Source organism: Scyliorhinus torazame, unplaced genomic scaffold (assembly GCF_047496885.1).
Source record: "Scyliorhinus torazame isolate Kashiwa2021f unplaced genomic scaffold, sScyTor2.1 scaffold_584, whole genome shotgun sequence".
Lineage (NCBI taxonomy): Eukaryota > Metazoa > Chordata > Chondrichthyes > Carcharhiniformes > Scyliorhinidae > Scyliorhinus > Scyliorhinus torazame.
In genome coordinates, this window is record NW_027308311.1 from 3,067 (window position 1) to 75,155 (window position 72,089).

Here is a 72,089-nt window from a genome sequence, read left to right on the forward strand (position 1 = left end):
AGTCGGAGTGAGGGTCAGTGGGGTCGGGGGGATAGTGAGGGTCAGTAAGGTCAGGGGGATAGTGAGGGTCAGTCGGAGTGGGGATAGTGAGGGTCAGTCAGGGTCGGGGGGATAGCGAGGGTCAGTGGGGTCGGGGGGATAGTGAGGGTCAGTCGGAGTGGGGATAGTGAGGGTCAGTCGGGGTGGGGATAGTGAGGGTCAGTGGGGTCGGGGGGATAGTGAGGGTCAGTGGGGTCGGGGGGATAGTGAGGGTCAGTGGGGTCGGGATAGGGATAGTGAGGGTCAGTGGGGTCGGGATAGGGATAGTGAGGGTCAGTGGGGTCGGGGGGATAGTGAGGGTCAGTGGGGTTGGGGGGATAGTGAGGGTCAGTGGGGTTGGGGGGATAGTGAGGGTCAGTGGGGTCGGGGGGATAGTGAGGGTCAGTCGGAGTGGGGGATAGTGAGGGTCAGTGGGGTCGGGGGATAGTGAGGGTCAGTCGGAGTGGGGATAGTGAGGGTCAGTGGGGTCGGGGGATAGTGAGGGTCAGTGGGGTCGGGATAGGGACAGTGAGGGTCAGTGGGGTTGGGATAGGGATAGTGAGGGTCAGTGGGGTCGGGGGGATAGTGAGGGTCAGTGGGGTCTGGGGGATAGTGAGGGTCGGTGGGGTTGGGGGGATAGTGAGGGTCAGTGGGGTCGGGGGGATAGTGAGGGTCAGTGGGGTCGGGGGGATAGTGAGGGTCAGTGGGGTCGGGGGGATAGTGAGGGTCAGTGGGGTCGGGGGGATAGTGAGGGTCAGTGGGGTCGGGGGGATAGTGAGGGTCAGTGGGGTCGGGGGGTTAGTGAGGGTCAGTGGGGTCGGGGGGATAGTGAGGGTCTGTCGGAGTGGGGATAGTGAGGGTCAGTGGGGAGTGGGGATAGTGAGGGTCAGTGGGGTCGGGGGGATAGTGAGGGTCAGTCAGAGTTGGGCTAGTGAGGGTCAGTGGGGAGTGGGGGATAGTGAGGGTCAGTGGGGAGTGGGGGATAGTGAGGGTCAGTCGGGGTGAGGGTCAGTGGGGAGTGGGGGATAGTGAGGGTCAGTGGGCCTGGGGGGTCGGGGGGATAGTGAAGGTCAGTCGGAGTGGGGATAGTGAGGGTCAGTGGGGTCGGGGGGATAGTGAGGGTCAGTGGGGTCGGGGGGATAGTGAGGGTCAGTGGGGTCGGGGGGATAGTGAGGGTCTGTGGGGTCGGGGGGGATAGTGAGGGTCAGTGGGGTCGGGGGGATAGTGAGGGTCAGTCGGAGTGGGGATAGTGAGGGTCAGTCGGAGTGGGGGATAGTGAGGGTCAGTGGGGTCGGGGGGATAGTGAAGGTCAGTCGGAGTGGGGATAGTGAGGGTCAGTGGGGTCGGGGGGATAGTGAGGGTCAGTGGGGTCGGGGGGATAGTGAGGGTCAGTGGGGCCGGGGGGATAGTGAGGGTCAGTGGGGCCGGGGGGATAGTGAGGGTCAGTGGGGTCGGGGGGATAGTGAGGGTCAGTGGGGTCGAGGGGATAGTGAGGGTCAGTGGGGTCGGGGGGATAGTGAGGGTCAGTGGGGTCGGGGGGATAGTGAGGGTCAGTGGGGTCGGGGGGGATAGTGAGGGTCAGTGGGGTCGGGGGGATAGTGAGGGTCAGTGGGGAGTGGGGGATAGTGAGGGTCAGTGGGGAGTGGGGGATAGTGAGGGTCAGTGGGGTCGGGGGGATAGTGAGGGTCAGTGGGGTCGGGGGCATAGTGAGGGTCAGTCGGGGTGAGGGTCAGTGGGGTCGGGGGATAGTGAGGGTCAGTCGGAGTGGGGGATAGTGAGTGTCAGTGGGGTCGGGGGGATAGTGAGGGTCAGTGGGGTCGGGGGGATAGTGAGGGTCAGTGAGGAGTGGGGGATAGTGAGGGTCAGTGGGGAGTGGGGGATAGTGAGGGTCAGTGGGGTCGGGGGGATAGTGAGGGTCAGTGGGGTCGGGGGGATAGTGAGGGTCAGTGGGGTCGGGGGGATAGTGAGGGTCAGTGGGGTCGGGGGGATAGTGAAGGTCAGTCGGAGTGGGGATAGTGAGGGTCAGTGGGGTCGGGGGGATAGTGAGGGTCAGTGGGGAGTGGGGGATACTGAGGGTCAGTTGGGTCGGGGGATAGTGAGGGTCAGTGGGGTCGGGGAGATAGTGAGGGTCAGTGGGGAGTGGGGGATACTGAGGGTCAGTTGGGTCGGGGGATAGTGAGGGTCAGTGGGGTCGGGGGGATAGTGAGGGTATGTCGGGGTGAGGGTCAGTGGGGTTGGGGGATAGTGAGGGTCAGTGGGGAGTCGGGGATAGTGAGGGTCAGTGGGGAGTGGGGGATAGTGAGGGTCAGTGGGGTCGGGGGGATAGTGAGGGTCAGTGGGGTCGGGGGGATAGTGAGGGTCAGTGGGGTCGGGGGATAGTGAGGGTCAGTCAGAGTGGGGGATAGTGAGGGTCAGGGGGTCGGGGGGATAGTGAGGGTCAGTGGGGAGTGGGGGATAGTGAGGGTCAGTGGGGTCGGGGGGATAGTGAGGGTCAGTCGGAGTGTGGATAGTGAGGGTCAGTGGGGTCGGGGGGATAGTGAAGGTCAGTCGGAGTGGGGATAGTGAGGGTCAGTCGGAGTGGGGGATAGTGAGGGTCAGTGGGGTCGGGGGGATAGTGAAGGTCAGTCGGAGTGGGGATAGTGAGGATCAGTGGGGTCGGGGGGATAGTGAGGGTCAGTGGGGTCGGGGGGATAGTGAGGGTCAGTGGGGCCGGGGGGATAGTGAGGGTCAGTGGGGTCGGGGGGATAGTGAGGGTCAGTGGGGTCGGGGGGATAGTGAGGGTCAGTGGGGTCGAGGGGATAGTGAGGGTCAGTGGGGTCGGGGGGATAGTGAGGGTCAGTGGGGTCGGGGGGATAGTGAGGGTCAGTGGGGTCGGGGGGGATAGTGAGGGTCAGTGGGGTCGGGGGGATAGTGAGGGCCAGTCTGAGTGGGGTTAGTGAGGGTCAGTGGGGTCGGGGGGATAGTGAGGGTCAGTGGGGTCGGGGGGGATAGTGAGGGTCAGTGAGAGTGGGGATAGTGAGGGTCAGTGGGGTCGGGGGGATAGTGAGGGTCAGTGGGGTCGGGGGGATAGTGAGGGTCAGTGGGGTCGGGGGGATAGTGAGGGTCAGTGGGGTAGGGGGGATAGTGAGGGTCAGTGGGGTCGGGGGGATAGTGAGGGTCAGTGGGGAGTGGGGGATAGTGAGGGTCAGTGGGGAGTGGGGGATAGTGAGGGTCAGTGGGGTAGGGGGCATAGTGAGGGTCAGTCGGGGTGAGGGTCAGTGGGGTCGGGGGATAGTGAGGGTCAGTCGGAGTGGGGGATAGTGAGTGTCAGTGGGGTCGGGGGGATAGTGAGGGTCAGTGGGGTCGGGGGGATAGTGAGGGTCAGTGGGGCCGGGGGGATAGTGAGGGTCAGTGGGGCCGGGGGGATAGTGAGGGTCAGTGGGGTCGGGGGGATAGTGAGGGTCAGTGGGGTCGAGAGGATAGTGAGGGTCAGTGGGGTCGGGGGGATAGTGAGGGTCAGTGGGGTCGGGGGGATAGTGAGGGTCAGTGGGGTCGGGGGGGATAGTGAGGGTCAGTGGGGTCGGGGGGATAGTGAGGGTCAGTGGGGAGTGGGGGATAGTGAGGGTCAGTGGGGAGTGGGGGATAGTGAGGGTCAGTGGGGTCGGGGGGATAGTGAGGGTCAGTGGGGTCGGGGGGGATAGTGAGGGTCAGTCAGAGTGGGGATAGTGAGGGTCAGTGGGGTCGGGGGGATAGTGAGGGTCAGTGGGGTCGGGGGGATAGTGAGGGTCAGTGGGGTCGGGGGGATAGTGAGGGTCAGTGGGGTAGGGGGGATAGTGAGGGTCAGTGGGGTCGGGGGGATAGTGAGGGTCAGTGGGGAGTGGGGGATAGTGAGGGTCAGTGGGGAGTGGGGGATAGTGAGGGTCAGTGGGGTCGGGGGCATAGTGAGGGTCAGTCGGGGTGAGGGTCAGTGGGGTCGGGGGATAGTGAGGGTCAGTCGGAGTGGGGGATAGTGAGTGTCAGTGGGGTCGGGGGGATAGTGAGGGTCAGTGGGGTCGGGGGGATAGTGAGGGTCAGTGGGGAGTGGGGGATAGTGAGGGTCAGTGGGGAGTGGGGGATAGTGAGGGTCAGTGGGGTCGGGGGGATAGTGAGGGTCAGTGGGGTCGGGGGGATAGTGAGGGTCAGTGGGGTCGGGGGGATAGTGAGGGTCAGTGGGGTCGGGGGGATAGTGAAGGTCAGTCGGAGTGGGGATAGTGAGGGTCAGTGGGGTCGGGGGGATAGTGAGGGTCAGTGGGGAGTGGGGGATACTGAGGGTCAGTTGGGTCGGGGGATAGTGAGGGTCAGTGGGGTCGGGGAGATAGTGAGGGTCAGTGGGGAGTGGGGGATACTGAGGGTCAGTTGGGTCGGGGGATAGTGAGGGTCAGTGGGGTCGGGGGGATAGTGAGGGTCAGTCGGGGTGAGGGTCAGTGGGGTTGGGGGATAGTGAGGGTCAGTGGGGAGTCGGGGATAGTGAGGGTCAGTGGGGAGTGGGGGATAGTGAGGGTCAGTGGGGTCGGGGGGATAGTGAGGGTCGGGGGGATAGTGAGGGTCAGTGGGGTCGGGGGATAGTGAGGGTCAGTCGGAGTGGGGGATAGTGAGGGTCAGGGGGTCGGGGGGATAGTGAGGGTCAGTGGGGAGTGGGGGATAGTGAGGGTCAGTGGGGTTGGGGGGATAGTGAGGGTCAGTCGGAGTGTGGATAGTGAGGGTCAGTGGGGTCGGGGGGATAGTGAAGGTCAGTCGGAGTGGGGATAGTGAGGGTCAGTCGGAGTGGGGGATAGTGAGGGTCAGTGGGGTCGGGGGGATAGTGAAGGTCGGTCGGAGTGGGGATAGTGAGGATCAGTGGGGTCGGGGGGATAGTGAGGGTCAGTGGGGTCGGGGGGATAGTGAGGGTCAGTGGGGCCGGGGGGATAGTGAGGGTCAGTGGGGTCGGGGGGATAGTGAGGGTCAGTGGGGTCGGGGGGATAGTGAGGGTCAGTGGGGTCGGGGGGATAGTGAGGGTCAGTGGGGTCGGGGGGGATAGTGAGGGTCAGTAGGGTCGGGGGGATAGTGAGGGCCAGTCTGAGTGGGGATAGTGAGGGTCAGTGGGGTCGAGGGGATAGTGAGGGTCAGTGGGGTCGGGGGGATAGTGAGGGTCAGTGGGGTCGGGGGGATAGTGAGGGTCAGTGGGGTCGGGGGGGATAGTGAGGGTCAGTAGGGTCGGGGGGATAGTGAGGGCCAGTCTGAGTGGGGATAGTGAGGGTCAGTGGGGTCGGGGGGATAGTGAGGGTCAGTGGGGTCGGGGGGGATAGTGAGGGTCAGTCAGAGTGGGGATAGTGAGGGTCAGTGGGGTCGGGGGGATAGTGAGGGTCAGTGGGGTCGGGGGGATAGTGAGGGTCAGTGGGGTCGGGTGGATAGTGAGGGTCAGTGGGGTAGGGGGGATAGTGAGGGTCAGTGGGGTCGGGGGGATAGTGAGGGTCAGTGGGGAGTGGGGGATAGTGAGGGTCAGTGGGGAGTGGGGGATAGTGAGGGTCAGTGGGGTCGGGGGCATAGTGAGGGTCAGTCGGGGTGAGGGTCAGTGGGGTCGGGGGATAGTGAGGGTCAGTCGGAGTGGGGGATAGTGAGTGTCAGTGGGGTCGGGGGGATAGTGAGGGTCAGTGGGGTCGGGGGGATAGTGAGGGTCAGTGGGGAGTGGGGGATAGTGAGGGTCAGTGGGGAGTGGTGGATAGTGAGGGTCAGTGGGGTCGGGGGGATAGTGAGGGTCAGTGGGGAGTGGGGGATAGTGAGGGTCAGTGGGGAGTGGGGGATAGTGAGGGTCAGTGGGGTCGGGGGGATAGTGAGGGTCAGTGGGGTCGGGGGGATAGTGAGGGTCAGTGGGGTCGGGGGGATAGTGAGGGTCAGTGGGGTCGGGGGGATAGTGAAGGTCAGTCGGAGTGGGGATAGTGAGGGTCAGTGGGGTCGGGGGGATAGTGAGGGTCAGTGGGGTCGGGGGGATAGTGAGGGTCAGTGGGGTCGGGGGGATAGTGAGGGTCAGTGGGGAGTGGGGGATACTGAGGGTCAGTTGGGTCGGGGGATAGTGAGGGTCAGTGGGGTCGGGGGGATAGTGAGGGTCAGTGGGGAGTGGGGGATACTGAGGGTCAGTTGGGTCGGGGGATAGTGAGGGTCAGTGGGGTCGGGGGGATAGTGAGGGTCAGTCGGGGTGAGGGTCAGTGGGGTTGGGGGACAGTGAGGGTCAGTGGGGAGTGGGGGATAGTGAGGGTCAGTGGGGAGTGGGGGATAGTGAGGGTCAGTGGGGTCGGGGGGATAGTGAGGGTCAGTGGGGTCGGGGGGATAGTGAGGGTCAGTGGGGTCGGGGGATAGTGAGGGTCAGTCGGAGTGGGGGATAGTGAGGGTCAGTGGGGTCGGGGGGATAGTGAGGGTCAGTGGGGAGTGGGGGATAGTGAGGGTCAGTGGGGAGTGGGGGATAGTGAGGGTCAGTGGGGTCGGGGGGATAGTGAGGGTCAGTGGGGTCGGGGGGATAGTGAGGGTCAGTGGGGTCGGGGGGATAGTGAGGGTCAGTGGGGTCGGGGGGATAGTGAGGGTCAGTGGGGTCGGGGGGATAGTGAGGGTCAGTGGGGTCGGGGGGATAGTGAGGGTCAGTGGGGTCGGGGGGATAGTGAGGGTCAGTGGGGTCGGGGGGATAGTGAGGGTCAGTGGGGTCGGGGGCATAGTGAGGGTCAGTCGGAGTTGGGCTAGTGAGGGTCAGTGGGGTCGGGGGGATAGTGAGGGTCAGTCGGAGTTGGGCTAGTGAGGGTCAGTGGGGTCGGGGGGATAGTGAGGGTCAGTGGGGTAGGGGGGATAGTGAGGGTCAGTCGGAGTTGGGCTAGTGAGGGTCAGTGGGGTAGGGGGGATAGTGAGGGTCAGTCGGAGTTGGGCTAGTGAGGGTCAGTGGGGTAGGGGGGATAGTGAGGGTCAGTGGGGTTGGGGGGATAGTGAGGGTCAGTCGGAGTTGGGCTAGTGAGGGTCAGTGGGGAAGGGGGGATAGTGAGGGTCAGTGGGGTTGGGGAGGCCGGAGCGAATCGCAGTGCCTGATGACTCTTTGTTGGTGACAGAAACGGACGCGGACCCCTCGCGGAAGGTGATGGGGGGCACGGTGATTCTCAGCCGAGTGGAGAAGGACGACACTGCAATCTACCAGTGCGAGGCTCAGAACAGGCACGGTACCCTCCTCGCCAACATCATCGTCCAGGTCATCGGTACGTCCACAAGGTGTCTCCCTCGGGCTCGCGCCACCCAGACACGGGGAGGGACAGCAGAGAGAGGGCAGACAACCCAGCCTGACGGAGGAGCCTCACCCCACATCCATCCCCGAGACACTGCGTCACCCCACATCCATCCCCGAGACACTGCCTCACCCCATATCCATCCCCGAGACACTGCCTCACCCCACATCCATCCCCGAGACACTGCCTCACCCCACATCCATCCCCGAGACACTGCCTCACCCCATATCCATCCCCGAGACACTGCCTCACCCCACATCCATCCCCGAGACACTGCCTCACCCCATATCCATCCCCGAGACACTGCCTCACCCCATATCCATCCCCGAGACACTGCCTCACCCCACATCCATCCCCGAGACACTGCGTCACCCCACATCCATCCCCGAGACACTGCGTCACCCCACATCCATCCCCGAGACACTGCGTCACCCCACATCCATCCCCGAGACACTGCGTCACCCCACATCCATCCCCGAGACACTGCGTCACCCCACATCCATCCCCGAGACACTGCCTCACCCCACATCCATCCCCGAGACACTGCGTCGCCCCACATCCATCCCCTAGACACTGCCTCACCCCACACCATCCCCGAGACACTGCCTCACCCCATATCCATCCCCGAGACACTGCCTCACCCCACATCCATCCCCGAGACACTGCCTCACCCCACATCCATCCCCGAGACACTGCCTCACCCCACATCCATCCCCGAGACACTGCCTCACCCCACATCCATCCCCGAGACACTGCCTCACCCCACATCCATCCCCGAGACACTGCGTCACCCCACATCCATCCCCGAGACACTGCGTCACCCCACATCCCTCCCCGAGACACTGCCTAGGCCCATATCCATCCCCGAGACACTGCCTCACCCCACATCCATCCCCGAGACACTGCCTCGCCCCACATCCATCCCCGAGACACTGCGTCATCCCACATCCATCCCCGAGGCACTGCCTCACCCCACATCCATCCCCGAGGCACTGCGTCACCCCACATCCATCCCCGAGACACTGCCTCACCCCACATCCATCCCCGAGACACTGCTTCACCCCACATCCATCCCCGAGACACTGCGTCACCCCACATCCCTCCCCGAGACACTGCCTAGGCCCATATCCATCCCCGAGACACTGCCTCACCCCACATCCATCCCCGATACACTGCCTCACCCAACATCCATCCCCGAGACACTGCCTCACCCCACATCCATCCCCCAGACATTGCGTCACCCCACATCCATCCCCGAGACACTGCGTCACCCCACATCCATCCCCGAGACACTGCGTCACCCCACATCCCTCCCCGAGACACTGCCTCACCCCATATCCATCCCCGAGACACTGCCTCACCCCACATCCATCCCCGAGACACTGCCTCACCCCACATCCATCCCCGAGACACTGCGTCACCCCACATCCATCCCCGAGACACTGCCTCGCCCCACATCCATCCCCGAGACACTGCGTCACCCCACATCCATCCCCGAGACACTGCGTCACCCCACATCCATCCCCGAGACACTGCGTCACCCCACATCCATCCCCGAGACACAGCCTCGCCCCATATCCATCCCCCAGAGACACTGCCTCACCCCACATCCATCCCCGAGACACTGCGTCACCCCACATCCATCCCCGAGACACTGCCTCGCCCCACATCCATCCCCGAGACACTGCGTCACCCCACATCCATCCCCGAGACACTGCGTCACCCCACATCCATCCCCGAGACACTGCCTCGCCCCACATCCATCCCCGAGACACTGCGTCACCCCACATCCATCCCCGAGACACTGCCTCACCCCACATCCATCCCCGAGACACTGCCTCAACCCACATCCATCCCCCAGAGACACTGCCTCACCCCACATCCATCCCCGAGACACTGCCTCACCCCATATCCATCCCCGAGACACTGCGTCACCCCACATCCATCCCCGAGACACTGCCTCACCCCATATCCATCCCCGAGACACTGCGTCACCCCATAACCATCCCCGAGACACTGCGTCACCCCACATCCATCCCCGAGACACTGCCTCACCCCACATCCATCCCCGAGACACTGCCTCACCCCACATCCATCCCCGAGACACTGGCTCACCCCACATCCATTCCCGAGACACTGCCTCACCCCACATCCATCCCCGAGACACTGCGTCACCCCACATCCATCCCCGAGACACTGCCTCACCCCACATCCATCCCCGAGACACTGCCTCACCCCACATCCATCCCCGAGACACTGTGTCACCCCACATCCATCCCCGAGACACTGCCTCACCCCATATCCATCCCCGAGACACTGCCTCACCCCACATCCATCCCCGAGACACTGCCTCACCCCATATCCATCCCCGACACACTGCCTCACCCCACATCCATCCCCGAGACACTGCCTCACCCAACATCCATCCCCGAGACACTGCGTCACCCCATATCCATCCCCGAGACACTGCGTCACCCCACATCCATCCCCGAGGCACTGTGTCACCCCATATCCATCCCCCAGAGACACTGCCTCACCCCACATCCATCCCCGAGACACTGCCTCACCCCACATCCATCCCCGAGACACTGCCTCGCCACACATCCATCCCCGAGACACTGCCTCACCCCACATCGATCCCCGAGACACTGCCTCACCCGATATCCATCCCCGAGACACTGCGTCACCCCACATCCATCCCCGAGACACTGCCTCACCCCATATCCATCCCCGAGACTCTGCGTCACCCCACATCCATCCCCGAGACACTGGCTCACCCCACATCCATCCCCGAGACACTGCCTCGCCACACATCCATCCCCGAGACACTGCGTCACCCCACATCCATCCCCCAGACACTGCCTCACCCCACATCCATCCCCGAGACACTGCCTCACCCCACATCCATCCCCGAGACACTGTGTCACCCCACATCCATCCCCGAGACACTGCCTCACCCATATCCATCCCCGAGACACTGCCTCACCCCATATCCATCCCCGAGACACTGCCTCACCCCACATCCATCCCCGAGATACTGCGTCACCCCACATCCATCCCCGAGACACTGCGTCACCCCACATCCATCCCCGAGACACTGCCTCACCCCACACCCATCTCCGAAACACTGCCTCACCCCACATCCATCCCCGAGACACTGCGTCACCCCACATCCATCCCCGAGACACTGCCACACCCCACATCCATCCCCGAGACACAGCGTCACCCCACATCCATCCCCGAGACACTGCGTCACCCCAGATCCATCCCCGAGACACTGCCTCACCCCACATAAATCCCCGAGACACTGCCTCACCCCACATCCATCCCCCAGACACTGCCTCGCCCCATATCCATCCCCGAGTCACTGCGTCACCCCACATCCATCCCCGAGACACTGCGTCACCCCACATCCATCCCCGAGACACTGCCACACCCCACATCCATCCCCGAGACACTGCGTCACCCCACATCCCTCCCCGAGACACTGCCTAGGCCCATATCCATCCCCGAGACACTGCCTCACCCCACATCCATCCCCGAGACACTGCCTCACCCCACATCCATCCCCGAGACACTGCGTCATCCCACATCCATCCCCGAGGCACTGCCTCACCCCACATCCATCCCCGAGGCACTGCGTCACCCCACATCCATCCCCGAGGCACTGCCTCACCCCACATCCATCCCCGAGACACTGCCTCACCCCACATCCATCCCCGAGACACTGCTTCACCCCACATCCATCCCCGAGACACTGTGTCACCCCACATCCCTCCCCGAGACACTGCCTAGGCCCATATCCATCCCCGAGACACTGCCTCACCCCACATCCATCCCCGAGACACTGCCTCACCCAACATCCATCCCCGAGACACTGCCTCACCCCACATCCATCCCCCAGACATTGCGTCACCCCACATCCATCCCCGAGACACTGCGTCACCCCACATCCATCCCCGAGACACTGCGTCACCCCACATCCCTCCCCGAGACACTGCCTCACCCCATATCCATCCCCGAGACACTGCCTCACCCCACATCCATCCCCGAGACACTGCCTCACCCCACATCCATCCCCGAGACACTGCGTCACCCCACATCCATCCCCGAGACACTGCCTCGCCCCACATCCATCCCCGAGACACTGCCTCACCCCACATCCATCCCCGAGACACTGCTTCGCCCCACATCCATCCCCGAGACACTGCGTCACCCCACATCCCTCCCCGAGACACTGCCTAGGCCCATATCCATCCCCGAGACACTGCCTCACCCCACATCCATCCCCGATACACTGCCTCACCCAACATCCATCCCCCAGACATTGCGTCACCCCACATCCATCCCCGAGACACTGCGTCACCCCACATCCATCCCCGAGACACTGCGTCACCCCACATCCCTCCCCGAGACACTGCCTCACCCCATATCCATCCCCGAGACACTGCCTCACCCCACATCCATCCCCGAGACACTGCCTCACCCCACATCCATCCCCGAGACACTGCGTCACCCCACATCCATCCCCGAGACACTGCCTCGCCCCACATCCATCCCCGAGACACTGCGTCACCCCACATCCATCCCCGAGACACTGCCTCGCCCCACATCCATCCCCGAGACACTGCGTCACCCCACATCCATCCCCGAGACACTGCGTCACCCCACATCCATCCCCGAGACACTGCGTCACCCCACATCCATCCCCGAGACACTGCCTCACCCCACATCCATCCCCGAGACACTGCGTCACCCCACATCCATCCCCGAGACTCTGCCTCACCCCACATCCATCCCCGAGACACTGCGTCACCCCACATCCATCCCCGAGACACTGCCTCACCCCACATCCATCCCCGAGACACTGCCTCAACCCACATCCATCCCCGAGACACTGCGTCACCCCACATCCATCCCCGAGACACTGCGTCACCCCACATCCATCCCCGAGACACTGCGTCACCCCACATCCATCCCCGAGACACTGCGTCACCCCACATCCATCCCCGAGACACTGCGTCACCCCACATCCATCCCCGAGACACTGCCTCGCCCCATATCCATCCCCCAGAGACACTGCCTCACCCCACATCCATCCCCGAGACACTGCCTCACCCCATATCCATCCCCGAGACACTGCGTCACCCCACATCCATCCCCGAGACACTGCCTCACCCCATATCCATCCCCGAGACACTGCGTCACCCCATAACCATCCCCGAGACACTGCGTCACCCCACATCCATCCCCGAGACACTGCCTCACCCCACATCCATCCCCGAGACACTGCCTCACCCCACATCCATCCCCGAGACTCTGGCTCACCCCACATCCATTCCCGAGACACTGCCTCACCCCACATCCATCCCCGAGACACTGCGTCACCCCACATCCATCCCCCAGACACTGCCTCACCCCACATCCATCCCCGAGACACTGCCTCACCCCACATCCATCCCCGAGACACTGTGTCACCCCACATCCATCCCCGAGACACTGCCTCACCCCATATCCATCCCCGAGACACTGCCTCACCCCACATCCATCCCCCAGACACTGCGTCACCCCATATCCATCCCCGATACACTGCCTCACCCCACATCCATCCCCGAGACACTGCCTCACCCCACATCCATCCCCGAGACACTGCCTCGCCCCACATCCATCCCCGAGACACTGCGTCACCCCACATCCATCCCCGAGACACTGCGTCACCCCACATCCATCCCCGAGACACTGCCTCGCCCCACATCCATCCCCGAGACACTGCGTCACCCCACATCCATCCCCGAGACACTGCGTCACCCCACATCCATCCCCGAGACACTGCCTCACCCCACACCCATCTCCGAAACACTGCCGCACCCCACATCCATCCCCGAGACACGGCGTCACCCCACATCCATCCCCGAGACACTGCCGCACCCCACATCCATCCCCGAGACACAGCGTCACCCCACATCCATCCCCGAGACACTGCGTCACCCCACATCCATCCCCGAGACACTGCCTCACCCCACATAAATCCCCGAGACACTGCCTCACCCCACATCCATCCCCCAGACACTGCCTCGCCCCATATCCATCCCCGAGTCACTGCGTCACCCCACATCCATCCCCGTGACACTGCGTCACCCCACATCCATCCCCGAGACACTGCCACACCCCACATCCATCCCCGAGACACTGCGTCACCCCACATCCATCCCCGAGACACTGCCTCGCCCCACATCCATCCCCGAGACACTGCGTCACCCCACATCCATCCCCGAGACACTGCCTCACCCCACACCCATCTCCGAAACACTGCCGCACCCCACATCCATCCCCGAGACACTGCGTCACCCCACATCCATCCCCGAGACACTGCCGCACCCCACATCCATCCCCGAGACACAGCGTCACCCCACATCCATCCCCGAGACACTGGCTCACCCCACATCCATCCCCGAGACACTGCCTCGCCACACATCCATCCCCGAGACACTGCGTCACCCCACATCCATCCCCCAGACACTGCCTCACCCCACATCCATCCCCGAGACACTGCCTCACCCCACATCCATCCCTGAGACACTGTGTCACCCCACATCCATCCCCGAGACACTGCCTCACCCCATATCCATCCCCGAGACACTGCCTCACCCCATATCCATCCCCGAGACACTGCCTCACCCCACATCCATCCCCGAGATACTGCGTCACCCCACATCCATCCCCGAGACACTGCGTCACCCCACATCCATCCCCGAGACACTGCCTCACCCCACACCCATCTCCGAAACACTGCCTCACCCCACATCCATCCCCGAGACACTGCGTCACCCCACATCCATCCCCGAGACACTGCCGCACCCCACATTCATCCCCGAGACACAGCGTCACCCCACATCCATCCCCGAGACACTGCGTCACCCCAGATCCATCCCCGAGACACTGCCTCACCCCACATAAATCCCCGAGACACTGCCTCACCCCACATCCATCCCCCAGACACTGCCTCGCCCCATATCCATCCCCGAGTCACTGCGTCACCCCACATCCATCCCCGAGACACTGCCTCGCCCCACATCCATCCCCGAGACACTGCGTCACCCCACATCCATCCCCGAGACACTGCGTCACCCCACATCCATCCCCGAGACACTGCCTCACCCCACATCCATCCCCGAGACACTGCGTCACCCCACATCCATCCCCGAGACTCTGCCTCACCCCACATCCATCCCCGAGACACTGCGTCACCCCACATCCATCCCCGAGACACTGCCTCACCCCACATCCATCCCCGAGACACTGCCTCAACCCACATCCATCCCCGAGACACTGCGTCACCCCACATCCATCCCCGAGACACTGCGTCACCCCACATCCATCCCCGAGACACTGCGTCACCCCACATCCATCCCCGAGACACTGCGTCACCCCACATCCATCCCCGAGACACTGCGTCACCCCACATCCATCCCCGAGACACTGCCTCGCCCCATATCCATCCCCCAGAGACACTGCCTCACCCCACATCCATCCCCGAGACACTGCCTCACCCCATATCCATCCCCGAGACACTGCGTCACCCCACATCCATCCCCGAGACACTGCCTCACCCCATATCCATCCCCGAGACACTGCGTCACCCCATAACCATCCCCGAGACACTGCGTCACCCCACATCCATCCCCGAGACACTGCCTCACCCCACATCCATCCCCGAGACACTGCCTCACCCCACATCCATCCCCGAGACTCTGGCTCACCCCACATCCATTCCCGAGACACTGCCTCACCCCACATCCATCCCCGAGACACTGCGTCACCCCACATCCATCCCCCAGACACTGCCTCACCCCACATCCATCCCCGAGACACTGCCTCACCCCACATCCATCCCCGAGACACTGTGTCACCCCACATCCATCCCCGAGACACTGCCTCACCCCATATCCATCCCCGAGACACTGCCTCACCCCACATCCATCCCCCAGACACTGCGTCACCCCATATCCATCCCCGATACACTGCCTCACCCCACATCCATCCCCGAGACACTGCCTCACCCCACATCCATCCCCGAGACACTGCCTCGCCCCACATCCATCCCCGAGACACTGCGTCACCCCACATCCATCCCCGAGACACTGCGTCACCCCACATCCATCCCCGAGACACTGCCTCGCCCCACATCCATCCCCGAGACACTGCGTCACCCCACATCCATCCCCGAGACACTGCGTCACCCCACATCCATCCCCGAGACACTGCCTCACCCCACACCCATCTCCGAAACACTGCCGCACCCCACATCCATCCCCGAGACACGGCGTCACCCCACATCCATCCCCGAGACACTGCCGCACCCCACATCCATCCCCGAGACACAGCGTCACCCCACATCCATCCCCGAGACACTGCGTCACCCCACATCCATCCCCGAGACACTGCCTCACCCCACATAAATCCCCGAGACACTGCCTCACCCCACATCCATCCCCCAGACACTGCCTCGCCCCATATCCATCCCCGAGTCACTGCGTCACCCCACATCCATCCCCGTGACACTGCGTCACCCCACATCCATCCCCGAGACACTGCCACACCCCACATCCATCCCCGAGACACTGCGTCACCCCACATCCATCCCCGAGACACTGCCTCACCCCACACCCATCTCCGAAACACTGCCGCACCCCACATCCATCCCCGAGACACTGCGTCACCCCACATCCATCCCCGAGACACTGCCGCACCCCACATCCATCCCCGAGACACAGCGTCACCCCACATCCATCCCCGAGACACTGGCTCACCCCACATCCATCCCCGAGACACTGCCTCGCCACACATCCATCCCCGAGACACTGCGTCACCCCACATCCATCCCCCAGACACTGCCTCACCCCACATCCATCCCCGAGACACTGCCTCACCCCACATCCATCCCTGAGACACTGTGTCACCCCACATCCATCCCCGAGACACTGCCTCACCCCATATCCATCCCCGAGACACTGCCTCACCCCATATCCATCCCCGAGACACTGCCTCACCCCACATCCATCCCCGAGATACTGCGTCACCCCACATCCATCCCCGAGACACTGCGTCACCCCACATCCATCCCCGAGACACTGCCTCACCCCACACCCATCTCCGAAACACTGCCTCACCCCACATCCATCCCCGAGACACTGCGTCACCCCACATCCATCCCCGAGACACTGCCGCACCCCACATCCATCCCCGAGACACAGCGTCACCCCACATCCATCCCCGAGACACTGCGTCACCCCAGATCCATCCCCGAGACACTGCCTCACCCCACATAAATCCCCGAGACACTGCCTCACCCCACATCCATCCCCCAGACACTGCCTCGCCCCATATCCATCCCCGAGTCACTGCGTCACCCCACATCCATCCCCGAGACACTGCGTCACCCCACATCCATCCCCGAGACACTGCCACACCCCACATCCATCCCCGAGACACTGCGTCACCCCACATCCATCCCCGAGACACTGCGTCACCCCACATCCCTCCCCGAGACACTGCCTAGGCCCATATCCATCCCCGAGACACTGCCTCACCCCACATCCATCCCCGAGACACTGCCTCACCCCACATCCATCCCCGAGACACTGCGTCATCCCACATCCATCCCCGAGGCACTGCCTCACCCCACATCCATCCCCGAGGCACTGCGTCACCCCACATCCATCCCCGAGGCACTGCCTCACCCCACATCCATCCCCGAGACACTGCCTCACCCCACATCCATCCCCGAGACACTGCTTCACCCCACATCCATCCCCGAGACACTGTGTCACCCCACATCCCTCCCCGAGACACTGCCTAGGCCCATATCCATCCCCGAGACACTGCCTCACCCCACATCCATCCCCGAGACACTGCCTCACCCAACATCCATCCCCGAGACACTGCCTCACCCCACATCCATCCCCCAGACATTGCGTCACCCCACATCCATCCCCGAGACACTGCGTCACCCCACATCCATCCCCGAGACACTGCGTCACCCCACATCCCTCCCCGAGACACTGCCTCACCCCATATCCATCCCCGAGACACTGCCTCACCCCACATCCATCCCCGAGACACTGCCTCACCCCACATCCATCCCCGAGACACTGCGTCACCCCACATCCATCCCCGAGACACTGCCTCGCCCCACATCCATCCCCGAGACACTGCCTCACCCCACATCCATCCCCGAGACACTGCTTCGCCCCACATCCATCCCCGAGACACTGCGTCACCCCACATCCCTCCCCGAGACACTGCCTAGGCCCATATCCATCCCCGAGACACTGCCTCACCCCACATCCATCCCCGATACACTGCCTCACCCAACATCCATCCCCCAGACATTGCGTCACCCCACATCCATCCCCGAGACACTGCGTCACCCCATATCCATCCCCGATACACTGCCTCACCCCACATCCATCCCCGAGACACTGCCTCACCCCACATCCATCCCCGAGACACTGCCTCGCCCCACATCCATCCCCGAGACACTGCGTCACCCCACATCCATCCCCCAGACACTGCGTCACCCCATATCCATCCCCGATACACTGCCTCACCCCACATCCATCCCCGAGACACTGCCTCACCCCACATCCATCCCCGAGACACTGCCTCGCCCCACATCCATCCCCGAGACACTGCGTCACCCCACATCCATCCCCGAGACACTGCGTCACCCCACATCCATCCCCGAGACACTGCCTCGCCCCACATCCATCCCCGAGACACTGCGTCACCCCACATCCATCCCCGAGACACTGCGTCACCCCACATCCATCCCCGAGACACTGCCTCACCCCACACCCATCTCCGAAACACTGCCGCACCCCACATCCATCCCCGAGACACTGCGTCACCCCACATCCATCCCCGAGACACTGCCGCACCCCACATCCATCCCCGAGACACAGCGTCACCCCACATCCATCCCCGAGACACTGCGTCACCCCACATCCATCCCCGAGACACTGCCTCACCCCACATAAATCCCCGAGACACTGCCTCACCCCACATCCATCCCGCAGACACTGCCTCGCCCCATATCCATCCCCGAGTCACTGCGTCACCCCACATCCATCCCCGTGACACTGCGTCACCCCACATCCATCCCCGAGACACTGCCACACCCCACATCCATCCCCGAGACACTGCGTCACCCCACATCCATCCCCGAGACACTGCCTCGCCCCACATCCATCCCCGAGACACTGCGTCACCCCACATCCATCCCCGAGACACTGCCTCACCCCACACCCATCTCCGAAACACTGCCGCACCCCACATCCATCCCCGAGACACTGCGTCACCCCACATCCATCCCCGAGACACTGCCGCACCCCACATCCATCCCCGAGACACAGCGTCACCCCACATCCATCCCCGAGACACTGCGTCACCCCACATCCATCCCCGAGACACTGCCTCACCCCACATAAATCCCCGAGACACTGCCTCACCCCACATCCATCCCCCAGACACTGCCTCGCCCCATATCCATCCCCGAGACACTGCGTCACCCCACATCCAACCCCGAGACACTGCCACACCCCACATCCATCCCCGAGACACTGCGTCACCCCACATCCATCCCCGAGACACTGCGTCACCCCACATCCCTCCCCGAGACACTGCCTAGGCCCATATCCATCCCCGAGACACTGCCTCACCCCACATCCATCCCCGAGACACTGCCTCACCCCACATCCATCCCCCAGACATTGGGTCACCTCACATCCATCCCCGAGACACTGCGTCATCCCACATCCATCCCCGAGGCACTGCCTCACCCCACATCCATCCCCCAGACATTGCGTCACCCCACATCCATCCCCGAGACACTGCGTCACACCGCATCCATCCCCGAGACACTGCGTCACCCCACATCCCTCCCCGAGACACTGCCTCACCCCACATCCATCCCCGAGACACTGCGTCACCCCACATCCATCCCCGAGACACTGCCTCACCCCACATCCATCCCCGAGACACTGCGTCACCCCACATCCATCCCCGAGACACTGCCTCACCCCACATCCATCCCCGAGACAGTGCGTCACCCCACATCCATCTCCGAGACACTGCCTCACCCCACATCCATCCCCGAGACACTGCCTCGCCCCACATCCATCCCCGAGACACTGCGTCACCCCACATCCATCCCCGAGACACTGCGTCACCCCACATCCATCCCCGAGACACTGCGTCACCCCACATCCATCCCCTAGACACTGCCTCACCCCACATCCACCCCCGAGACACTGCGTCACCCCACATCCATCCCCTAGACACTGCGTCACCCCACATCCATCCCCGAGACACTGCCTCACCCCACATCCATCCCCGAGACACTGCGTCACCCCACATCCATCCCCGAGACACTGCGTCACCCCACATCCATCCCCGAGACACTGCGTCACCCCACATCCATCCCCGAGACACTGCCTCACCCCACATCCATCCCCGAGACACTGCGTCACCCCACATCCATCCCCGAGACACTGTGTCACCCCACATCCATCCCCGAGACAGTGCGTCACCCCACATCCATCTCCGAGACACTGCCTCACCCCACATCCATCCCCGAGACACTGCCTCGCCCCACATCCATCCCCGAGACACTGCGTCACCCCACATCCATCCCCGAGACACTGCCTCACCCCACATCCATCCCCGAGACACTGCCTCACCCCACATCCATCCCCGAGACACTGCCACACCCCACATTCATCCCCGAGACACTGCGTCACCCCACATCCATCCCCGAGACACTGCGTCACCCCACATCCATCCCCCAGACACTGTGTCACCCCAGATCCATCCCCGAGACATTGCGTCACCCCACATCCATCCCCGAGACACTGCGTCACCCCACATCCATCCCCGAGACACTGTGTCACCCCACATCCATCCCCGAGACACTGTGTCACCCCACATCCATCCCCGAGACACTGCGTCACCCCACATCCATCCCCGAGACACTGCCTCACCCCATATCCATCCCCGAAACACTGCCTCACCCCACATCCATCCCCGAGACACTGCGTCACCCCACATCAATTCCCGAGACACTGCCTCACCCCACATCCATCCCCGAGACACTGCCTCACCCCATATCCATCCCCGAGACACTGCCTCACCCCACATCCATCCCCGAGACACTGCGTCACCCCACATCCATCCCCGAGACACTGCCTCACCCCACATCCATCCCCGAGGCACTGCGTCACCCCACATCCATCCCCGAGACACTGCCTCACCCCACATCCATCCCCGAGACACTGCCTCACCCCACATCCATCCCCGAGACACTGCCTCACCCCACATCCATCCCCGAGACACTGCGTCACCCCACATCCATCCCCGAGACACTGCCTCACCCCACATCCATCCCCGAGACACTGCCTCACCCCACATCCATCCCCGAGACACTGCGTCACCCCACATCCATCCCCGAGACACTGCGTCACCCCACATCCATCCCCGAGACACTGCCTCACCCCACATCCATCCCCGAGACAGTGCGTCACCCCACATCCATCTCCGAGACACTGCCTCACCCCACATCCATCCCCGAGACACTGCCTCGCCCCACATCCATCCCCGAGACACTGCGTCACCCCACATCCATCCCCGAGACACTGCGTCACCCCACATCCATCCCCGAGACACTGCCTCGCCCCACATCCATCCCCGAGACACTGCGTCACCCCACATCCATCCCCGAGACACTGCGTCGCCCCCATATCCATCCCCGAGACACTGCCTCCCCCATATCCATCCCCCAGACACTGCCTCACCCCACATCCATCCCCGAGACACTGCGTCACCCCACATCCATCCCCGAGACACTGCGTCACCCCACATCCATCCCCGAGACACTGCGTCACCCCACATCCATCCCCGAGACACTGCCTCACCCCACATCCATCCCCGAGACACTGCCTAGGCCCACATCCATTCCCGAGACACTGCGTCACCCCACATCCATCCCCGAGACACTGCCTAGGCCCACATCCATTCCCGAGACACTGCCTCACCCCACATCCATCCCCGAGACACTGCCTAGGCCCACATCCATCCCCGAGACACTGCCTCACCCCACATCCATCCCCGAGACACTGCGTCGCCCCCACATCCATCTCCGAGACAGTGCGTCACCCCACATCCATCCCCGAGACACTGCGTCACCCCACATCCATCCCCGAGACACTGCGTCACCCCACATCCCTCCCCGAGACACTGCCTCACCCCACATCCATCCCCGAGATACTGCCTCACCCCACATCCATCCCCGAGACACTGCCTCACCCCACATCCATCCCCGAGACACTGCGTCACCCCACATCCATCCCCGAGACACTGCGTCACCCCACATCCCTCCCCGAGACACTGCCTCACCCCACATCCATCCCCGAGACACTGCCTCACCCCATATCCGTCCCCGAGACACTGCCTCACCCCACATCCATTCCCGAGACACTGCGTCACCCCACATCCATCCCCGAGACACTGCCTAGGCCCATATCCGTCCCCGAGACACTGCCTCACCCCACATCCATTCCCGAGACACTGCGTCACCCCACATCCATCCCCGAGACACTGCCTCACCCCACATCCATCCCCCAGACATTGCGTCACCCCACATCCATCCCCGAGACACTGCGTCACCCCACATCCCTCCCCGGGACACTGCGTCACCCCACATCCATCCCCGAGACACTGCGTCACCCCACATCCATCCCCGAGACACTGCCTCACCCCACATCCATCCCCGAGGCACTGCCTCACCCCACATCCATCCCCGAGACACTGCGTCACCCCACATCCATCCCCGAGACACTGCGTCACCCCACATCCATCCCCGAGACACTGCCTCACCCCACATTCATCCCCGAGACACTGCGTCGCCCCACATCCATCCCCGAGACACTGCGTCACCCCACATCCATCCCCCAGAGACTGCGTCACCCCACATCCATCCCCGAGACACTGCCTCACCCCACATCCATCCCCGAGACACTGTGTCACCCCACATCCATCCCCGAGACACTGTGTCACCCCACATCCATCCCCGAGACACTGCTTCACCCCACATCCATCCCCGAGACACTGCCTCACCCCACATCCATCCCCGAGACACTGCCTCACCCCACATCCATCCCCGAGACACTGCGTCACCCCACATCCATTCCCGAGACACTACGTCACCCCACATCCATCCCCGAGACACTGCCTCACCCCACATCCATCCCCGAGGCACTGCCTCAACCCACATCCATCCCCGAGACACTGCGTCACCCCACATCCATCCCCGAGACACTGCCTCACCCCACATCCATCCCCGAGACACTGCCTCGCCCCACATCCATCCCCGAGACACTGCGTCACCCCACATCCATCCCCGAGACACTGCGTCATCCCACATCCATCCCCGAGACACTGCGTCACCCCACATCCATCCCCGAGACACTGCGTCACCCCACATCCATCCCCGAGACACTGCGTCATCCCACATCCATCCCCGAGACACTGCCGCACCCCACATCCATCCCCGAGACACAGCGTCACCCCACATCCATCCCCGAGACACTGCGTCACCCCACATCCATCCCCGAGACACTGCCTCACCCCACATAAATCCCCGAGACACTGCCTCACCCCACATCCATCCCCCAGACACTGCCTCGCCCCATATCCATCCCCGAGTCACTGCGTCACCCCACATCCATCCCCGAGACACTGCGTCACCCCACATCCATCCCCGAGACACTGCCACACCCCACATCCATCCCCGAGACACTGCGTCACCCCACATCCATCCCCGAGACACTGCGTCACCCCACATCCCTCCCCGAGACACTGCCTCACCCCACATCCATCCCCGAGACACTGCGTCACCCCACATCCATCCCCGAGACACTGCGTCACCCCACATCCATCCCCGAGACACTGCCTAGGCCCATATCCATCCCCGAGACACTGCCTCACCCCACATCCATCCCCGAGACACTGCCTCACCCCACATCCATCCCCGAGACACCGCGTCATCCCACATCCATCCCCAAGGCACTGCCTCACCCCACATCCATCCCCCAGACACTGCCTCACCCCACATCCATCCCCGAGATACTGCGTCACCCCGCATCCATCCCCGAGACACTGCGTCACCCCACATCCCTCCCCGAGACACTGCCTCACCCCACATCCATCCCCGAGACACTGCCTCACCCCACATCCATCCCCGAGACACTGCGTCACCCCACATCCATCCCCGAGACACTGCCTCACCCCACATCCATCCCCGAGACACTGCCTCACCCCACATCCATCCCCGAGACACTGTGTCACCCCACATCCATCCCCGAGACACTGCCTCACCCCAAATCCATCCCCGAGACACTGCCTCACCCCACATCCATCCCCGAGACACTACCTCACCCCACATCCATCCCCGAGACACTGCCTCACCCCACATCCATCCCCGAGACACTGCCTCACCCCACATCCATCCCCGAGACACTGCCTCACCCCACATCCATCCCCGAGACACTGCGTCACCCCACATCCATCCCCGAGACACTGCCTCACCCCACATCCATCCCCGAGACACTGCCTCACCCCATATCCATCCCCGATACACTGCCTCACCCCACATCCATCCCCGAGACACTGCCTCACCCAACATCCATCCCCGAGACACTGCGTCACCCCATATCCATCCCCGAGACACTGCGTCACCCCACATCCATCCCCGAGGCACTGTGTCACCCCATATCCATCCCCCAGAGACACTGCCTCACCCCACATCCATCCCCGAGACACTGCGTCACCCCACATCGATCCCCGAGACACTGCCTCACCCCATATCCATCCCCGAGACACTGCGTCACCCCACATCCATCCCCGAGACACTGCCTCACCCCATATCCATCCCCGAGACTCTGCGTCACCCCACATCCATCCCCGAGACACTGGCTCACCCCACATCCATCCCCGAGACACTGCCTCGCCACACATCCATCCCCGAGACACTGCGTCACCCCACATCCATCCCCCAGACACTGCCTCACCCCACATCCATCCCCGAGACACTGCCTCACCCCACATCCATCCCCGAGACACTGTGTCACCCCACATCCATCCCCGAGACACTGCCTCACCCCATATCCATCCCCGAGACACTGCCTCACCCCATATCCATCCCCGAGACACTGCCTCACCCCACATCCATCCCCGAGATACTGCGTCACCCCACATCCATCCCCGAGACACTGCGTCACCCCACATCCATCCCCGAGACACTGCCTCACCCCACACCCACCTCCGAAACACTGCCTCACCCCACATCCATCCCCGAGACACTGCGTCAACCCACATCCATCCCCGAGACACTGCCGCACCCCACATCCATCCCCGAGACACAGCGTCACCCCACATCCATCCCCGAGACACTGCGTCACCCCAGATCCATCCCCGAGACACTGCCTCACCCCACATAAATCCCCGAGACACTGCCTCACCCCACATCCATCCCCCAGACACTGCCTCGCCCCATATCCATCCCCGAGTCACTGCGTCACCCCACATCCATCCCCGAGACACTGCGTCACCCCACATCCATCCCCGAGACACTGCGTCACCCCACATCCCTCCCCGAGACACTGCCTCGGCCCATATCCATCCCCGAGACACTGCCTCACCCCACATCCATCCCCGAGACACTGCCTCACCCCACATCCATCCCCGAGACACTGCGTCATCCCACATCCATCCCCGAGGCACTGCCTCACCCCACATCCATCCCCGAGGCACTGCGTCACCCCACATCCATCCCCGAGGCACTGCCTCACCCCACATCCATCCCCGAGACACTGCCTCACCCCACATCCATCCCCGAGACACTGCTTCACCCCACATCCATCCCCGAGACACTGCGTCACCCCACATCCCTCCCCGAGACACTGCCCATGCCCATATCCATCCCCGAGACACTGCCTCACCCCACATCCATCCCCGAGACACTGCCTCACCCAACATCCATCCCCGAGACACTGCCTCACCCCACATCCATCCCCCAGACATTGCGTCACCCCACATCCATCCCCGAGACACTGCGTCACCCCACATCCATCCCCGAGACACTGCGTCACCCCACATCCCTCCCCGAGACACTGCCTCACCCCATATCCATCCCCGAGACACTGCCTCACCCCACATCCATCCCCGAGACACTGCCTCACCCCACATCCATCCCCGAGACACTGCGTCACCCCACATCCATCCCCGAGACACTGCCTCGCCCCACATCCATCCCCGAGACACTGCCTCACCCCACATCCATCCCCGAGACACTGCTTCGCCCCACATCCATCCCCGAGACACTGCGTCACCCCACATCCCTCCCCGAGACACTGCCTAGGCCCATATCCATCCCCGAGACACTGCCTCACCCCACATCCATCCCCGATACACTGCCTCACCCAACATCCATCCCCCAGACATTGCGTCACCCCACATCCATCCCCGAGACACTGCGTCACCCCACATCCATCCCCGAGACACTGCGTCACCCCACATCCCTCCCCGAGACACTGCCTCACCCCATATCCATCCCCGAGACACTGCCTCACCCCACATCCATCCCCGAGACACTGCCTCACCCCACATCCATCCCCGAGACACTGCGTCACCCCACATCCATCCCCGAGACACTGCCTCGCCCCACATCCATACCCGAGACACTGCGTCACCCCACATCCATCCCCGAGACACTGCCTCGCCCCACATCCATCCCCGAGACACTGCGTCACCCCACATCCATCCCCGAGACACTGCGTCACCCCACATCCATCCCCGAGACACTGCGTCACCCCACATCCATCCCCGAGACACTGCCTCACCCCACATCCATCCCCGAGACACTGCCTCACCCCACATCCATCCCCGAGACACTGCGTCACCCCACATCCATCCCCGAGACACTGCGTCACCCCACATCCATCCCCGAGACACTGCCTCACCCCACATCCATCCCCGAGACACTGCCTCAACCCACATCCATCCCCGAGACACTGCGTCACCCCACATCCATCCCCGAGACACTGCGTCACCCCACATCCATCCCCGAGACACTGCGTCACCCCACATCCATCCCCGAGACACTGCGTCACCCCACATCCATCCCCGAGACACTGCGTCACCCCACATCCATCCCCGAGACACTGCGTCACCCCACATCCATCCCCGAGACACTGCCTCGCCCCATATCCATCCCCCAGAGACACTGCCTCACCCCACATCCATCCCCGAGACACTGCCTCACCCCATATCCATCCCCGAGACACTGCGTCACCCCACATCCATCCCCGAGACACTGCCTCACCCCATATCCATCCCCGAGACACTGCGTCACCCCATAACCATCCCCGAGACACTGCGTCACCCCACATCCATCCCCGAGACACTGCCTCACCCCACATCCATCCCCGAGACACTGCCTCACCCCACATCCATCCCCGAGACACTGGCTCACCCCACATCCATTCCCGAGACACTGCCTCACCCCACATCCATCCCCGAGACACTGCGTCACCCCACATCCATCCCCCAGACACTGCCTCACCCCACATCCATCCCCGAGACACTGCCTCACCCCACATCCTTCCCCGAGACACTGTGTCACCCCACATCCATCCCCGAGACACTGCCTCACCCCATATCCATCCCCGAGACACTGCCTCACCCCACATCCATCCCCGAGACACTGCCTCACCCCATATCCATCCCCGATACACTGCCTCACCCCACATCCATCCCCGAGACACTGCCTCACCCCACATCCATCCCCGAGACACTGCCTCACCCCACATCCATCCCCGAGACACTGCGTCACCCCACATCCATCCCCGAGACACTGCGTCACCCCACATCCATCCCCGAGACACTGCCTCGCCCCACATCCATCCCCGAGACACTGCGTCACCCCACATCCATCCCCGAGACACTGCGTCACCCCACATCCATCCCCGAGACACTGCCTCACCCCACACCCATCTCCGAAATACTGCCGCACCCCACATCCATCCCCGAGACACTGCGTCACCCCACATCCATCCCCGAGACACTGCCGCAGCCCACATCCATCCCCGAGACACAGCGTCACCCCACATCCATCCCCGAGACACTGCGTCACCCCACATCCATCCCCGAGACACTGCCTCACCCCACATAAATCCCCGAGACACTGCCTCAGCTCACATCCATCCCCCAGACACTGCCTCGCCCCATATCCATCCCCGAGTCACTGCGTCACCCCACATCCATCCCCGAGACACTGCGTCACCCCACATCCATCCCCGAGACACTGCGTCACCCCACATCCCTCCCCGAGACACTGCCTCGGCCCATATCCATCCCCGAGACACTGCCTCACCCCACATCCATCCCCGAGACACTGCCTCACCCCACATCCATCCCCGAGACACTGCGTCATCCCACATCCATCCCCGAGGCACTGCCTCACCCCACATCCATCCCCGAGGCACTGCGTCACCCCACATCCATCCCCGAGGCACTGCCTCACCCCACATCCATCCCCGAGACACTGCCTCACCCCACATCCATCCCCGAGACACTGCTTCACCCCACATCCATCCCCGAGACACTGCGTCACCCCACATCCCTCCCCGAGACACTGCCTAGGCCCATATCCATCCCCGAGACACTGCCTCACCCCACATCCATCCCCGAGACACTGCCTCACCCAACATCCATCCCCGAGACACTGCCTCACCCCACATCCATCCCCCAGACATTGCGTCACCCCACATCCATCCCCGAGACACTGCGTCACCCCACATCCATCCCCGAGACACTGCGTCACCCCACATCCCTCCCCGAGACACTGCCTCACCCCATATCCATCCCCGAGACACTGCCTCACCCCACATCCATCCCCGAGACACTGCCTCACCCCACATCCATCCCCGAGACACTGCGTCACCCCACATCCATCCCCGAGACACTGCCTCGCCCCACATCCATCCCCGAGACACTGCCTCACCCCACATCCATCCCCGAGACACTGCTTCGCCCCACATCCATCCCCGAGACACTGCGTCACCCCACATCCCTCCCCGAGACACTGCCTAGGCCCATATCCATCCCCGAGACACTGCCTCACCCCACATCCATCCCCGATACACTGCCTCACCCAACATCCATCCCCCAGACATTGCGTCACCCCACATCCATCCCCGAGACACTGCGTCACCCCACATCCATCCCCGAGACACTGCGTCACCCCACATCCCTCCCCGAGACACTGCCTCACCCCATATCCATCCCCGAGACACTGCCTCACCCCACATCCATCCCCGAGACACTGCCTCACCCCACATCCATCCCCGAGACACTGCGTCACCCCACATCCATCCCCGAGACACTGCCTCGCCCCACATCCATACCCGAGACACTGCGTCACCCCACATCCATCCCCGAGACACTGCCTCGCCCCACATCCATCCCCGAGACACTGCGTCACCCCACATCCATCCCCGAGACACTGCGTCACCCCACATCCATCCCCGAGACACTGCGTCACCCCACATCCATCCCCGAGACACTGCCTCACCCCACATCCATCCCCGAGACACTGCCTCACCCCACATCCATCCCCGAGACACTGCGTCACCCCACATCCATCCCCGAGACACTGCGTCACCCCACATCCATCCCCGAGACACTGCCTCACCCCACATCCATCCCCGAGACACTGCCTCACCCCATATCCATCCCCGAGACACTGCCTCAACCCACATCCATCCCCGAGACACTGCCTCACCCCACATCCATCCCCGAGACACTGCCTCACCCCACATCCATCCCCGAGACACTGCCTCACCCCACATCCATCCCCGAGACACTGCCTCACCCCATATCCATCCCCGAGATACTGCCTCAACCCACATCCATCCCCGAGACACTGCGTCACCCCACATCCATCCCCGAGACACTGCGTCACCCCACATCCATCCCCGAGACACTGCGTCACCCCACATCCATCCCCGAGACACTGCGTCACCCCACATCCATCCCCGAGACACTGCGTCACCCCACATCCATCCCCGAGACACTGCGTCACCCCACATCCATCCCCGAGACACTGCCTCGCCCCATATCCATCCCCCAGAGACACTGCCTCACCCCACATCCATCCCCGAGACACTGCCTCACCCCATATCCATCCCCGAGACACTGCGTCACCCCACATCCATCCCCGAGACACTGCCTCACCCCATATCCATCCCCGAGACACTGCGTCACCCCATAACCATCCCCGAGACACTGCGTCACCCCACATCCATCCCCGAGACACTGCCTCACCCCACATCCATCCCCGAGACACTGCCTCACCCCACATCCATCCCCGAGACACTGGCTCACCCCACATCCATTCCCGAGACACTGCCTCACCCCACATCCATCCCCGAGACACTGCGTCACCCCACATCCATCCCCCAGACACTGCCTCACCCCACATCCATCCCCGAGACACTGCCTCACCCCACATCCTTCCCCGAGACACTGTGTCACCCCACATCCATCCCCGAGACACTGCCTCACCCCATATCCATCCCCGAGACACTGCCTCACCCCACATCCATCCCCGAGACACTGCCTCACCCCATATCCATCCCCGATACACTGCCTCACCCCACATCCATCCCCGAGACACTGCCTCACCCCACATCCATCCCCGAGACACTGCCTCACCCCACATCCATCCCCGAGACACTGCGTCACCCCACATCCATCCCCGAGACACTGCGTCACCCCACATCCATCCCCGAGACACTGCCTCGCCCCACATCCATCCCCGAGACACTGCGTCACCCCACATCCATCCCCGAGACACTGCGTCACCCCACATCCATCCCCGAGACACTGCCTCACCCCACACCCATCTCCGAAATACTGCCGCACCCCACATCCATCCCCGAGACACTGCGTCACCCCACATCCATCCCCGAGACACTGCCGCAGCCCACATCCATCCCCGAGACACAGCGTCACCCCACATCCATCCCCGAGACACTGCGTCACCCCACATCCATCCCCGAGACACTGCCTCACCCCACATAAATCCCCGAGACACTGCCTCACCCCACATCCATCCCCCAGACACTGCCTCGCCCCATATCCATCCCCGAGTCACTGCGTCACCCCACATCCATCCCCGAGACACTGCGTCACCCCACATCCATCCCCGAGACACTGCGTCACCCCACATCCATCCCCGAGACACTGCCTCGCCCCACATCCATCCCCGAGACACTGCGTCACCCCACATCCATCCCCGAGACACTGCCTCACCCCACACCCATCTCCGAAACACTGCCGCACCCCACATCCATCCCCGAGACACTGCGTCACCCCACATCCATCCCCGAGACACTGCCGCACCCCACATCCATCCCCGAGACACAGCGTCACCCCACATCCATCCCCGAGACACTGCGTCACCCCACATCCATCCCCGAGACACTGCCTCACCCCACATAAATCCCCGAGACACTGCCTCACCCCACATCCATCCCCCAGACACTGCCTCGCCCCATATCCATCCCCGAGACACTGCGTCACCCCACATCCATCCCCGAGACACTGCCACACCCCACATCCATCCCCGAGACACTGCGTCACCCCACATCCATCCCCGAGACACTGCGTCACCCCACATCCCTCCCCGAGACACTGCCTAGGCCCATATCCATCCCCGAGACACTGCCTCACCCCACATCCATCCCCGAGACACTGCCTCACCCCACATCCATCCCACAGGCATTGCGTCACCCCACATCCATCCCCGAGACACTGCCTCACCCCATATCCATCCCCGAGACACTGCCTCACCCCACATCCATCCCCGAGACACTGCGTCACCCCACATCCATTCCCGAGACACTGCCTCACCCCACATCCATCCCCGAGACACTGCCTCACCCCATATCCATCCCCGAGACACTGCCTCACCCCACATCCATCCCCGAGACACTGCGTCACCCCACATCCATCCCCGAGACACTGCCTCACCCCACATCCATCCCCGAGGCACTGCGTCACGCCACATCCATCCCCGAGACACTGCCTCACCCCACATCCATCCCCGAGACACTGCGTCACCCCACATCCATCCACGAGACACTGCCTCACCCCACATCCATCCCCGAGACACTGCGTCACCCCACATCCATCCCCGAGACACTGCCTCACCCCACATCCATCCCCGAGACACTGCCTCACCCCACATCCATCCCCGAGACACTGCGTCACCCCACATCCATCCCCGAGACACTGCGTCACCCCACATCCATCCCCGAGACACTGCCTCACCCCACATCCATCCCCGAGACAGTGCGTCACCCCACATCCATCTCCGAGACACTGCCTCACCCCACATCCATCCCCGAGACACTGCCTCGCCCCACATCCATCCCCGAGACACTGCGTCACCCCACATCCATCCCCGAGACACTGCCTCACCCCACATCCATCCCCGAGACACTGCGTCGCCCCACATCCATCCCCGAGACACTGCGTCACCCCACATCCATCCCCCAGACACTGTGTCACCCCAGATCCATCCCCGAGACACTGTGTCACCCCACATCCATCCCCGAGACACTGCCTCACCCCACATCCATCCCCGAGACACTGCGTCACCCCACATCCATCCCCGAGACACTGCGTCACCCCACATCCATCCCCGAGACACTGCCTCACCCCACATCCATCCCCGAGACACTGCGTCACCCCACATCCATCCCCGAGACACTGTGTCACCCCACATCCATCCCCGAGACACTGTGTCACCCCACATCCATCCCCGAGACACTGCCTCACCCCATATCCATCCCCGAGACACTGCCTCACCCCACATCCATCCCCGAGACACTGCGTCACCCCACATCCATCCCCGACACACTGCGTCGCCCCCATATCCATTCCCGAGACACTACGTCACCCCACATCCATCCCCGAGACACTGCCTCACCCCACATCCATCCCCGAGGCACTGCGTCATCCCACATCCATCTCCGAGACAGTGCGTCACCCCACATACATCCCCGAGACACTGTGTCACCCCACATCCATCCCCGAGACACTGCGTCACCCCACATCCATCCCCGAGATACTGCCTCACCCCACATCCATCCCCGAGACACTGCGTCACCCCACATCCCTCCCCGAGACACTGCCTAGGCCCATATCCGTCCCCGAGACACTGCCTCACCCCACATCCATTCCCGAGACACTGCGTCACCCCACATCCATCCCCGAGACACTGCCTCACCCCACATCCATCCCCCAGACATTGCCTCACCCCACATCCATCCCCGAGACACTGTGTCACCCCACATCCATCCCCGAGACACTGTGTCACCCCACATCCATCCCCGAGACACTGCGTCACCCCACATCCATCCCCGAGACACTGCCTCACCCCATATCCATCCCCGAGACACTGCCTCACCCCACATCCATCCCCGAGACACTGCGTCACCCCACATCCATTCCCGAGACACTACGTCACCCCACATCCATCCCCGAGACACTGCCTCACCCCACATCCATCCCCGAGACACTGCCTCACCCCACATCCATCCCCGAGACACTGTGTCACCCCACATCCATCCCCGAGACACTGCCTCACCCCATATCCATCCCCGAGACACTGCCTCACCCCACATCCATCCCCGAGACACTGCCTCACCCCATATCCATCCCCGATACACTGCCTCACCCCACATCCATCCCCGAGACACTGCGTCACCCCACATCCATCCCCGAGACACTGCGTCACCCCACATCCATCCCCGAGACACTGCCTCGCCCCACATCCATCCCCGAGACACTGCGTCACCCCACATCCATCCCCGAGACACTGCGTCACCCCACATCCCTCCCCGAGACACTGCCTCACCCCACATCCATCCCCGAGACACTGCCTCACCCCATATCCGTCCCCGAGACACTGCGTCACCCCACATCCATCACCGAGACACTGCGTCACCCCACATCCCTCCCCGAGACACTGCCTAGGCCCATATCCGTCCCCGAGACACTGCGTCACCCCACATCCATCCCCGAGACACTGCCTCGCCCCACATCCATCCCCGAGACACTGCGTCACCCCACATCCATCCCCGAAACACTGCCGCACCCCACATCCATCCCCGAGACACTGCGTCACCCCACATCCATCCCCGAGACACTGCGTCACCCCACATCCATCCCCGAGACACTGCCTCACCCCACACCCATCTCCGAAACACTGCCGCACCCCACATCCATCCCCGAGACACTGCCTCACCCCACATCCATCCGCGAGACACTGCGTCACCCCACATCCATCCCCGAGACACTGCGTCACCCCACATCCATCCCCGAGACACTGCCTCGCCCCACATCCATCCCCGAGACACTGCGTCACCCCACATCCATCCCCGAGACACTGCCTCACCCCACATCCATCCCCGAGACACTGCCTCGCCCCACATCCATCCCCGAGACACTGCCTCACCCCACATCCATCCCCCAGACACTGCGTCACCCCACATCCATCCCCGAGACACTGCCTCATCCCACATCCATCCCCGAGACACTGCGTCACCCCACATCCATCCCCGAGACACTGCGTCATCCCACATCCATCCCCGAGACACTGCGTCACCCCACATCCATCCCCGAGACACTGCCTCACCCCACATCCATCCCCGAGACACTGCCTCACCCCACATCCATCCCCCAGACACTGCCTCGCCCCATATCCATCCCCGAGTCACTGCGTCACCCCACATCCATCCCCGAGACACTGCGTCACCCCACATCCATCCCCGAGACACTGCCACACCCCACATCCATCCCCGAGACACTGCGTCACCCCACATCCATCCCCGAGACACTGCGTCACCCCACATCCCTCCCCGAGACACTGCCTAGGCCCATATCCATCCCCGAGACACTGCCTCACCCCACATCCATCCCCGAGACACTGCCTCACCCCACATCCATCCCCGAGACACTGCCTCACCCCACATCCATCCCCGAGACACTGCCTCGCCCCACATCCATCCCCGAGACACCGCGTCATCCCACATCCATCCCCAAGGCACTGCCTCACCCCACATCCATCCCCGAGACACTGCGTCACCCCACATCCATCCCCCAGACACTGCCTCACCCCACATCCATCCCCGAGATACTGCGTCACCCCGCATCCATCCCCGAGACACTGCGTCACCCCACATCCCTCCCCGAGACACTGCCTCACCCCACATCCATCCCCGAGACACTGCCTCACCCCACATCCATCCCCGAGACACTGCCTCACCCCACATCCATCCCCGAGACACTGCCTCACCCCACATCCATCCCCGAGACACTGCCTCGCCCCACATCCATCCCCGAGACACTGCGTCACCCCACATCCATCCCCGAGACACTGCGTCACCCCACATCCATCCACTAGACACTGCCTCACCCCACATCCATCCCCGAGACACTGCGTCACCCCACATCCATCCCCTAGACACTGCCTCACCCCACATCCATCCCCGAGACACTGCCTCACCCCACATCCATCCCCGAGACACTGCGTCACCCCACATCCATCCCCGAGACACTGCGTCACCCCACATCCATCCCCGAGACACTGCGTCACCCCACATCCATCCCCGAGACACTTCCTCACCCCACATCCATCCCCGAGACAGTGCGTCACCCCACATCCATCTCCGAGACACTGCCTCACCCCACATCCATCCCCGAGACACTGCCTCGCCCCACATCCATCCCCGAGACACTGCGTCACCCCACATCCATCCCCGAGACACTGCCTCACCCCACATCCATCCCCGAGACACTGCGTCACCCCACATCCATCCCCGAGACACTGCCTCACCCCACATCCATCCCCGAAACACTGCCACACCCCACATCCATCCCCGAGACACTGCGTCACCCCACATCCATCCCCGAGACACTGCGTCACCCCACATCCATCCCCCAGACACTGTGTCACCCCAGATCCATCCCCGAGACATTGCGTCACCCCACATCCATCCCCGAGACACTGCGTCACCCCACATCCATCCCCGAGACACTGTGTCATCCCACATCCATCCCCGAGACACTGTGTCACCCCACATCCATCCCCGAGACACTGCGTCACCCCACATCCATCCCCGAGACACTGCCTCACCCCATATCCATCCCCGAGACACTGCCTCACCCCACATCCATCCCCGAGACACTGCGTCACCCCACATCCATTCCCGAGACACTGCCTCACCCCACATCCATCCCCGAGACACTGCCTCACCCCATATCCATCCCCGAGACACTGCCTCACCCCACATCCATCCCCGAGACACTGCGTCACCCCACATCCATCCCCGAGACACTGCCTCACCCCAGATCCATCCCCGAGACACTGCCTCACCACATATCCATCCCCGAGACACTGCGTCACCCCACATCCATCCCCGAGACACTGCCTCACCCCACATCCATTCCCGAGACACTGCCTCACCACACATCCATCCCCGAGACACTGCCTCCCCCATATCCATCCCCGAGACACTGCCTCACCCCACATCCATCCCCGAGACACTGCCTCACCCCATATCTATCCCCGAGACACTGCCTCACCCCACATCCATCCCCGAGACACTGCGTCACCCCACATCCATCCCCGAGACACTGCGTCACCCCACATCCATCCTTGAGACACTGCGTCACCCCACATCCATCTCCCAGACACTGCCTCACCCCACATCCATCCCCGAGGCACTGCGTCACCCCACATCCATCCCCGAGACACTGCCTCACCCCACATCCATCCCCGAGACACTGCCTCACCCCACATCCATCCCCGAGACACTGCGTCGCCCCACATCCATCCCCGAGACACTGCCTCACCCCACATCCATCCCCGAGACACTGCGTCACCCCATAACCATCCCCGATACACTGCCTCACCCCACATCCTTCCCCCAGACACTGCCTCACCCCACATCCATCCCCGAGGCACTGCGTCACCCCACATCCATCCCCGAGACACTGCGTCACCCCACATCCATCCCCGAGACACTGCGTCACACCATAACCATCCCCGAGACACTGCCTCACCCCACATCCATCCCCCAGACACTGCCTCACCCCACATCCATCCCCGAGGCACTGCCTCACCCCACATCCATCCCCCAGACACTGCCTCACCCCACATCCATCCCCGAGACACTGCCTCACCCCACATCCATCCCCGAGACACTGCGTCACCCCACATCCATCCCCGAGACACTGCCTCACCCCACATCCATCCCCGAGACACTGCGTCACCCCACATCCATCCCCGAGACACTGCGTCACCCCACATCCCTCCCCGAGACACTGCCTAGGCCCATATCCGTCCCCGAGACACTGCCTCACCCCACATCCATTCCCGAGACACTGCGTCACCCCACATCCATCCCCGAGACACTGGCTCACCCCATATCCATCCCCGAGACACTGCCTCACCCCACATCCATCCCCGAGACAGTGCGTCACCCCACATCCATTCACGAGACACTGCCTCGCCCCACATCCATCCCCGAGACACTGCGTCACCCCACATCCATCCCCGAGACACTGCGTCACCCCACGTCCATCCCCGAGACACTGCCTCACCCCACATCCATCCCCGAGACACTGCGTCACCCCACATCCATCCCCGAGACACTGCCTCACCCCACATCCATCCCCGAGACACTGCGTCACCCCACATCCATCCCCGAGACACTGCGTCACCCCACATCCATCCCCGAGACACTGCGTCACCCCACATCCATCCCCGAGACACTGCCTCACCCCACATCCATCCCCGAGACACTGCGTCACCCCACATCCATCCCCGAGACACTGCGTCGCCCCATATCCATCCCCCAGAGACACTGCCTCACCCCATATCCATCCCCGAGGCACTGCCTCACCCCACATCCATCCCCGAGACACTGCCTCACCCCACATCCATCCCCGAGACACTGCCTCACCCCACATCCATCCCCGAGACACTGCCTCACCCCACATCCACCCCCGAGACACTGCCTCGCCCCACATCCATCCCCGAGACACTGCCTCACCCCACATCCATCCCCGAGACACTGCCTCACCCCATATCCATCCCCGAGACACTGCGTCACCCCACATCCATCCCCGAGACACTGCCTCACCCCACATCCATCCCCGAGACACTGCCTCACCCCATATCCATCCCCGAGACACTGCCTCACCCCACATCCATCCCCGAGACACTGCCTCACCCCATATCCATCCCCGAGACACAGCGTCACCCCATAACCATCCCTGAGACACTGCGTCACCCCACATCCATCTCCCAGACACTGCCTCACCCCACATCCATCCCCGAGGCACTGCGTCACCCCACATCCATCCCCGAGACACTGCCTCACCCCACATCCATCCCCGAGACACTGCCTCACCCCACATCCATCCCCGAGACACTGCGTCGCCCCACATCCATCCCCTAGACACTGCCTCACCCCACATCCATCCCCGAGACACTGCGTCACCCCACATCCATCCCCGAGACATTGCCTCACCCCACATCCCTCCCCGAGACACTGCCTCACCCCACATCCATCCCCGAGACAGTGCCTCACCCCATATCCATCCCCGAGACACTGCGTCACCCCACATCCATCCCCGAGACACTGCCTCACCCCACATCCATCCCCGAGACACTGCGTCACCCCACATCCCTCCCCGAGACACTGCGTCACCCCACATCCATCCCCGAGACACTGCCTCACCCCACATCCATCCCCGAGACACTGCGTCACCCCATAACCATCCCCGATACACTGCCTCACCCCACATCCATCCCCCAGACACTGCCTCACCCCACATCCATCCCCGAGGCACTTTGTCACCCCACATCCATCCCCTAGACACTGCGTCACCCCATATCCATCCCCGAGACACTGCGTCACCCCACATCCATCCCCGAGACACTGCCTCACCCCATATCCATCCCCGAGACACTGCGTCGCCCCACATCCATCCCCCAGACATTGCGTCACCCCACATCCCTCCCCGAGACACTGCGTCACCCCATATCCATCCCCGAGACACTGCGTCGCCCCACATCCATCCCCCAGACATTGCGTCACCCCATATCCATCCCCGAGACACTGCCTGACCCCATATCCATCCCCCAGACACTGCGTCACCCCACATCCATCCCCCAGACACTGCGTCACCCCAGATCCATCCCCGAGACACTGCCTCACCCCACATCCATTCCCGAGACACTGCGTCACCCCAGATCCATCCCCGAGACACTGCCTCACCCCACATCCATTCCCGAGACACTGCGTCACCCCATAACCATCCCCGAGACACCGCGTCACCCCACATCCATCCCCCAGACACTGCCTCACCCCACATCCATCCCCCAGACACTGCCTCACCCCACATCCATCCCCGAGACACTGCCTCACCCCACATCCATCCCCGAGACACTGCGTCACCCCACATCCATCCCCGAGACACTGCGTCGCCCCACATCCATCCCCGAGGCAATGTGTCACCCCATATCCATCCCCCAGAGACACTGCCTCACCCCACATCCATCCCCGAGACACTGCCTCACCCCACATCCATCCCCGAGACACTGCCTAACCCCACATCCATCCCCCAGACACTGCCTCACCCCACATCCATCCCCGAGACACTGCGTCACCCCACATCCATCCCCGAGACACTGCCTCACCCCACATCCATCCCCGAGACACTGCCTCACCCCACATCCATCCCCGAGACACTGCCTAACCCCACATCCATCCCCCAGACACTGCCTCACCCCACATCCATCCCCGAGACACTGCGTCACCCCACATCCATCCCCGAGACACTGCGTCACCCCACATCCATCCCCGAGACACTGCCTCACCCCACATCCATCCCCGAGACACTGCCTCACCCCATATCCATCCCCGAGACGCTGCCTCACCCCACATCCATCCCCGAGACACTGCGTCACCCCACATCCATCCCCGAGACACTGCCTCACCCCACATCCATCCCCGAGACACTGCCTCACCCCATATCCATCCCCGAGACGCTGCCTCACCCCACATACATCCCCGAGACACTGCGTCACCCCATAACCATCCCCGAGACACTGCATCACCCCACATCCATCCCCGAGACACTGCCTCACCCCACATCCATCCCCCAGACACTGCCTCACCCCACATCCATCCCCAAGGCACTGTGTCACCCCAGATCCATCCCCGAGACACTGCGTCACCCCACATCCATCCCCGAGACACTGCCTCACCCCACATCCATCCCCGAGACACTGCCTCACCCAACATCCATCCCCCAGACACTGCCTCACCCCACATCCATCCCCAAGGCACTGTGTCACCCCAGATCCATCCCCGAGACACTGCGTCACCCCACATCCATCCCCGAGACACTGCCTCACCCCACATCCATCCCCGAGGCACTGCGTCACCCCACATCCATCCCCGAGACACTGCGTCACCCCACATCCATCCCCGAGACACTGCCTCACCCAACATCCATCCCCCAGACACTGCCTCACCCCACATCCATCCCCGAGACACTGCGTCACCCCACATCCATCCCCGAGACACTGCCTCACCCCACATCCATCCCCGAGACACTGCCTCACCCCACATCCATCCCCGAGACACTGCGTCACCCCACATCCCTCCCCGAGACACTGCCTAGGCCCATATCCGTCCCCGAGACACTGCCTCACCCCACATCCATTCCCGAGACACTGCGTCACCCCACATCCATCCCCGAGACACTGCCTCACCCCACATCCATCCCCCAGACATTGCGTCACCCCACATCCATCCCCGAGACACTGCGTCACCCCACATCCATCCCCGAGACACTGCGCCACCCCACATCCCTCCCCGAGACACTGCCTCACCCCATATCCATCCCCGAGACACTGCCTCACCCCACATCCATCCCCGAGACACTGCGTCACCCCACATCCATTCACGAGACACTGCCTCGCCCCACATCCATCCCCGAAACACTGCCTCACCCCACATCCATCCCCGAGACACTGCGTCACCCCACATCCATCCCCGAGACACTGCCTCACCCCACATCCATCCCCGAGACACTGCGTCACCCCACATCCATCCCCGAGACACTGCCTCACCCCACATCCATCCCCGAGACACTGCGTCACCCCACATCCATCCCCGAGACACTGCCTCACCCCACATCCATCCCCCAGACACTGCCTCACCCCACATCCATCCCCGAGACACTGCATCACCCCACATCCATCCCCGAGACACTGCCTCGCCCCATATCCATCCCCCAGAGACACTGCCTCACCCCATATCCATCCCCGAGGCACTGCCTCACCCCATATCCATCCCCGAGACACTGCCTCACCCCATATCCATCCCCGAGACACAGCGTCACCCCATAACCATCTCTGAGACACTGCGTCACCCCACATCCATCTCCCAGACACTGCCTCACCCCACATCCATCCCCGAGGCACTGCGTCACCCCACATCCATCCCCGAGACACTGCCTCACCCCACATCCATCGCCGAGACACTGCCTCACCCCACATCCATCCCCGAGACACTGCCTCACCCCACATCCATCCCCGAGACACTGCGTCACCCCACATCCATCCCCGAGACACTGCGTCACCCCACATCCATTCCCGAGACACTGCCTCGCCCACATCCATCCCCGAGACACTGCCTCACCCCACATCCATCCCCGAGACACTGCCTCACCCCACATCCATCCCCGAGACACTGCCTCACCCCATATCCATCACCCAGACACTGCCTCACCCCACATCCATCCCCGAGACACTGCCTCACCCCACATCCATCCCCCAGACATTGCGTCACCCCACATCCATCCCCGAGACACTGCGTCACCCCACATCCATTCACGAGACACTGCCTCGCCCCACATCCATCCCCGAGACACTGCCTCACCCCACATCCATCCCCGAGACACTGCGCCACCCCACATCCCTCCCCGAGACACTGCCTCACCCCATATCCATCCCCGAGACACTGCCTCACCCCACATCCATCCCCGAGACACTGCGTCACCCCACATCCATTCACGAGACACTGCCTCGCCCCACATCCATCCCCGAGACACTGCCTCACCCCACATCCATCCCCGAGACACTGCGTCACCCCACATCCATCCCCGAGACACTGCGTCACCCCACATCCATCCCTGAGACACTGCCTCACCCCACATCCATCCCCGAGACACTGCCTCACCCCACATCCATCCCCGAGACACTGCCTCACCCCACATCCATCCCCGAGACACTGCCTCACCCCATATCCATCCCCGAGACACTGCGTCGCCCCACATCCATCCCCGAGACACTGCCTCACCCCACATCCATCCCCCAGACATTGCGTCACCCCACATCCATCCCCGAGACACTGCCTCACCCCACATCCATCCCCGAGACACTGCCTCACCCCACATCCATCCCCGAGACACTGCCTCGCCCCATATCCATCCCCGAGTCACTGCGTCACCCCACATCCATCCCCGAGACACTGCGTCGCCCCACATCCATCCCCGAGACACTGCCTCACCCCACATCCATCCCCCAGACATTGCGTCACCCCACATCCATCCCCGAGACACTGCGTCACCCCACATCCATCCCCGAGACACTGCGCCACCCCACATCCATCCCCGAGACACTGCCTCACCCCACATCCATCCCCCAGACATTGCGTCACCCCACATCCATCCCCGAGACACTGCCTCACCCCACATCCATCCCCCAGACATTGCGTCACCCCACATCCATCCCCGAGACACTGCCTCACCCCACATCCATCCCCGAGACACTGCGTCACCCCACATCCATTCACGAGACACTGCCTCACCCCACATCCATCCCCGAGACACTGCGTCACCCCACATCCATCCCCGAGACACTGCCTCACCCCACATCCATCCCCGAGACACTGCGTCACCCCACATCCATCCCCGAGACACTGCCTCGCCCCACATCCATCCCCGAGACACTGCGTCACCCCACATCCATCCCCGAGACACTGCCTCGCCCCATATCCATCCCCCAGAGACACTGCCTCACCCCAAATCCATCCCCGAGGCACTGCCTCACCCCATATCCATCCCCGAGACACTGCCTCACCCCATATCCATCCCCGAGACACAGCGTCACCCCATAACCATCCCCGAGACACTGCCTCACCCCATATCCATCCCCTAGACACTGCGTCACCCCACATCCATCTCCCAGACACTGCCTCACCCCACATCCATCCCCGAGGCACTGCGTCACCCCACATCCATCCCCGAGACACTGCCTCACCCCACATCCATCCCCGAGACACTGCCTCACCCCACATCCATCCCCGAGACACTGCCTCACCCCACATCCATCCCCGAGACACTGCCTCACCCCACATCCATCCCCGAGACACTGCCTCACCCCACATCCATCCCCGAGACACTGCCTCACCCCACATCCATCCCCGAGACACTGCCTCACCCCACATCCATCCCCGAGACACTGCCTCACCCCACATCCATCCCCGAGGCACTGCGTCACCCCACATCCATCCCCGAGACACTGCGTCATCCCACATCCATCCCCGAGACACTGCGTCACCCCACATCCATCCCCGAGACACTGCCTCACCCCACATCCATCCCCGAGACACTGCCTCGCCCCACATCCATCCCCGAGACACTGCGTCATCCCATATCCATCCCCCAGAGACTCTCACCCCCATATCCATCCCCCAGAGACTCTCACCCCCATATCCATCCCCCAGAGACTCTCACCCCCATATCCATCCCCCAGAGACGGTCACTCTCTGTCCATCCCCCAGAGACGGTCACTCTCTGTCCATCCCCCAGAGACGGTCACTCTCTGTCCATCCCCCAGAGAGGGTCACTCTCTGTCCATCCCCCAGTGGCTGTGTTACTCTCTATTCCTTCTCTGTTCCTCTTGCTGTGTGGAATGCTGACCGGCGCAGTGAGTGTGGAGATTCACGTTGCCGCTTCCACTGTTTGTTGGCTGATGTGTGTCGTGTTTGATGTGCTGCTGTGGAGACAGCACCCTGACGTGTGTTCCCTCTCTCTCCTGCAGAGTTACCGGCTCAGGTACTGACCCCCTCGGACCAGGAGTACGTGATAGTGGAGCGACAGTCGGCCTCCATCCACTGCCACGCGTTCGGTGCACCAACCCCCCAGATCGTCTGGTAAGCATTGTGCTGCGCTTGATTTTTGTTACGATGTGATTGTGTTCCCTCCTCGGACAACAGCCTGGACGTGACTACCTCCCATCAATGCACCATTGTGGGGCTCAGCCTCCGAATGTGATGGTTTACCCTCTCTGACGGTGACGGGCTGGGATTATTCTGCACTTGTATAATCTCAAAAACCTCACAGGACTGGAATTACAACTCCCCACCGTCACTCAGTGTCCCATTCCCCCCGAGCTCCATGTGGACAGCCCCAACACCGTCCCTCTCGGGGCCCCCCCTCCCCCTCCCCTCGGCCCGCCCCCCCCCCCTCGCTCGTCACACCGCCCCCTCCCCCCCCCCCCCCCCCCTCGGCCCACCGCCCTCCCCCCCGCCCCCTCGTCCCACCGCCCCCCCCTCGGCCCACCGCCCTCCCCCCCGCCCCCTCGTCCCACCGCCCCCCCCCATCCCACCGCCCTCCCACCCCCCCCCTCGGCCCACCGCCCTCCCCCCCCCCCCCCCTCGGCCCACCGCCCTCCCCCTCACCCCCCTCCCTCGGCCCACCGCCCTCCCCATCCCCCCCCTCCCTCGGCCCACCGCCCCCCCCCTCCCTCGGCCCACCGCCCCCCCCCCTCGGCCCATCTACCCCCCCTTTGGCCCACCTCCCCCCCCCCTTTGGCCCACCTCCTTCCCCCCACCCCCTTCCCCCCCCCCTCGGCCCTCCCCCCCCCCCCCCCTCAGCCCCCCCCCCCCTTGGCCCAACTCCCTCCCCTCCCCTCAGCCCCCCACCCCGTTCCCCCCTCCCCCCCACCCCCTTCCCCCTCCCCCCCACCCCTCCCCCTCGCCCCCCTCCCCCCTCACCCCCCTCACCCCCCCTCCCCCCTCCTCCCACCCTCACCCCCCCTCACCCCCCCTCACCCCCCCTCCCCCCCCTCGCCCCCCCTCCCCCCCCTCGCCCCCCCCTCGGCCCACCTCGCCCCCCCTCACTCTCTCCAACCCCTGACCCTCCCTCCTCCCCTCTGCCTCCTCCCCTCTCCCTCCTCCCCTCTGCCTCCTCCCCTCTCCCTCTTTCGCTTTCCCCACCCCTCTTCCCCCCCCCCCCTCCCACATGCCCCCTCCCCTGCAGAACCACAATGCCTGCCCGCCCCCCCCCAACCCCCAGCGATAAGCCTTTGGCCTGGTTGTAACACGGCTGATGGGTAGGCACGTGGGGGGGAGGGGGGGGTTTCAGGGATTTGGACTGTGGAAAGGATACCTGTTTCCGGGGTAATTTGCTGCCCTTTCCCCTGTTTTAATCCAGGACTAAGGAAGACATGGAAACGGTGTTGCAGGACAGACGTTACTTCCTGAACACCAGTGGCACGTTGTGGATTGAGAATGCCCAAAGTGCGGACGCCGGGATCTTTACCTGTAATGCCACGAACAGGATTGGCACAGACATTATCACAGCCACTCTGATAGTTAAAAGTAAGGATTGATGGCAGTCAGCGAGGTTTATTAATCAGAAAATCCATAGAGAGGACATTACAATCCGCTGACACACAGTATTCACAGACTGGTACCTGTACAGGTGAGTGTGTATCTCTCAGACTGATACCTGTACAGGTGAGTGTGTATCTCTCAGACTGGTACCTGTACAGGTGATTGTGTATCTCTCAGACTGATACCTGTACAGGTGAGTGTGTATCCCACAGACTGGTACCTGTACAGGTGAGTGTGTATCTTTCTGAGTGATACCTGTACAGGTGAGTGTGTATCTCTCAGACTGGTACCTGTACAGCTGAGTGTGTATCTCTCAGACTGATGCCTGTACAGGTGAGTGTGTATCTTTCTGAGTGATACCTGTACAGGTGAGTGTGTATCTCTCAGACTGATACCTGTACAGGTGAGTGTGTATCTCTCAGACTGACACCTGTACAGGTGAGTGTGTATCTCTCAGACTGATGCCTGTAGAAGTGAGTGAGTATCTCTCAGACTGATACCTGTGCAGGTGAGTGAGTATCTCTCAGACTGATACCTGTACAGGTGAGTGTGTATCTCTCAGACTGATGCCTGTATAAGTGAGTGAGTATCTCTCAGACTGATACCTGTACAGGTGAGTGTGTATCTCTCAGACTGATACCTGTACAGGTGAGTGTGTATCTCACAGACTGGTACCTGAACAGGTGAGTGTGTATCTCTCAGACTGGTACCTGTACAGCTGAGTGTGTATCTCTCAGACTGATGCCTGTACAGGTGAGTGTGTATCTTTCTGAGTGATACCTGTACAGGTGAGTGTGTATCGCTCAGACTGATGCCTGTACAGGTGAGTGTGTATCTCTCAGACTGGTACCTGTACAGGTGAGTGTGTAACTCTCAGACTAGTACCTGGACAGGTGAGTGTGTATCTCTCAGACTGATACCTGTACAGGTGAGTGTGTATCTCACAGACTGGTACCTGTACAGGTGAGTGTGTATCTCTCAGACTGGTACCTGTACAGGTGAGTGTGTATCTCTCAGACTGGTACCTGTACAGGTGAGTGTGTATCTCTCAGACTGGTACCTGTACAGGTGAGTGTGTATCTCTCAGACTGATGCCTGTACAGGTGAGTGTGTATCTCTCAGACTGATACCTGTACAGATGAGTGTATATCTCTCAGACTGGTACCTGTACAGGTGAGTGTGTATCTCTCAGACTGGTACCTGTACAGGTGAGTGTGTATCTCTCAGACTGACACCTGAACAGCTGAGTGTGTGTCTCTCTGAGTGATATCTGTACAGGTGAGTCTGTATCTCACAGACTGATACCTGTACTGGTGAGTGTGTATCTCTGAGTGATACCTGTATAGGTGAGTGTGTATCTCACAGACAGATACCTGTAGAGGTGAATGTGCATCTCTCAGCTGATACCTGTACCGGTGAGTGTGTATCTCTCTGTGTGATACCTGTACAGGTGAGTGTGTATCTCTCAGACTGGTACCTGTACAGGTGAGTGTGTATCTCTCAGACTGGTACCTGTACAGATGAGTGTGTATCTCTCAGACTGATAGCTGTACAGGTGAGTGTGTATCTCTCAGACTGATAACTGAACAGGTGAGTGTGTCTCTCTCAGACTGATACCTGTACAGGTGAGTGTGTCTCTCTCAGACTGATACCTGTACAGGTGAGTGTGTATCTCTCAGACTGATACCTGAACAGCTGAGTGTGTATCTCTCAGGCTGGTACCTGTACAGGTGAGTGTGTATCTCTCAGACTGATAACTGAACAGGTGAGTGTGTCTCTCTCAGACTGATACCTGTACAGGTGAGTGTGTCTCTCTCAGACTGATACCTGTACAGGTGAGTGAATATCTCTTGCAGACTGATACCTCTACAGGTGAATGTGTATCTCTCAGACCGATAACTGTACAGGTGAGTGTGTACCTCGCAGACTGATACCTGTACAGGTGAGTGTGTATCTTTCTGAGTGATACCTATACAGGAGAGTGTGTATCTCTCTCATACTGATAGCTGTACAGGTGAGTGTGTATCTCTCATACTGATACCTGTACAGGTGAGTGTGTATCTCTCAGACTGATACCTGTACAGGTGAGTGTGTATCTCTCAGACTGGTACCTGTACAGGTGAGTGTGTATCTCTCAGACTGGTAACTGTACAGGTGAGTGTGTTTCTTTCTGAGTGATACCTGTACAGGTGAGTGTGTATCTCTCAGACTGATACCTGTACAGGTGAGTGTGTATCTCTCAGACTGGTACCTGTACAGGTGAGTGTGTATCTCTCTGACTGATACCTGTACAGGTGAGTGTGTATCTCTCAGACTGATATCTGTACAGGTGAGGGTGTATCTCACCGACTGATACCTATACAGGTGAGTGTGTATCTCTCAGACTGATAAACCTGAATTGGTGAGTGTGTATCTCTGAGTGATACCTGTACAGGTGAGTGTGTAGCTCACAGACAGATACCGGTAGAGGTGAATGTGCATCTCTCAGACTGATACCTGTACAGGTGAGTGTGTATCTCTCAGACTGATCCCTGTACAGGTGAGTGTGTATCTCTCAGACTGCTAACTGTACAGGTGAGTGTGTATCTCTCAGACTGGCACCTGAACAGCTGAGTGTGTTTCTCTCTGAGTGATATCTGTACAGGTGAGTCTGTATCTCACAGACTGATACCTGTACTGGTGAGTGTGTATCTTTCTGAGTGATACCTGTACAGGTGAGTGTGTATCTCTCAGACTGGTACCTGTACAGGTGAGTGTGTATCTCTCAGACTGGTACCTGTACAGGTGAGTGTGTATCTCTCAGACTGATGCCTGTACAGGTGAGTGTGTATCTCTCAGACTGGTACCTGTACAGGTGAGTGTGTATCTCTCAGACTGGTACCTGTACAGGTGAGTGTGTATCTCTCAGACTGGTACCTGTACAGATGAGTGTGTATATCTCAGACTGGTACCTGTACAGGTGAGTGTGTATCTCTCAGACTGGTACCTGTACAGGTGAGTGTGTATCTCTCAGACTGGTACCTGTACAGGTGAGTGTGTATCTTACAGGTTTAAGGAAGTGTTGGAGGGTTGAGCTGGGGCTGCAGGGCTAAAAAGGATGCCGTTGGAAGGGGTTAGGATGAAGTTTAAGGGGGTTATTATCAGGTTGGAGGCGTTAAGGTTGGATGGGAGGGTGTTAATATGAGGTTTGAGGTGGGTCGGATGAAGTTGGAGGTGCTAGAATGGCGTTGGAGGGGTTCCGATTACGTTGGAGGGGTTACAATATGATTGGTGGGGTTAAGATAGGTTTGGAGGGGTTTAAATGGGATTGAAGTGAAATGGGATGAGGTTTGAGTGGGTATGTTGGGGTTAAAGAGGTTGCGTTGGGGTTAGAGGGGTTGCGTTGGGGTTAGAGGGGTTAAGTTGGGTTAGAGGGGTGAAGTTGGGGTTAGAGGGGTTAAGTTGGGGTCAGAGGGGATACGTTGGGGTCAGAGGGGATACGTTGGGGTTAGAGGGGGTACGTTGGGGTCAGAGGGGGTACGTTGGGGTCAGAGGGGGTACGTTGGGGTCAGAGGGGGTACGTTGGGGTCAGAGGGGGTACGTTGGGGTCAGAGGGGGTACGTTGGGGTCAGAGGGGGTACGTTGGGGTCAGAGGGGGTACGTTGGGGTCAGAGGGGATACGTTGGGGTCAGAGGGGATACGTTGGGGTTAGAGGGGTTACGTTGGTGTCAGAGGGGTTACAAAGAACAAAGAACAAAGAAAAGTACAGCACAGGAACAGGCCCTTCGGCCCTCCAAGCCCGTGCCGACCATGCTGCCCGACTAAACTACAATCTTCTACACTTCCTGGGTCCGTATCCCTCTATTCCCATCCTATTCATGTATTTGTCCAGATGCCCCTTAAATGTCACTATCGTCCCTGCTTCCACCACCTCCTCCGGCAGCGAGTTCCAGGCACCCACTACTCTCTGTGTAAAAAAACTTGTCTCCTCCATCCACTCTAAACCTTGCCCCTCTCACCTTAAACCTATGCCCCCTAGTAATTGACCCCTCTACCCTGGGGAAAAGCCTCTGACTATCCACTCTGTCTATGCCCCTTATAATTTTGTAGACCCCAATCAGGTCGCCCCTCAACCTCCGTCGTTCCAGTGAGAACAAACCGAGTTTATTCAACCGCTCCTCATAGCTAATGCCCTCCGTACCAGGCAACATTCTGGTAAATCTCTTCTGCACCCTCTCTAAAGCCTCCACATCCTTCTGGTAGTGTGGCGACCAGAATTGAACACTATACTCCAAGTGTGGCCTAACTAAGGTTCTATACAGCTGCAACATGACTTGCCAATTCTTATACTCAATGCCCCGGCCAATGAAGGCAAGCATGCCGTATGCCTTCTTGACTACCTTCTCCACCTGTGTTGCCCCTTTCAGTGACCTGTGGACCTGTACACCTAGATCTCCCTGACTGTCAATACTCTTGAGGGTTCTACCATTCACTGTATATTCCCTACCTGCATTAGACCTTCCAAAATGCATTACCTCACATTTGTCCGGATTAAACTCCATCTGCCATCTCTCCGCCCAAGTCTCCAAACAATCTAAATCCTGCTGTATCCTCTGACAGTCCTCATCGCTATCCGCAATTCCACCAACCTTTGTGTCGTCTGCAAACTTACTAATCAGACCCGTTACATTTTCCTCCAAATCATTTACATATACTACAAACAGCAAAGGTCCCAGCACTGATCCCTGTGGAACACCACTGGTCACAGCCCTCCAATTAGAAAAGCATCCTTCCATTGCTACTCTCTGCCTTCTATGACCTAGCCAGTTCTGTATCCACCTTGCCAGCTCACCCCTGATCCCATGTGACTTCACCTTTTGTCCTAGTCTGCCATGATGGATCATGTCAAAGGCCTTACTGAAGTCCATATAGACAACATCCACTGCCCTACCTGCATCAATCATCTTAGTGACCTCGTCGAAAAACTCTATCAAGTTAGTGAGACAAGACCTCCCCTTCACAAAACCGTGCTGCCTCTCACTAATACGTCCATTTGCTTCCAAACGGGAGTAGATCCTGTCTCGAAGAATTCTCTCCAGTAATTTCCCTACCACTGCCGTAAGGCTCACCGGCCTGTAGTTCCCTGGATTATCCTTGCTACCCTTCTTAAACAGAGGAACAACATTGGCTATTCTCCAGTCCTCCGGGACATCACCTGAAGACAGTGAGGATCCAAGGATTTCTGTCAAGGCCTCAGCAATTTCGTCTCCAGCCTCCTTCAGTATTCTGAGGTAGATCCCATCAGGCCCTGGGGACTTATCTACCTTAATATTTTTTAAGACACCCAACACCTCGTCTTTTTGGATCTCAATGTGACCCAGGCTATCTACACACCCTTCTCCAGACTCAACATCCACCAATTCCTTCTCGTTGGTGAATACTGATGCAAAGTATTCATTTAGTACCTCGCCCATTTTCTCTGGCTCCACACATAGATTCCCTCCCCTGTCCTTCAGTGGGACAACCCTTTCCCTGGCTACCCTCTTGCTTTTTATGTACGTGTAAAAAGCCTTGGGATTTTCCTTAACCCTATTTGCCTGAGTGATACCTGTACAGGTGAGTGTGTATCTCTCAGACTGATACCTGTACAGGTGAGTGTGTATCTCTCAGACTGATACCTGTACAGGTGAGTGTGTATCTCTCAGACTGGTACCTGTACAGGTGAGTGTGTATCTCTCTGACTGGTACCTGTACAGGTGAGTGTGTATATCTCAGACTGATATCTGTACAGGTGAGGGTGTATCTCACCGACTGATACCTATACAGGTGAGTGTGTATCTCTCAGACTGATACCTGAATTGGTGAGTGTGTATCTCTGAGTGATACCTGTACAGGTGAGTGTGTATCTCACAGACAGATACCTGTAGAGGTGAATGTGCATCTCTCAGACTGATACCTGTACAGGTGAGTGTGTATCTCTCAGACTGATCCCTGTACAGGTGAGTGTGTATCTCTCAGACTGCGAACTGTACAGGTGAGTGTGTATCTCTCAGACTGACACCTGAACAGCTGAGTGTGTGTCTCTCTGAGTGATATCTGTACAGGTGAGTCTGTATCTCACAGACTGATACCTGTACTGGTGAGTGTGTATCTCTGAGTGATACCTGTACAGGTGAGTGTGCATCTCACAGACTGATACCTGTATAGGTGAGTGTGTATCTCACAGACAGATACCTGTAGAGGTGAATGTGCATCTCTCAGCTGATACCTGTACGGGTGAGTGTGTATCTCTCTGTGTGATACCTGTACAGGTGAGTGTGTATCTCTCAGACTGGTACCTGTACAGATGAGTGTGTATCTCTCAGACTGATAGCTGTACAGGTGAGTGTGTATCTCTCAGACTGATACCTGTACAGGTGAGTGTGTATCTCTCAGACTGATACCTGAACAGCTGAGTGTGTATCTCTCAGACTGGTACCTGTACAGGTGAGTGCGTATCTCTCAGACTGATAACTGAACAGGTGAGTGTGTATCTCTCAGACTGATACCTGTACAGGTGAGTGAATATCTCTTGCAGACTGATACCTGTACAGGTGAGTGTGTATCTCTCAGACTGATACCTGTACAGGTGAGTGTGTATCTCTCAGACTGATACCTGTACAGCTGAGTGTGTATCTCTCAGACTGATACCTGTACAGGTGAGTGAATATCTCTTGCAGACTGATACCTGTACAGGTGAATGTGTATCTCTCAGACCGATAACTGTACAGGTGAGTGTGTATCTCTCAGACTGATAACTGAACAGGTGAGTGTGTATCTCTCAGACTGATACCTGTACAGGTGAGTGAATATCTCTTGCAGACTGATACCTGTACAGGTGAATGTGTATCTCTCAGACCGATAACTGTACAGGTGAGTGTGTATCTCGCAGACTGATACCTGTACAGGTGAGTGTGTATCTTTCTGAGTGATACCTATACAGGAGAGTGTGTATCTCTCTCATACTGATAGCTGTACAGGTGAGTGTGTATCTCTCATACTGATACCTGTACAGGTGAGTGTGTATCTCTCGGTGTGATACCTGTACAGGTGAGTGTGTATCTCTCAGACTGATACCTGTACAGGTGAGTGTGTATCTCTCAGACTGGTACCTGTACAGGTGAGTGTGTATGTCTCGGAGTGATACCTGTACAGGTGAGTGTATATCTCTCAGACTGATACCTGTACGGGTGAGTGTGTATCTCTCAGAATGATACCGGTACAGGTGAGTCTGTATCTCTCGGACTGGTACCTGTACGGGTGATTGTATATCTCTCAGACTGGTACCTGTACAGGTGAGTGTGTATCTCTCAGACTGATACCTGTACGGGTGAGTGTGTATCTCTCAGACTGATACCTGTACGGGTGAGTGTGTATCCCTCAGACTGGTACCTGTACAGGTGAGTGTGTATCTCTCAGACTGGTACCTGTACAGGTGAGTGTGTATCTCTCAGACTGATACCTGTACAGGTGAGTGTGTATCTCTCAGACTGATACCTGTACAGGTGAGTGTGTATGTCTCGGAGTGATACCTGTACAGGTGAGTGTGTATCTCTCGGTGTGATACCTGTACAGGTGAGTGTGTATCTCTCAGACTGATACCTGTACAGGTGAGTGTGTATCTCTCAGACTGATACCTGTACGGGTGAGTGTGTATGTCTCGGAGTGATACCTGTGCAGGTGAGTGTGTATCTCTCGGAGTAATACCTGTACAGGTAAGTGTATATCTCTCAGACTGGTACCTGTACAGGTGAATGTGTATGTCTCGGAGTGATACCTGTACAGGTGAGTGTGTATGTCTCTGAGTGATACCTGTACAGGTGAGTGTGTATCTCTCGGAGTAATACCTGTACAGGTAAGTGTATATCTCTCAGACTGGTACCTGTACAGGTGAATGTGTATGTCTCGGAGTGATACCTGTACAGGTGAATGTGTATGGCTCGGAGTGATACCTGTACAGGTGAGTGTGTATGTCTCGGAGTGATACCTGTACAGGTGAGTGTGTATCTCTCAGACTGATACCTGTACAGGTGAGTGTGTATGTCTCGGAGTGATACCTGTACAGGTGAGTGTGTATCTCTCAGACTGATACCTGTACAGGTGAGTGTGTATCTCTCAGACTGGTACCTGTACAGGTGAGTGTGTATCTCTCCGACTGATACTTGTACGGGTGAGTGTGTATGTCTCGGAGTGATACCTGTACAGGTGAGTGTGTATCTCTCCGACTGATAATTGTACGGGTGAGTGTGTATGTCTCGGAGTGATACCTGTACAGGTGAGTGTGTATCTCTCGGAGTGATACCTGTACTGTTGAGTGTATATCTCTCAGACTGGTACCTGTACAGGTGAGTGTGTATCTCTCCGACTGATACTTGCACGGGTGAGTGTGTATGTCTCGGAGTGATACCTGTACAGGTGAGTGTGTATGTCTCGGAGTGATATCCTATAGCTGACTGCAAAACTGCAGGGAAACCTGGCTGCTCCCATTCTGTATATCTCTGTATCCACCCGGACCTCTGAACTACTAGTCCTGTGATATTCCCATCATTCCCTCCCCCACTTAATTGGAAAAATGAATTGGGTCTCTGAATTTCAGAAGAAGGTGAGAACAGAGAAAGTTAAAGGGAGGTTTGCAATCGCGAGGGGTGGTTTCGAGTGAATGAGGAGAACGTGTTTCCTGTGGCAGGGGACTGGGTCGGAAAGGTTGGTACATTGGGGTCGTTTTAGTCCCACAGCAAGTTCTGAAAAGGAATTTATAAAATTCTTGAGTAAATTTGACAAGGATTTGGAGGCAGAGCGCGATGCACTGGATTTCCCAACACAGACTGAATCGGCTGGTACTGTTCCGTATGTACCCGTGGCTCCAACATGGCAGCGTGACAGCTGATATCAGCAGTGTTTGTGCGCGTGCGGGTTAATCTCGAGAGGCAGGCGTTAATCTCGAGAGGCAGGCGTTAATCTCGAGGAGCAGGCGTTAATCTCGAGAGGCAGGCGTTAATCTCGAGAGGCAGGCGTTAATCTCGAGAGGCAGGCGTTAATCTCGAGAGGCAGGCGTTAATCTCGAGGAGCAGGCCTTAATCTCGAGAGGCAGGCGTTAATCTCGAGAGGCAGGCGTTAATCTCGAGGGGCAGGCGTTATTCTCGAGGGGCAGGCGTTAATCTCGAGAGGCAGGCGTTAATCTCGAGAGGCAGGCGTTAATCTCGAGAGGCAGGCGTTAATCTCGAGAGGCAGGCGTTAATCTCGAGAGGCAGGCGTTAATCTCGAGAGGCACACGTTAATCTCGAGGGGCAGGCGTTAATCTCGGGAGACAGGCGATAATCTCGAGAGGCAGGCGTTAATCTCGAGAGGCAGGCGTTAATCTCGAGAGGCAGGCGTTAATCTCGAGAGGCAGGCGTTAATCTCGAGAGGCAGGCGTTAATCTCGAGGAGCAGGCGTTAATCTCGAGAGGCAGGCGTTAATCTTGAGGGGCAGGCGTTAATCTCGAGGGGCAGGCGTTAATCTCGAGAGGCAGGCGTTAATCTCGAGGGGCAGGCGTTAATCTCGAGGGGCAGGCGTTAATCTCGAGAGGCAGGTGTTAATCTCGAGAGGCAGGCGTTATTCTAGAGAGGCAGGCGTTAATCTCGAGGGGCAGGCGTTAATCTCGAGGGGCAGGCGTTAATCTCGAGGGGCAGGCGTTAATCTCGAGAGGCACGCGTTAATCTCGAGGGGCAGGCGTTAATCTCGAGAGGCAGGCGTTAATCTCGAGAGGCACACGTTAATCTCGAGAGGCAGGCGTTAATCTCGAGGGGCAGGCGTTAATCTCGAGGGGCAGGCGTTAATCTCGAGAGGCAGGCGTTATCCTCGAGGGGCAGGCGTTAATCTCGAGGGGCAGGCGTTAATCTCGAGGGGCAGGCGTTAATCTCGAGAGGCACGCGTTAATCTCGAGGGGCAGGCGTTAATCTCGAGAGGCAGGCGTTAATCTCGAGAGGCACACGTTAATCTCGAGAGGCAGGCGTTAATCTCGAGGGGCAGGCGTTAATCTCGAGGAGCAGGCGTTAATCTCGAGGGGCAGGCGTTAATCTCGAGAGGCACGCGTTAATCTCGAGGGGCAGGCGTTAATCTCGAGAGGCAGGCGTTAATCTCGAGGGGCAGGCGTTCATCTCGAGAGGTAGGCGTTAATCTCGAGAGGCAGGCGTTATCCTCGAGGGGCACGCGTTAATCTCGAGGGGCAGGCGTTCATCTCGAGAGGCAGGCGTTAATCTCGAGAGGCAGGCGTTATCCTCGAGGGGCACGCGTTAATCTCGAGGGGCACGCGTTATCCTCGAGGGGCAGGCGTTATCCTCGAGGGGCAGGCGTTATCCTCGAGGGGCACGCGTTAATCTCGAAGGGCACGCGTTATCCTCGAGGGGCAGGCGTTATCCTCGAGGGGCAGGCGTTATCCTCGAGGGGCACGCGTTAATCTCGAGGGGCAGGCGTTCATCTCGAGGGGCAGGCGTTAATCTCGAGAGGCAGGCGTTAATCTCGAGGGGCAGGCGTTATCCTCGAGGGGCAGGCGTTCATCTCGAGAGGCAGGCGTTAATCTCGAGGGGCAGGCGTTCATCTCGAGGGGCAGGCGTTATCCTCGAGGGGCACGCGTTAATCTCGAGGGGCAGGCGTTCATCTCGAGAGGCAGGCGTTAATCTCGAGAGGCAGGCGTTAATCTCGAGAGGCACGCGTTAATCTCGAGAGGCAGGCGTTAATCTCGAGAGGCAGGCGTTAATCTCGAGAGGCAGGCGTTAATCTCGAGGGGCAGGCGTTAATCTCGAGAGGCAGGCGTTAATCTCGAGAGGCAGGCGTTCATCTCGAGAGGCAGGCGTTAATCTCGAGAGGCAGGCGTTAATCTCGAGAGGCAGGCGTTAATCTCGAGGGGCAGGCGTTAATCTCGAGAGGCACACGTTAATCTCGAGAGGCAGGCGTTAATCTCGAGGGGCAGGCGTTCATCTCGAGAGGCAGGCGTTAATCTCGAGAGGCACGCGTTAATCTCGAGGGGCAGGCGTTAATCTCGAGAGGCAGGCGTTAATCTCGAGAGGCAGGCGTTCATCTCGAGAGGCAGGCGTTCATCTCGAGAGGCAGGCGTTAATCTCGAGAGGCACACGTTAATCTCGAGAGGCAGGCGTTAATCTCGAGGGGCAGGCGTTAATCTCGAGAGGCAGGCGTTAATCTCGAGAGGCAGGCGTTAATCTCGAGAGGCAGGCGTTCATCTCGAGAGGCAGGCGTTAATCTCGAGAGGCAGGCGTTAATCTCGAGAGGCAGGCGTTCATCTCGAGAGGCAGGCGTTCATCTCGAGAGGCAGGCGTTAATCTGATCTCATGGTGTGTGGGCAGATGCCAGCCGGATTATCGAGCCTCCGAGGGACCAGCACGTTGAGAGAATGCACGCGGTGACCTTTCGCTGCGTAGTGGACGCGGACCATTCTCTGAAGCGAGCTGACCTGCAGTGGAAGAAGGACGGAGATCCCATCGACGAGGCAGATGACGACGAGAGCAGGTAAGGGAGGGGGGGGGGCGCTCTGGGGTTGGGGTGGGTGGAGGGGGGGGATGGGGGGGTCTCTGGGTTTGGGGTGGGTGGAGGGGGGGGATGGGGGGGTCTCTGGGTTTGGGGTGGGTGGGGAGGGGGGGTGCTCTGGGGTTGGGGTGGGTGGGGGGGCTCTGGGGTTGGGGTGGGGGGGCTCGGGTTGGGGTGGGTGGAGGGGGGGTGGCGGGGGGCTCTGGGGTTGGGGTGGGTGGAGGGGGAGGCTCTGGGGTTGGGGTGGGTGGAGGGGGGTGGGGGGCTCGGGTTGGGGTGGGTGGAGTGGGGCTCTGGGGTTGGGGTGGGTGGAGGGGGGTGGGGTGGGGGGGCTCTGGGGTTGGGGTGGGTGGAGGGGGGTCTCTGGGGTTGGGGTGGGTGGGGGGGGCTCGGGTTGGGGTGGGTGGAGGGGGGTGGGGGGCTCTGGGATTGGGGTGGGTGGAGGGGGGGTGGTGGGGGGCTCTGGGGTTGGGGTGGGTGGAGGGGGGCTCTGGGGTTGGGGTAGGTGGAGGGGGGGTGGGGAGGGGGGCTCTGGGGTTGGGGTGGGTGGAGGGGGGGTGGTGGGGGGCTCTGGGGTTGGGGTGGGTGGAGGGTGGGGGGGCTCGGGTTGGGGTGGGTGGAGGGGGGCTCTGGGGTTGGGGTAGGTGGAGGGGGGGTGGGGAGGGGGGCTCTGGGGTTGGGGTGGGTGGAGGGGGGCTCTGGGGTTGGGGTGGGTGGAGGGGGGGTGGGGAGGGGGGCTCTGGGGTTGGGGTAGGTGGAGGGGGGGTGGGGAGGGGGGCTCTGGGGTTGGGGTGGGTGGGGGGGGCTCGGGTTGGGGTGGGTGGAGGGGGGCTCTGGGGTTGGGGTGGGTGGAGGGGGGGCTCTGGGGTTGGGGTGGGTGGAGGGGGGGTGGGGGGGCTCTGGGGTTGGAGTGGGTGGGGGGGGTGGGGGGGGCTCTGGGGTTGGGGTGGGTGGGGAGGTGGGGGGGGCTCTGGGGTTGGAGTGGGTGGGGAGGTGGGGGGGGCTCTGGGGTTGGGGTGGGTGTAGGGTGGGGGGGCTCGGGTTGGGGTGGGTGGAGGGGGGGCTCTGGGGTTGGGGTAGGTGGAGGGGGGGTGGGGAGGGGGGCTCTGGGGTTGGGGTGGGTGGAGGGGGGGCTCTGGGGTTGGGGTGGGTGGAGGGGAGGTGGGGGGGGCTCTGAGATTGGGGTGGGTGGAGGGGGGGGTGGGGGGGCTCTGGGGTTGGGGTGGGTGGGGGGGGCTCGGGTTGGGGTGGGTGGAGGGGGGCTCTGGGGTTGGGGTGGGTGGGGGGGCTCTGGGGTTGGGGTGGGTGGGGGGGGCTCGGGTTGGGGTGGGTGGAGTGGGGCTCTGGGGTTGGGGTAGGTGGAGGGGGGGTGGGGAGGGGGGCTCTGGGGTTGGGGTGGGTGGAGGGGAGGTGGGGGGGGCTCTGAGATTGGGGTGGGTGGAGGGGGGGTGGGGGGGGCTCTGGGGGTGGGGTGGGTGGAGGGGGGCTCTGGGGTTGGAGTGGGTGGGGGGGGTGGGGGGGGCTCTGGGGTTGGGGTGGGTGGGGGGGGTGGGGGGGGCTCTGGGGTTGGGGTGGGTGGAGGGGGGCTCTGGGGTTGGGGTGGGTGGGGGGGGGGCAGACCCACATGTCCCGTTAACACCGCGTGTCTGGGGCGACGGGTGACCGGTCTCGGCTCCACTCTCCGTGTCGAACTGTTGTGATCTTCGCCCAGGTATCACATCCAGGACGGGGAGCTGAGGATCAAAAGTGTGGCCTACGAGGACGAGGGGATCTATACGTGCGTGGGAAGGACGGAGCTGGACACGGTGATGGCCAGCGCACAGCTCATCGTGGTCGGTAGGTGCCCCCCCCCCCGGGTCACCCTGCTGCTGGGGGTGGGGCGCAGTAACCTCAATCCTCAGAGCAGCCCGGAGCCCGATCGGAAAAGGAATCTCGATGCACTGGAAGCATTAACTGTGACCCTCTCTATCCAAAGACACTGCCCAGTCCCGATGAGGGAGGGGTGTAGGGGCTGGAGGAGGTTACAGAGATAGGGAGGCGTGTAGGGGCTGGAGGAGGTTACAGAGATAGGGAGGGGTGTAGGGGCTGGAGGAGGTTACAGAGATAGGGAGGGGTGTCGGGGCTGGAGGAGGTTACAGAGATAGGGAGGCGTGGAGGGGCTACAGGAGGCTACAGAGATAGGGAGGGGGTGTAGGGGCTGGAGGGGGTTACAGAGATAGGGAGGGGTGTAGGGCTGGAGGAGGTTACAGAGATAGGGAGGGTGTAGGGGCTGGAGGAGGTTACAGAGATAGGGAGGGGTGTAGGGACTGGAGGAGGTTACAGAGATAGGGAGGCGTGTAGGGGCTACAGGAGGTTACAGAGATAGGGAGGGGGTGTAGGGGCTGGAGGAGGTTACAGAGATAGGGAGGGGTGTAGGGGCTGGAGGAAGTTACAGAGATAGGGAGGGGTGTAGGGGCTGGAGGAGGTTACAGAGATAGGGAGGGGTGTAGGGGCTGGAGGAGGTTACAGAGATAGGGAGGCGTGTAGGGGCTGCAGGAGGTTACAGAGATAGGGAGGGTGTAGTGGCTGGAGGAGGTTACAGAGATAGGGAGGGGTGTAGGGGCTGGAGGAGGTTACAGAGATAGGGAGGGGTGTAGGGACTGGAGGAGGTTACAGGGTTAGGGAGGGGTGTAGGAGCTGGAGGAGGTTACAGAGATAGGGAGGGGTGTAGGGGCTGGAGGAGGTTACAGAGATAGGGAGGGGTGTAGGGGCTGGAGGAGGTTACAGAGATAGGGAGGGGTGTAGGGGCTGGAGGAGGTTACAGAGATAGGGAGGGTGTAGTGGCTGGAGGAGGTTACAGAGATAGGGAGGGAGTGTAGGGGCTGGAGGAGGTTACAGAGATAGGGAGGGGTGTCGGGCTGGAGGAGGTTACAGAGATAGGGAGGGTGTAGGGGCTGGAGGAGGTTACAGAGATAGGGAGGGTGTAGGGGCTGGAGGAGGTTACAGAGATAGGGAGGCGTGTAGGGGCTGGAGGAGGTTACAGAGATAGGGAGGGGTGTCGGGCTGGAGGAGGTTACAGAGATAGGGAGGGGTGTCGGGCTGGAGGAGGTTACAGAGATAGGGAGGGGTGTAGGGGCTGGAGGAGGTGACAGAGATAGGGAGGGGTGTAGGGGCTGGAGGAGGTTACAGAGATAGGGAGGGTGCAGGGGCTGGAGGAGGTTACAGAGATAGGGAGGGTGTAGGGACTGGAGGAGGTTACAGAGATAGGGAGGGGTGTTGGGGCTGGAGGTGGTTACAGAGATAGTGAGGGGTGTAGGGGCTGGAGGAGGTTACAGAGATAGGGAGGGGTGTCGGGGCTGGAGGAGGTTACAGAGATAGGGAGGCGTGTAGGGGCTACAGGAGGTTACAGAGATAGGGAGGGGGTGTAGGGGCTGGAGGAGGTTACAGAGATAGGGAGGGGTGTTGGGGCTGGAGGTGGTTACAGAGATAGTGAGGGGTGTAGGGGCTGGAGGAGGTTACAGAGATAGGGAGGGGTGTCGGGGCTGGAGGAGGTTACAGAGATAGGGAGGCGTGTAGGGGCTACAGGAGGTTACAGAGATAGGGAGGGGGTGTAGGGGCTGGAGGAGGTTACAGAGATAGGGAGGGGTGTAGGGGCTGGAGGAGGTTACAGAGATAGGGAGGGTATAGTGGCTGGAGGAGGTTACAGAGATAGGGAGGGGTGTAGGGGCTGGAGGAGGTTACAGAGATAGGGAGCGTTGTAGGGGCTGGAGGAGGTTACAGAGATAGGGAGGGGTGTAGGGGCTGGAGGAGGTTACAGAGATAGGGAGGGGTGTAGGGGCTGGAGGAGGTTACAGAGATAGGGAGGGGTGTAGGGGCTGGAGGAGGGTACAGAGATAGGGAGGGGTGTCGGGGCTGGAGGAGGTTACAGAGATAGGAAGGGGTGTACGGGCTGGAGGAGGTTACAGAGATAGGGAGGGGTGTCGGGCTGGAGGAGGTTACAGAGATAGGGAGGGTGTTGGGGCTGGAGGAGGTTACAGAGATAGGGAGGGGTGTAGGGGCTGGAGGACGTTACAGAGATAGGGAGGGTGTAGGGCCTGGAGGAGGTTACAGAGATAGGGAGCGTTGTAGGGGCTGGAGGGGGTTACAGAGATAGGGAGGGTTGTAGGGGCTGGAGGTGGTTACAGAGATAGGGAGGGGTCTCGGGGCTGGAGGAGGTTACAGAGATAGGGAGGAGTGTAGGGCTGGAGGAGGTTACAGAGATAGGGAGGGGTGTAGGGGATGGAGGAGGTTACAGAGATAGGGAGGTGTGTAGGGGCTGGAGGAGGTTACAGAGATAGGGAGGGTGTAGGGGCTGGAGGAGGTTACAGAGATCGGGAGGGGTGTCGGGGCTGGAGGAGGTTACAGAGATAGGGAGGCGTGTCGGGGCTGGAGGAGTTTACAGAGATAGGGAGGTGTGTCGGGGCTGGAGGAGGTTACAGAGATAGGGAGGCGTGTAGGGGCTGGAGGAGGTTACAGAGATAGGGAGGGGTGCAGGGGCTGGAGGAGGTTACAGAGATAGGGAGGGGTGTCGGGCTGGAGGAGGTTACAGAGATAGGGAGGGGCGTAGGGGCTGGAGGAGATTACAGAGATAGGGAGGGACGTAGGGACTGGAGGAGGTTACAGAGATAGGGAGGGGTGTAGGGGCTGGAGGAGGTTACAGAGATAGGGAGGGGTGTCGGGCTGGAGGAGGTTACAGGGATAGGGAGGGGTGTAGGGGGTGGAGGAGGTTGCAGAGATAGGGAGGAATGTAGGGGCTGGAGGAGGTTACAGAGATAGGGAGGGGTGTAGGGACTGGAGGAGGTTACAGAGAAAAGGAGGGGGTAGGGGCTGGATGAGGTTACAGAGATAGGGAGGGTGTAGGGGCTGGAGGAGGTTACGGAGATAGGGAGGGGTGTAGGGGGCTGGAGGAGGTTACGGAGATAGGGAGGGGTGTAGGGGGCTGGAGGAGGTTACAGAGATAGGGAGGGTGTAGGGGCTGGAGGAGGTTACAGAGATAGGGAGGGGTGTAGGGGCTGGAGGAGGTTACAGAGATAGGGAGGGGTGTAGGGGCTGGAGGAGGTTACAGAGATAGGGAGGCATGTAGGGGCTGGAGGAGGTTACAGAGATAGGGAGGGGTGTAGGGGCAGGAGGAGGTTACAGAGATAGGGAGGGGTGTCGGGCTGGAGGAGGTTACAGAGATAGGGAGGGGCGTAGGGGCTGGAGGAGGTTACAGAGATAGGGAGGGATGTAGGGACTGGAGGAGGTTACAGAGATAGGGAGGGGTGTAGGGGCTGAAGGAGGTTACAGAGATAGGGAGGGGTGTCGGGTTGGAGGAGGTTACAGGGATAGGGAGGTGTGTAGGGGGTGGAGGAGGTTGCAGAGATAGGGAGGGGTGTAGGGGCTGGAGGAGGTTACAGAGATAGGGAGGGGTGTAGGGACTGGAGGAGGTTACAGAGATAGGGAGGGTGTAGGTGCTGGATGAGGTTACAGAGATAGGGAGGGTGTAGGGGCTGGAGGAGGTTACGGAGATAGGGAGGGGTGTAGGGGGCTGGAGGAGGTTACAGAGATAGGGAGGGTGTAGGGGCTGGAGGAGGTTACAGAGATAGGGAGGGGTGTAGGGGCTGGAGGAGGTTACAGAGATAGGGAGGGGTGTAGGGGCTGGAGGAGGTTACAGAGATAGGGAGGGTGGAGGGGCTGGAGGAGGTTACAGAGATAGGGAGGGTGTAGGGGCTGGAGGAGGTTACAGAGATAGGGAGGGTGTAGTGGCTGGAGGAGGTTACAGAGATAGGGAGGGGTGTAGGGGCTGGAGGAGGTTACAGAGATAGGGAGGGTGTAGGGGCTGGAGGAGGTTACAGAGATAGGGAGGCGTGTAGGGGCTGGAGGAGGTTACAGAGATAGGGAGGGGTGTCGGGCTGGAGGAGGTTACAGAGATAGGGAGGGGTGTCGGGCTGGAGGAGGTTACAGAGATAGGGAGGGGTGTAGGGGCTGGAGGAGGTGACAGAGATAGCGAGGGGTGTAGGGGCTGGAGGAGGTTACAGAGATAGGGAGGGTGCAGGGGCTGGAGGAGGTTACAGAGATAGGGAGGGTGTAGGGACTGGAGGAGGTTACAGAGATAGGGAGGGGTGTTGGGGCTGGAGGTGGTTACAGAGATAGTGAGGGGTGTAGGGGCTGGAGGAGGTTACAGAGATAGGGAGGGGTGTCGGGGCTGGAGGAGGTTACAGAGATAGGGAGGCGTGTAGGGGCTACAGGAGGTTACAGAGATAGGGAGGGGGTGTAGGGGCTGGAGGAGGTTACAGAGATAGGGAGGGTTGTAGGGGCTGGAGGAGGTTACAGAGATAGGGAGGGGTCTCGGGGCTGGAGGAGGTTACAGAGATAGGGAGGGGTGTAGGGCTGGAGGAGGTTACAGAGATAGGGAGGGGTGTAGGGGATGGAGGAGGTTACAGAGATAGGGAGGTGTGTAGGGGCTGGAGGAGGTTACAGAGATAGGGAGGGTGTAGGGGCTGGAGGAGGTTACAGAGATCGGGAGGGGTGTCGGGGCTGGAGGAGGTTACAGAGATAGGGAGGGGTGTCGGGGCTGGAGGAGTTTACAGAGATAGGGAGGTGTGTCGGGGCTGGAGGAGGTTACAGAGATAGGGAGGCGTGTAGGGGCTGGAGGAGGTTACAGAGATAGGGAGGGGTGCAGGGGCTGGAGGAGGTTACAGAGATAGGGAGGGGTGTCGGGCTGGAGGAGGTTACAGAGATAGGGAGGGGCGTAGGGGCTGGAGGAGATTACAGAGATAGGGAGGGACGTAGGGACTGGAGGAGGTTACAGAGATAGGGAGGGGTGTAGGGGCTGGAGGAGGTTACAGAGATAGGGAGGGGTGTCGGGCTGGAGGAGGTTACAGGGATAGGGAGGGGTGTAGGGGGTGGAGGAGGTTGCAGAGATAGGGAGGAATGTAGGGGCTGGAGGAGGTTACAGAGACAGGGAGGGGTGTAGGGACTGGAGGAGGTTACAGAGATAGGGAGGGGGTAGGGGCTGGATGAGGTTACAGAGATAGGGAGGGTGTAGGGGCTGGAGGAGGTTACGGAGATAGGGAGGGGTGTAGGGGGCTGGAGGAGGTTACGGAGATGGGGAGGGGTGTAGGGGGCTGGAGGAGGTTACAGAGATAGGGAGGGTGTAGGGGCTGGAGGAGGTTACAGAGATAGGGAGGGGTGTAGGGGCTGGAGGAGGTTACAGAGATAGGGAGGGGTGCAGGGGCTGGAGGAGGTTACAGAGATAGGGAGGCGTGTCGGGGCTGGAGGAGGTTACAGAGATAGGGAGGGGTGTAGGGGCAGGAGGAGGTTACAGAGATAGGGAGGGGTGTCGGGCTGGAGGAGGTTACAGAGATAGGGAGGGGCGTAGGGGCTGGAGGAGGTTACAGAGATAGGGAGGGATGTAGGGACTGGAGGAGGTTACAGAGATAGGGAGGGGTATAGGGGCTGAAGGAGGTTACAGAGATAGGGAGGGGTGTCGGGCTGGAGGAGGTTACAGGGATAGGGAGGGGTGTAGGGGGTGGAGGAGGTTGCAGAGATAGGGAGGGGTGTAGGGGCTGGAGGAGGTTACAGAGATAGGGAGGGGTGTAGGGACTGGAGGAGGTTACAGAGATAGGGAGGGTGTAGGTGCTGGATGAGGTTACAGAGATAGGGAGGGTGTAGGGGCTGGAGGAGGTTACGGAGATAGGGAGGGGTGTAGGGGGCTGGAGGAGGTTACAGAGATAGGGAGGGTGTAGGGGCTGGAGGAGGTTACAGAGATAGGGAGGGGTGTAGGGGCTGGAGGAGGTTACAGAGATAGGGAGGGGTGTAGGGGCTGGAGGAGGTTACAGAGATAGGGAGGGGTGTACAGGCTGGAGGAGGTTACAGAGATAGGGAGGGTGGAGGGGCTGGAGGAGGTTACAGAGATAGGGAGGGTGTAGGGGCTGGAGGAGGTTACAGAGATATGGAGGGGTGTAGGGGCTGGAGCTGGTTACAGAGATAGTGAGGGGTGTAAGGGCTTGAGGAGTTTACAGAAATAGGGAGGGGTGTCGGGGCTGGAGGAGGTTACAGAGATAGGGGTGTCGGGGCTGGAGGTGGTTACAGAGATAGGGAGGGGTGTAGGGGCTGGAGGAGGTTACAGGGATAGGGAGGGGTGTAGGGGCTGGAGGAGGTTACAGGGATAGGGAGGGGTGTAGGGGCTGGAGGAGGTTACAGAGATAGGGAGGGGTGTACGGGCTGGAGGAGGTTACAGAGATAGGGAGGGGTGTCGGGCTGGAGGAGGTTACAGAGATAGGGAGGGCTGTAGGGGCTGGATGAGGTTACAGAGATAGGGGTGTCGGGGCTGGAGGTGGTTACAGAGATAGGGAGGGGTGTAGGGGCTGGAGGAGGTTACAGGGATAGGGAGGGGTGTAGGGGCTGGAGGAGGTTACAGGGATAGGGAGGGGTGTAGGGGCTGGAGGAGGTTACAGAGATAGGGAGGGGTGTACGGGCTGGAGGAGGTTACAGAGATAGGGAGGGTGTTGGGGCTGGAGGAGGTTACAGAGATAGGGAGGGGTGTAGGGGCAGGAGGACGTTACAGAGATAGGGAGGGTGTAGGTGCTGGAAGAGGTTACAGAGATAGGGAGGGGTTTCGGGGCTGGAGGAGGTTACAGAGATAGGGAGGGATGTAGGGCTGGAGGAGGTTACAGAGATAGGGAGGGTTGTAGGGGCTGGAGGAGGTTACAGAGATAGGGAGGGGGGTAGGGACTGGAGGAGGTTACAGAGATAGGGAGGGTGTAGGGACTGGAGGAGGTTACAGAGATAGGGAGGGTGTAGGGGCTGGAGGAGGTTACAGAGATAGGGAGGGGTGTAGGGGCTGGAGGAGGTTACAGAGATAGGGAGGGTGGAGGGGCTGGAGGAGGTTACAGAGATAGGGAGGGTGTAGGGGCTGGAGGAGGTTACAGAGATAGGGAGGGGTGTAGGGGCTGGAGCTGGTTACAGAGATAGTGAGGGGTGTAAGGGCTTGAGGAGTTTACAGAAAAAGGGGGCGGTGTCGGGGCTGGAGGAGGTTACAGAGATAGGGAGGGGTGTAGGGGCTGGAGTAGGTTACAGGGATAGGGAGGGGTGTAGGGGCTGGAGGAGGTTACAGGGTTAGGGAGGGGTGTAGGGGCTGGAGGAGGTTACAGAGATAGGGGTGTCGGGGCTGGAGGTGGTTACAGAGATAGGGAGGGGTGTAGGGGCTGGAGGAGGTTACAGGGATAGGGAGGGGTGTAGGGGCTGGAGGAGGTTACAGGGATAGGGAGGGGTGTAGGGGCTGGAGGAGGTTACAGAGATAGGGAGGGGTGTACGTGCTGGAGGAGGTTACAGAGATAGGGAGGGGTGTCGGGCTGGAGGAGGTTACAGAGATAGGGAGGGCTGTAGGGGCTGGATGAGGTTACAGAGATAGGGAGGGTGTTGGGGCTGGAGGATGTTACAGAGATAGGGAGGGGTGTAGGGGCAGGAGGACGTTACAGAGATAGGGAGGGTGTAGGTGCTGGAGGAGGTTACAGAGATAGGGAGGGGTGTAGGGGCTGGAGGAGGTTACACAGATAGGAAGGGTTGTAGGGGCTGGAGGGGGTTCCAGAGATAGGGAGGTGTGTAGGGGCTGGAGGAGTTTACAGAGATAGGGAGGGGTGTCGGGGCTGGAGGAGGTTACAGAGATAGGGAGGGGTGTAGGGCTGGAGGAGGTTACAGAGATAGGGAGGCGTGTAGGGGCTGGTGGAGGTTACAGAGATAGGGAGGGGTGTCGGGGCTGGAGGAGGTTACAGAGATAGGGAGGGTGTAGGGGCTGGAGGAGGTTACAGAGATAGGGAGGGGTGTAGGGGCTGGAGGTGGCTACAGAGATAGTGAGGGGTGTAGGGGCTTGAGGAGTTTACAGAGATAGGGAGGTGTGTCGGGGCTGGAGGAGGTTACAGAGATAGGGAGGGGTGTAGGGGCTGGAGGAGGTTACAGAGATAGGGAGGGTGTAGGGGCTGGAGGAGGTTACAGAGATAGGGAGGGGTGTAGGGGCTGGAGGAGGTTACAGAGATAGGGAGGGGTGTAGGGGCTGGAGGAGGTTACAGAGATAGGGAGGGTGTAGGGGCTGGAGGAGGTTACAGAGATAGGGAGGGTGTTGGGGCTGGAGGATGTTACAGAGATAGGGAGGGGTGTAGGGGCAGGAGGACGTTACAGAGATAGGGAGGGTGTAGGTGCTGGAGGAGGTTACAGAGATAGGGGTGTCGGGGCTGGAGGTGGTTACAGAGATAGGGAGGGGTGTAGGGGCTGGAGGAGGTTACAGGGATAGGGAGGGGTGTAGGGGCTGGAGGAGGTTACAGGGATAGGGAGGGGTGTAGGGGCTGGAGGAGGTTACAGGCTGGAGGAGGTTACAGAGATAGGGAGGGGTGTCGGGGCTGGAGGAGGTTCCAGAGATAGGGAGGGGTGTAGGGGCTGGAGGAGGTTACAGAGATAGGGAGGGGTGTAGGGGCTGGAGGAGGTTACAGAGATAGGGAGGGGTGTAGGGGCTTGAGGAGTTTACAGAGATCGGGAGGGGTGTCGGGCTGGAGGAGGTTACAGAGATAGGGAGGGGTGTAGGGCTGGAGGAGGTTACAGAGATAGGAAGGGTTGTAGGGGCTGGAGGGGGTTCCAGAGATAGGGAGGTGTGTAGGGGCTGGAGGAGTTTACAGAGATAGGGAGGGGTGTCGGGGCTGGAGGAGGTTACAGAGATAGGGAGGGGTGTAGAGCTGGAGGAGGTTACAGAGATAGGGAGGCGTGTAGCGGCTGATGGAGGTTACAGAGATAGGGAGGGGTGTCGGGGCTGGAGGAGGTTACAGAGATAGGGAGGGTGTAGGGGCTGGAGGAGGTTACAGAGATAGGGAGGGGTGTAGGGGCTGGAGGTGGCTACAGAGATAGTCAGGGGTGTAGGGGCTTGAGGAGTTTACAGAGATAGGGAGGTGTGTCGGGGCTGGAGGAGGTTACAGAGATAGGGAGGGGTGTAGGGGCTGGAGGAGGTTACAGAGATAGGGAGGGGTGTAGGGGCTGGAGGTGGTTACAGAGATAGTGAGGGGTGTAGGGGCTTGAGGAGTTTACAGAGATCGGGAGGGGTGTCGGGCTGGAGGAGGTTACAGAGATCGGGGTGTCTGGGCTGGAGATGGTTACAGAGATAGGGAGGGGTGTAGGGGCTGGAGGAGGTTACAGAGATAGGGAGGGGTTTCGGGGCTGGAGGAGGTTACAGAGATAGGGAGGGGTGTAGGGCTGGAGGAGGTTACAGAGATAGGAAGGGTTGTAGGGGCTGGAGGGGGTTCCAGAGATAGGGAGGTGTGTAGGGGCTGGAGGAGTTTACAGAGATAGGGAGGGGTGTCGGGGCTGGAGGAGGTTACAGAGATAGGGAGGGGTGTAGGGCTGGAGGAGGTTACAGAGATAGGGAGGCGTGTAGCGGCTGATGGAGGTTACAGAGATAGGGAGGGGTGTCGGGGCTGGAGTAGGTTACAGAGATAGGGAGGGTGTAGGGGCTGGAGGAGGTTACAGAGATAGGGAGGGGTGTAGGGGCTGGAGGTGGCTACAGAGATAGTGAGGGGTGTAGGGGCTTGAGGAGTTTACAGAGATAGGGAGGTGTGTCGGGGCTGGAGGAGGTTACAGAGATAGGGAGGGTGTAGGGGCTGGAGGAGGTTACAGAGATAGGGAGGGGTGTAGGGGCTGGAGGAGGTTACAGAGATAGGGAGGGGTGTAGGGGCTGGAGGAGGTTACAGAGATAGGGAGGGTGTAGGGGCTGGAGGTGGTTACAGAGATAGGGAGGGGTGTAGGGGCTGGAGGAGGTTACAGGGATAGGTAGGGGTGTAGGGGCTGGAGGAGGTTACAGGGATAGGGAGGGGTGTAGGGGCTGGAGGAGGTTACAGGCTGGAGGAGGTTACAGAGATAGGGAGGGTGTAGGGGCTGGAGGAGGTTCCAGAGATAGGGAGGGGTGTAGGGGCTGGAGGAGGTTACAGAGATAGGGAAGCGTGTAGGGGCTTGAGGAGTTTACAGAGATCGGGAGGGGTGTCGGGCTGGAGGAGGTTACAGAGATAGGGAAGCGTGTAGGGGCTGGAGGAGGTTACAGGGATAGGGAGGGGTGTAGGGGCTGGAGGAGGTTACAGAGATAGGGAGGGTGTAGGGACTGGAGGAGGTTACAGAGATGGGGAGGGGGGTAGGGGCTGGAGGAGGTTACAGAGATAGGGAGAGGCGTAGGGGCTGGAGGAGGTTACAGAGATAGGGAGGATTGTAGGGGCTGGAGGAGGTTACAGAGATAGGGAGGGGTGTAGGGACTGGAGGAGGTTACAGAGATGGGGAGGGGGGTAGGGGCTGGAGGAAGTTACAGAGATAGGGAGGGTGTATGGGCTGGAGGAGGTTACAGAGATAGGGAGGGCGTAGGGGCTGGAGGAGGTTACAGAGATAGGGAGGATTGTAGGGGCTGGAGGAGGTTACAGAGATAGGGAGGGGTGTAGGGGCTGGAGGTGGTTACAGAGATAGTGAGGGGTGTAGGGGCTTGAGGAGTTTACAGAGATAGGGAGGTGTGTCGGGGCTGGAGGAGGTTACAGAGATAAGGAGGCGTGTAGGGGCTGGAGGAGGATACAGAGATAGGGAGGGTGTAGGGGCTGGAGGAGGTTACAGAGATAGGGAGGGGTGTAGAGGCTGCAGGAGATTACATAGATGGGGAGGGTGTAGGGGCTGGAGGAGGTTACAGAGATAGGGAGGGGTGTAGGGGCTGGAGCTGGTTACAGAGATGGTGAGGGGTGTAGGGGCTTGAGGAGTTTACAGAGATAGGGAGGGGTGTCGGGGCTGGAGGAGGTTACAGAGATAGGGGTGTCGGGGCTGGAGGTGGTTTCAGAGATAGGGAGGGGTGTAGGGGCTGGAGGAGGTTACAGGGATAGGGAGGGGTGTAGGGGCTGGAGGAGGTTACAGGGATAGGGAGGGGTGTAGGGGCTGGAGGAGGTTACAGAGATAGGGAGGGGTGTACGGCCTGGAGGAGGTTACAGAGATAGGGAGGGTGTAGGGGCTGGAGGAGGTTACAGAGATAGGGAGGGGTGCAGGGGCTGGAGGTGGTTACAGAGATAGTGAGGGGTTTATGGGCTGGAGGAGTTTACAGAGATAGGGAGGTGTGTCGGGGCTGGAGGAGGTTACAGAGATAGGGAAGCGTGTAGGGGCTGGAGGAGGTTACAGAGATAGGGAGGGGTGTAGGGGCTGGAGGAGGTTACAGAGATAGGGAGGGTGTAGGGGCTGGAGGAGGTTACAGAGATAGGGAGGGGTGTAGGGGCTGGAGGAGGTTACAGAGATAGGGAGGGGTGTAGGGGCAGGAGGAGGTTACAGAGATAGGGAGGGTGTAGGGGCTGGAGGAGGTTACAGAGATAGGGAGGGGTGTAGGGGCTGGAGGTGGTTACAGAGATAGGGAGGGGTGTAGGGGCTGGAGGAGGTTACAGGGATAGGGAGGGGTGTTGGGGCTGGAGGAGGTTACAGAGATAGGGAGGGGTGTACGGGCTGGAGGAGGTTACAGAGATAGGGAGGGGTGTCAGGCTGGAGGAGGGTACAGAGATAGGGAGGGCTGTAGGGGCTGGAGGAGGTTACAGAGATAGGGAGGGTGTTGGGGCTGGAGGAGGTTACAGAGATAGGGAGGGGTGTAGGGGCTGGAGGAAGTTACAGAGATAGGGAGGGTGTAGGGGCTGGAGGAGGTTACAGAGATAGGGAGCGTTGTAGGGGCTGGAGGAGGTTACAGAGATCGGGAGGATTGTAGGTGCTGGAGGTGGTTACAGAGATAGGGAGGGGGTGTAGGGGCTGGAGGAGTTTACAGAGATAGAGAGGGGTGTCGGGGCTGGAGGAGGTTACAGAGATAGGGAGGGGTGTAGGGCTGGAGGATGTTACAGAGATAGGGAGGGGTGTAGGGGATGGAGGAGGTTACAGAGATAGGGAGGGGTGTAGGGGCTTCAGGAGGTTACAGAGATAGGGAGGGTGTAGGGGCTGGAGGAGGTTACAGAGATAGGGAGGGGTGTCGGGGCTGGAGGAGGTTCCAGAGATAGGGAGGCGTGTAGGGGCTGGAGGAGGTTACAGAGATAGGGAGGGGTGTAGGGGCTGGAGGAGGTTACAGAGATAGGGAGGGTGTAGGGGCTGGAGGAGGTTACAGAGATAGGGAGGGGTGCATGGGCTGGAGGTGGTTACAGAGATAATGAGGGGTGTAGGGGCTTGAGGAGTTTACAGGGATAGGGAGGGGTGTAGGGGCTGGAGGAGGTTACAGAGATAGGGAGGGGTGTCGGGGCTGGAGGAGGTTACAGAGATAGGGGTGTCGGGGCTGGAGGTGGTTACAGAGATAGGGAGGGGTGTAGGGGCTGGAGGAGGTTACAGGATAGGGAGGGGTGTAGGGGCTGGAGCAGGTTACAGGGATAGGGAGGGGTGCAGGGGCTGGAGGAGGTTACAGAGATAGGGAGGGGTGTAGGGGCTGGAGGAGGTTACAGAGATAGGGAGGTGTGTCGGGGCTGGAGGAGGTTACAGAGATAGGGAAGCGTGTAGGGGCTGGAGGAGGTTACAGAGATAGGGAGGGGTGTAGGGGCTGGAGGAGGTTACAGAGATAGGGAGGGTGTAGGGGCTGGAGGAGGTTACAGAGATAGGGAGGGGTGTAGGGGCTGGAGGAGGTTACAGAGATAGGGAGGGGTGTAGGGGCAGGAGGAGGTTACAGAGATAGGGAGGGTGTAGGGGCTGGAGGAGGTTACAGAGATAGGGAGGGGTGTAGGGGCTGGAGGTGGTTACAGAGATAGGGAGGGGTGTAGGGGCTGGAGGAGGTTACAGGGATAGGGAGGGGTGTTGGGGCTGGAGGAGGTTACAGAGATAGGGAGGGGTGTACGGGCTGGAGGAGGTTACAGAGATAGGGAGGGGTGTCAGGCTGGAGGAGGGTACAGAGATAGGGAGGGCTGTAGGGGCTGGAGGAGGTTACAGAGATAGGGAGGGTGTTGGGGCTGGAGGAGGTTACAGAGATAGGGAGGGGTGTAGGGGCTGGAGCATGTTACAGAGATAGGGAGGGTGTAGGGGCTGGAGGAGGTTACAGAGATAGGGAGCGTTGTAGGGGCTGGAGGAGGTTACAGAGATCGGGAGGGATGTAGGTGCTGGAGGTGGTTACAGAGATAGGGAGGGGTGTAGGGGCTGGAGGAGTTTACAGAGATAGGGAGGGGTGTCGGGGCTGGAGGAGGTTACAGAGATAGGGAGGGGTGTAGGGCTGGAGGATGTTACAGAGATAGGGAGGGGTGTAGGGGATGGAGGAGGTTACAGAGATAGGGAGGGGTGTAGGGGCTGGAGGAGGTTACAGAGATAGGGAGGGTGTAGGGGCTGGAGGAGGTTACAGAGATAGGGAGGGGTGTCGGGGCTGTAGGAGGTTCCAGAGATAGGGAGGCGTGTA

General features: G+C 60.5%; 1 protein-coding gene across 1 annotated transcript; it reads left to right on the top strand.

Annotated features, from left to right (window-relative positions):
- Positions 1-7,100: 7,100 nt before the first annotated feature.
- On the top strand, positions 7,101-58,531 carry LOC140406528 (neural cell adhesion molecule L1-like; the record flags this gene model as incomplete). Its single annotated transcript, XM_072494531.1, has 5 exons — positions 7,101-7,244; positions 43,579-43,690; positions 44,973-45,139; positions 56,515-56,677; positions 58,407-58,531. Coding segments are annotated over exons 1-5 (682 nt in total), but the record flags the coding sequence as incomplete, so codon positions are not given.
- Between the last annotated feature and the right edge of the window lie 13,558 nt (positions 58,532-72,089).